At 47.4% G+C, this 64,674-nt stretch overlaps 2 protein-coding genes across 2 annotated transcripts; both read right to left on the bottom strand.

The window, feature by feature from the left end:
• Positions 1 to 19,570: 19,570 nt before the first annotated feature.
• Positions 19,571 to 30,855, bottom strand: LOC147112540 (uncharacterized). Its single transcript, XM_085996867.1, has 22 exons — positions 30,749 to 30,855; positions 30,613 to 30,671; positions 30,434 to 30,526; positions 27,737 to 27,864; positions 25,300 to 25,440; positions 24,879 to 24,959; positions 23,953 to 24,120; positions 23,747 to 23,843; positions 23,201 to 23,418; positions 22,785 to 22,938; positions 22,027 to 22,241; positions 21,842 to 21,956; positions 21,556 to 21,761; positions 21,360 to 21,477; positions 21,112 to 21,281; positions 20,942 to 21,021; positions 20,741 to 20,868; positions 20,359 to 20,551; positions 20,140 to 20,281; positions 19,965 to 20,058; positions 19,789 to 19,890; positions 19,571 to 19,717 (listed from the first exon to the last, which is right to left on the bottom strand). Exons 1-22 carry the CDS (start codon positions 30,769 to 30,771, stop codon positions 19,599 to 19,601), a joined length of 2,844 nt encoding a protein of 947 aa, XP_085852993.1. The 5' UTR covers positions 30,772 to 30,855; the 3' UTR covers positions 19,571 to 19,598.
• Positions 30,856 to 43,884: 13,029 nt separating this feature from the next.
• Positions 43,885 to 47,070, bottom strand: LOC147112541 (uncharacterized). The gene is made up of 4 exons (XM_085996216.1): positions 46,959 to 47,070; positions 46,823 to 46,881; positions 46,645 to 46,737; positions 43,885 to 44,036 (listed from the first exon to the last, which is right to left on the bottom strand). Exons 1-4 carry the CDS (start codon positions 46,979 to 46,981, stop codon positions 43,900 to 43,902), a joined length of 312 nt encoding a protein of 103 aa, XP_085852342.1. The 5' UTR covers positions 46,982 to 47,070; the 3' UTR covers positions 43,885 to 43,899.
• Between the last annotated feature and the right edge of the window lie 17,604 nt (positions 47,071 to 64,674).

Below are 64,674 nucleotides of genomic sequence, written 5' to 3' on the forward strand. Positions count from 1 at the left end.
ACTCAGGTGACCAAGGTAGCTTAGGCTGTGGTGAGCGAGGAGACCTTCTTAAGGCTCCGACTACTGGGAGTGTACCTGAATCCCACTTAATTGGTGGGAAGGCCTCTCCAGTCACACAACTCACTGCCCCCACCTTTGCGGTCTGTGAATCAGCTGCAGCTGGCTGCTCTCTAGCCTTAGTGCGGTTAACCCTTGCTGACCGTTCTCCACTCTCCGCCTTAAACAGCTTGCACTGATTAATATGGAACCACTTTGTGCGGCGGGGCATCTTAATGGCATACACCATGGGACTTGCCTTGTCCACAATGCTGTATGGACCCATATACAATGGTTCGAAACTTCCCAACCGGGCAAAGTTCCTTACCATGACCTGATCCCCTATCTCCCACTCGTGGTGCCTGTTGGGTGCCGGCGGCAATCGGTTACTCCGATGCTGCCTTCCCATGTTACTAGCAGCCTGCCAGTGAATCTGTTTGAGGTGTTAAACAGATTTCTGACAAAACTGTCCCAGTTCACCTCTTCTGTCAGCACCGGTGCTAGCACATGGGTGGGGGTCCGCATAACCCTGCCAGTCATCAACTCGTGTGGGGAATACCCCGCGCTCTTTGACTGGCTGGCTCGGATCCCCATCAAGACTGACGGTAAGACCTACACCCACTTCTTGGGTGAGTCTCCCATTTCCTTCCTCAGCTTTTCCTTGATGGTACGGTTTAAACGCTCTACAGGACCCGATGACTGCGGGTTGTAGGCGACGTGCCATTTTCCTTTAATGCCGAGTACCATGAGGGTCTCCTGCGTGACCTGTCCGGTGAAGTGACTCCCTTGGTCAGACTCCACATACTGTGGGAGTCCCCATCATGACAACACTTCTTTGACCAGGATCTTGGCTGTACCCAACGCGGTAGCTGTACGGCAGGGAAAAGCTTCTACCCACTTTGAGAACACATCCACCAGGACTAGGCAATATTTGTAGCCTCCCTGGGTGGTGGGTAGGGGCCCGATGAAATCGATCTGGATCGACTGCCATGGTCCCTCTACCCTCCTGGTCTGTCCCAAAGATACCTTCCTTTTCTGGGGGTCAGGGTTATTGGCAGCACACACCAGACAGTCGGCACAGAACTCGCGGACCTGTTCCCTCAGTGCTGGCCACCATCCTGCCTGTTCCACCCTCTGCCAGGTGGCTTCAGACCCGGGATGCCCCACTCCTGGACTCTCATGGGCCAGTTGGAGGAATTCCCTTCTGTGCTGCTGCGGCACTACCCATTGCTCCCCCCTGAACAGCATGCCTTCCTTCACGGTGATGGCTTCTGTACCATACAGGCCCTCTACCTTCTTCCTTTTTGTGAGCGCGTCCAGGACGGCTCTGAGGATGGGATCCCGTACCTGGGCCTGCTTTAGGTCCGGGACCAAGGCTACCCCTTGTGTGCCTCCCTTGTCCCGGATTGCGGCTACTGAACCTGTCTGGTAGGGGTCCCAAAACTCTCCTTCCCTAGCTCCCTGCTTGGCTAGTTCATCTGCCCTTTGATTCCCCTCTCTCAAGGGCTCTGTCTTCAAATGGGCCTTAACCTTGTGGATAAAGACCTTCCCTTCTTTCCCTACTGCTGTCATGATTTTCTCCAGCAGAGGCTTGATGGCCAGAGGTCTCCCGTCGGTGGAGGTGTATCCCCGACGGGACCAGATGGCCAGGTATTCCGTACACAAATTGCACGTGAACATGCTGTCCGAGCAAATCGTGTATGGGGTAGGGAATTTCTCAGGGTGTGTAACCACGTACACTACCGCGGACAGTTCAGCCTGCTGGGCGCTCATGGTGCTGGGGAATTTAATTGCCAGGGCAATGTCTGCCCCTGGGTCATAAACTCCACACCTTGTGAGTTGTTTCCCAGCAGATACCGTGCTGGAACCATCCACATAGATTTCGCGGCCTGTGGGGTGTATCCCGGCCCGAACACCTATGTCGACTTCCCATACCCCTTCAACAGAACACCTGTGGGCCGTCCCTCGATAGATCATGTTGGCTGTGAGCTTGGGCTCGCAGAGACCCTTTACCCTTATGTCCATCTGGGAGAGAAGCAGGGTCCAGCGAGCAATGTGGGCACTGCTTACTGTCCCATCTTTAATTCTCCCATCTAGGAGCATCTGGGTGGGCATGTGATGGGTAAGCAGCATGATGGGCGAGGTGCCTGTGAAGATCAACGATCCTTTCACAGCCCAGTGAGTGGCAAGGAGATGCCTCTCACAGATGGAATATCCCTTTTCTACCTCTGTGAGTATTCTAGAGGAGTAAACCACTGGTCTCAGCTGGCTGTTCCGCTCCTGGAGCAGCACTGCACTCATACTGTCCCCGCTGGCTGCTACCTCCAAGAAAAACTCTTTCTCCCCATCTATCGCCCCTAGAGCTGGTGCGATCTGCAGATTTTTCTTGAGGCTTACAAATGCTGCCTCGCAACCCTCATCCCAAACTCACTCCACTCACTTGTGTAGGAGTCGGAGCAGAGGGGCTGCAGTGGCGGCGTAATCTTCAATAAAATCCCTGCAGTACCCTGTTAACCCTAGAAAGGATATCACTCCTGTCACTGTACTGGGGGCTGGTAACTCCTGTACTACTTCCCTTCTTGCTTTATCTATGGCCCTTTCTCCTGCTCTTACAGCCAGCCCGAGGAACTTTACTTCCTTTTGGCCGATCTGTACCTTCTTGGGGTTTACCTTAAACCCTTCCTGCTTCAGCAACTCCAGCAGTTCAGCCAGTAGTAGACTGTGTTCCTCTCCTTCATCAGTGAATAGGAGCAGGTCATCCACATACTGGACTAACTGTCGGGGTCAGCTGAAGCCTTTTAAGCAATCTGCCATACACTGATGGAAGATGCTGGGGCTGTTGTGGAACCCCTGTGGTAGGCAGTTCGAAGTGTACTGTTGGCCCTTAAACGTAAAGGCAAACTTGTACGGGTCCTCTCTCCTCAGAGGGATGGACCAAAACCCATTGGAAATATCCAGCACTGTGAAGGTGGTCGCGGAGGCTGGAATACTTCCTAGGAGGTCGGCGACTGCTGCTACCGTGGGTGCACAGGCGAGGATGTTCCTATTGAGCACCCGATAGCCCACCGTGGCTCTCCAGGAGTTGTCTGGTTTCCTAACCGGTCACAACGGAGAGTTTACATGGGTGGCTATTGGTCTCAATAACCCCTGTTTGACCAGAGAGGTCACGGCCGTTTCCATGTCCTTCTCTGCCTCTTTTGGGAAATTACACTGCTTTTGTGGTCGGGTCATGGGGTCCCCATCTACACTCACTTCTACTCCATTCACCCTCACACAATCATGCTTGTGAGTGGCAAATGCGCCGAGTTGTGCTCGCACAAATGCCTGGTACTCCACTGGAGTGTTACTGACCATTTGCTCGAGGTTGTAACCCCCCTTGGGTTTTAGGGTACACAAGGTCCCCTTGCCCTGTTTCCCTGGGATAACTGCCACTTCACCCTCCTTGCCGGTGCATGCTCCCCACAGACAGTGGTTCCTGTTAGATCCGTGATTCTGAGAGTATGATGCAAATCTGCTCTGGCAAGCCGTTCCTGGCAAATATGGTCCGTAGGACTGCAATCGTTTTCTCCGTGGTGGTGGATGACATTTTGATCACCTCAGGCCATTTCGAGTGCGCATCCACGGCTATTAAAAACATTGAGTCCATGAATGGACCAGCAAAATCAATATGCACCCGTTGCCATGGAGATGAGGGCCACTCCCATGGGTGTAGAGGGGCATGTGGTGGTGCATTTTGGACCTTCTGGCATCCTGAGCAGCTCTTTGTCAGGTCCTCGATTTGCTGATCGATCCCTGGCCACCACACATAAGCCCTAGCAAGGCTTTTCATTTTCACCCCTCCCAGATGGCCTTCGTGAAGCTCATTTAGTACTCTCTCCCTTAACTTGGGTGGAATTACCACTCGGGATCCACACATCAAAGTCCCCTGGCATACTGACAGCTGTTCTCTTCTGGATGAGAATGCTGGCAACAGTGAGTCGCCATGTGTTGGCCATCCCGTCACCGTCAAGTCATATACCCGAGACAGTGTCCAGTCATTTCGGGTCTCCTTCTCTACATCAGCGTTATTTACTGGCAAGCGTTCAATTATAGTCGAATAAAATATTTCGACAGAGTCCACTGCTGGTGCTTCCTCCGCAGTAGGCAGTGGCAGGCGTGATAGCCCATCAGCGTTTCCATGCTGTTTCGTGCCCTTATACTCGATTTCATATTGGTTCGCCCCTAGAAAAAGGGACCATCTTTGTAGCTGTTGCGCAGTCATCACCGGAACGCCCTTCTTTGGATTAAAGATGGAGACAAGTGGTTGGTGGTCAGTCAGCAAGGTGAACTTCTGCCCGTGCAGATAGTGGTTGAACTTTTTCACTCCCCACACTAAGCTGAGGGCCTCCCTGTCAATCTGGGCGTAGTTATGCTCGGCTGAGGCTAGTGACCGAGACGCAAAGGCTACCGGCCTCTCCGAGCCGTCCAGGAATTTGTGTGACAGCACCGCTCCAGTGCCATAGGGTGATGCATCACACACCAACCAAATTGGTAGTGCTGGGTTGAAATGAGCCAACACCTCTTTTGATGTGATCAATTCTTTGCACTTCTGGAAAGCTCGTTTACATTCGTCATTCCACTTCCATGGTACCCCCGTTTGCAGTAGGGTGTTCAGTGGGTGTAGTACTGTAGACAAATTCGGCAAGAACTTATGGTAGTAGTTCACCAGCCCGAGGAACGACCTCAGTTGTGACACATTTTCCGGTGCTGGAGCCTTGACTACTGCCTCAATCTTTTCAGGGGACTTATGTAACCCCTCTTCATCAATAACGTGGCCACAATACGAGATCTGCTTCTGGAAAAACTCGCATTTGTGGCGATTTGCTCGGAGCCCATATTCCTTCAATCTAGTGAGCACCTGCTCCAGGTTGGCAAGGTGATCACTGTCATTTTCGCCCGTGACCAGGATGTCGTCCAAATAACACTGGGTCCCTGGAATCCCTTGCAGGACTTGATCCATTGCCCTTTGCCAAATAGCCGGAGCTGATGCTACCCCGAACACCAGCCGGTTGTATTGGTAGAGACCTTTATGAGTGTTGATCGTGAGGTACTGTTTCGAGGCTTCTTCTACCTCCATTTGCAGGTACGCCTGGGCCAGATCAATCTTAGTGAAGCGTTTCCCTCCAGATAGCGAGGCGAAAATATCTTCAATCCGCGGAAGCGGATATTGTACCGTGTGAAGGACTGGTTTCACTGTCACCTTAAAGTCCCCACAGATGCGAACCACCTTTGGTTCCCCAGGCGTATTACTCAATGACCTCTTCATTACAGGAACGATGGGTGTAGCCCACTCGCTCCAGTCCACTTTGGACAGTACTCCTGAACGTTCCAAACCTTCCAGCTCTGCTTCAATAGCTGGGTGGATCGCATAAGGCATCGGTCTGGCCTTAAAAAACTTTGGGCTTGCATTTTCCTTTATTTTGATCGTCGCTGTTATGCCTTTTAGTGTTCCGAGTCCCTCCTGGAACACTTCTTGTGCTTCAGTTAGCATTTTTGACAGTCGTACAGATGTGACGTCGTCATCCTTTTTGGCATCTACAGTCAGTGCTTGTATGGAATGCCAATCTAGCTGTATCTTCCGGATCCATTCACGTCCTAGTAGTGGTTGTCCTCCATCTGGCAATACATATAGGTCCATTTTTGGTGTTTCCTTGCCGTTATATATAACGTTCACCCTTATTTTTCCTTTGGGGTAGACTTTTTGCCCCGTGTACGTCTTCAAGACAATCTCTGTATCTCTCAAGGGTATATGTGAGAATAGCCGCTTGTAGTCCCTTCGGTTTATGACTGTTAGGGCTGATCCTGTGTCCAATTCCATTTTTACTTGGACTCCGGCTATCTTGAGTGTGACCCAGATAGTTTGGTGATCCTCCATTTTGATCACCTTATGTAGTTTCAGACAACCCAGCTCCTTGCTTCCGGAGTCTGTATCACTTTTCTGTTCGTCTGAACTACTCTCCGTCACCTTATGTACCTTTGTGTACTTCTCCTGTGGAGATTTCTTGCTGCTGGTTTTCTTTCCCGACCTGCAGACTCTTGCTATGTGTCCTACTTTTCCACACTGTCTGCACACTTTGTCCTTGAACCAGCAATCATTATGGTCGTGTGTTCTGCCACAGCGATAGCACTTCACTGTTCCGTATGACATTTCATTTGTGCCATATTCTTGTGGTCTCCGTTGTATCTCTGCAGCGCCCCGTGCAGCTGCTTTGTGTGATACTGTCATGCTGAAAGCCTTGTCCAGCGTAAGATCCTTTTCTGATAGAAGCCGTTTCTGGGTTCCTTCACTTTGAAGCCCACACACAAACTTGTCCCTTAACGTATCTGCTAGTCCCGTTCCAAACTGGCAGTGTTTCGATAGCTTGCGCAATTCCGTTAAATACTCAGCATTACTTTCATCTTTATGCTGGTTTCTTTTGTGAAACTTAAATCTTTCTGCTATCAGCAGCGGTGTGGGGTTTAAGTGGTCCTGTAGGATTGACACTGTTTCCAAAATCCTTTTCCACTGGCTTCTCTGGGGTTACTAGGTTTCGCAGTAAGCCATACGTTTTTGCACCCATTGAATTCAACAATACCAGTGCTTTCCTCTCATCTGGCACTTCATTTGCCTTGCAGTACACTTCTATGCGTTCGACATATGTCGTCCAATCTTCGACTTCATTATCGAACGCTGTGATACTGCCACTCTTCGGCATCCCTGGGTGTGGTTAGACTGGCTCAAAATGACGTTTTCCCGCTGACGCTGCTCGGCCCTTGAACACCGGCTGTGCTCTGCGCGTTTTCCTTTCTTCCCCGCTGACGCTGCTCGTCCCTTGAACACCGGCTGCATTCTGCGCGTTTTCCTGCGCGCCTCTCTCTCTCGTTGACGCTGCTCGGCCCTTGAACACCGGCTGCGCTCTGTGCGTTTTCCTTCACGCCTCTCTCTCTCGTTGACACTGCTCGGTCCTGAACACCGGCTGTGCCCTGTGCGCTCTACCCTCTCTCTTCTCCCGTCGACGCTGCTCGGCCTTTTTCTGTGCCATCGGTTGGCTCTAGCCGCCTCTGTCCGGGAAGGGTCTGTACCGTACCTGTTGCCAGCCCGTTTCGCTGGACCCACGTGACTGGAGAACCAAGCCCCGCTCTCAACAGCCTCCCCTGCGATGCTCAAGTCTCCGCTCGATGGTCGACGCCCATGCTTGTAGACTCGGCCTTCTTCTTTCACTTTTCTCCAGGAGCGAATCCCTGGGAGGTGATGCAGAGTTGCAGGTTGGTTTGAATCTTCTCGTCGCCAATGTTAGATCCGTGTATCTTGATGTTGTGTGTCCTTCAATAACTAGACACGAGACTGCAGGGAACAACCAACAGGTGTTTACTGGATGAGGGTTACTCTAAAACTAAACGTACAGATCCCTACGCAGGGTTTATATACAGGTGTGGTCACTGCCGATACTACAGTATACAGGAGCTGTAAAAAGTAGTTCTCCCCTTAAAAGGTACATACACTACACTATACACAGGCCACAGCCTGTCTGCGAATGCCTGTGGGGTCTCCCCTGCTAACTGAGTAGTCTTCTCCACCCAGGAGAACGGACTACCATCATTCATCCCCATCGCCTCCAGAACTTCATTCCGGAGGGCCGCGTACCCTCCCTGTTCCTTCTTGCACTCAGCAGAGCGGGACTGGTACAGCTTGCCATCCAATGTGAACAGGAGCATCTTGGCCATTTCTGAGTTGTCGCACTCATTAATGCCTGCTGCTTGTTCCACTTCCAAAAAGTGAACTGAAGGATCTCCCTTGTGGGTGAGCTTACTCAAGTGGCTTACCATAGCCCCAAGCTGTTGGGTCCCATGGGGAATCACAAACTGGCTTTCAAGGGGCCCCAGGCCCCCACCTCCCACCGGTGGGCCAAACTTTTGCTGTCGAGTCGGGCACATCGGCCCCGGCTCCGACCTTTCCTGCATTTGTTTGCCCACTTCACCCTGCTGCCAAACCGAGTCAAAACCCGGCGCCACAGGTGGTGGTGGTGCGCACTCCTCCCTGTCTTCCCTACAGATTGCTTGTCCCTCCTGCTGCCCAACTGAGTTGCTCCCCGGCACCACAGGTGATGTCTGCACAGTTTCAACTTCGACTTCCAGGTCTACCCGGGCCGCACCCGGGCTTACTAGGCATACCATGCCTTTTGCCCTGGACAGAGCAAGTTTTAAACTCTCTATCTGCTTTTGACAGGGGCCGTGATCTCCCGCTTCAAACTCCCTTGTGCTTACTACTTGATAAGCTGCCTTTATATTCCTATACTGCTCCTCCTGTTCTCTTAACTGTCTGGTTAGGCGAGCGTTCTATTCTTTCAGAACCAACTCATTTCCCTTTGTTTCGGTGACTTGATACCGAAAATACTCATGCCTGTTTCTATGTTTCTCTACTAATTGCAATTTCTCTTGATTCTGCGCTTGTAATTCCTGCAATAGTTCCTCCCCTGCTACAGCTCTAGCCTGAGACAGTTTGGCTGCCTCCCGCAGCTCTGCTGTCAAAGCTTTCACCTGTTGGTCTAAAAGCTGGATCTGTCGTAGGGCACAGACCAACCAGATGGCCTTCTCTACCGACTTCTTATGATCCTGGCTCTCAGTCCATTTGGCTGCAGCGTCTATAGGACGCCCAGCATGCAACAGACTGGTTACCCACTTCTTGGTGATATTCACCTTCTCAAAAACGTAAGAGGAAATCCTCTCTTCCATCTTTGTCCTTTCATCAAACACAGGGTCTATTGCATTACTTCCCTTTAGCCAAAGTCCTGTAGGGGGTGGTGTTGTGTGTGTGGTCAGCTTCACCTCTGACTCCTTTGAGCAGTTCGAATCGCTCCCACTCCCTTTTGTTCTAGACTTTGGACTTATTTAGGGGTCGTAATAAAACTTGCAACAGACACCTGGGTTAGTCAAAAGAATTCAGATCTTTATTTTGAGACAGGAAAATATAGAATACAATAAAACTTACACTTTAAAAGGGTGGGGAACACACGGTATAAGCAAGGGAGAATTACAATGTACAAAATCCTTTCCGTCCCAACCCCACTACACTAGCTAGGCTGGAATCCAGAGGACCAGGAAATGCTCACCAAAAATGACTTTCTTGACAGTTGTAGAGGTTCGCGATTTCGGGGTTCTCTTTAGTTGTGGCGGTTGGGGCCTGCCGTACCTCGGACGTGGTAGAAGACTGCACCTGCATTGGGTCTTCAGTTGGGTTGAGTCCGCTGATGCGGTTAGTCGCTCTGTTGGATCTATCGGGTAAGTACCACATTTTCTTTGGTAAGGGTTAGTGTTAGAGTCTTTTTGTGTCCAAATCTTACCCAGGGATAAGTTAGACTAGCCTGTAAAGTGGAAACAAGCCTTTGGTTCGTGAGTTTTTCGGCGGTTGGTTCCTTGTTGGTCGCGGTGGCCCAATATTACCTGGTTGGTGGTAATATTGGCTGGTGTTGGTTTCTGTAGGCCTTTGGTTGCTGCAATCTCTGTTTCTTCTTTCTTCCTTCGAGTCTCCGATGAGGATCTTTCTGTTGAGCTGTACTGCACTCGACCTTGAACTCGAACTGGTAATGAACTGACTGTACTGCACTGCTCTTGCCCTTGACTGTTGAACTGGAAAGGCAGGCCTCAATTATACTCATTTGGGGCCTGGCTTATCTGACCGCCAAATCTCGGTTTCCTTTGTTGAATTTCGCAGGCTCGTTATTCTTAATGTCTTTTAAAACTCTAACGAGCTTCGGGGATGGCCCATCCAAAACTTAACGAGTTTAGGGGATGGTTCAACCAAACTTAATCGGCTTTTAACTGGTTTCAGGATTGCCTTGAAACCAATTTAAAATGCAAAACGTTTGTCAATCTCTTTTAAATTGTCTTTGGACTGTGGTTTGTTTATGGTAACTGTAGGGCTGTTGTTCTTTCTTTTGTGGGCTGGGGACATGTCCTGTTTACCTGATACCTGGCTCTGTGACTTTTGGGTGGGAAAACAGGCTTCATTGTCCTCATGTAAAACTGGGGTGTCCCTGGACATTCCTCAGACAGTCCAATATCCAAACTTCAGGGGCCCACCCTGCCTCCCTGCTATTCCAGCCTTTTGCAAGCCTGAACATGTCTTTTAAACCAGCCAAAACTTCCTGGGATTTTAATTTTAAATCCCTTTTGCCCAATAACTCTTTAAAACAGTCCAAAAATCTCTTCCTTAAATTAACTCCTTGAAATCCTTCTGTTCTGGCCCAACCACACTTTTACCCCTTTTCCATATTCCTTCTGTGATGTTCCAAAAATCACTTTAAAATGACTTTCCTTCTGTTCTGGGGTTGTGCAGAAATTTTCGAAACTTACAAGCGGTTTAAGGCGGCGGCTCACCACCACCTTCTCAAGAGCAATTAGGGATGGGCAATAAATGCTGGCCTTGCCAGCGACACCCACATCCCATAAACGAAATTTAAAAAAAATCCAGACTATCAGCAGTGTACAAATGCATACAACGGGTGACAGATGCATTATTTGCCAGAGAGAACTCTTTCAAAACTTTTCCAATGGAAAGCCAGCAGCAGCAACAGAGGGAGCAATCTCTGTGTTCCCCAAAGTTATAGGGAATTATTGATAGCATTCATGTGGCCATCTGGGCCCTTACAGTGAATTCCATGCTCTTTGTTAACAGAAAGGGATTCCATTCAGCCAATGAGCAGGTCTATGGCCATATGCACAAAAGTATGCAACTGAATGGCTGCTCATAATGGCCCAGAATTTGCAGTCAGCGGTAAAGCAAAGGCGTTCGCCACTGGCCCCGCTGAAAGCTGCCCACAGAGATCTCGCGAGAGACGCGTATGTGATTTCAGTGCAGTGGGAATCCCCTAGTGCGATCTGCTGTGACGTCAACAAGCTGTCTAAGCAGCCAATCACATTGCAGAATTCTCACAAAAAGGGAACCAGGAAATGAAGAAGCTGCTTTTATTCTGACTTTTAAAAAATGTTACAAAGAGCAAAACAAAGATTGGGGCTCTCACATGGGGATAAGGTCAAACCTGAAATATCATGAACAAACATTTTTTTTAAATTGTAACTTTTATCATAATGGAGAAATGTGACACGCCACAAAATTAAAATTAGTTTTTTCAGGGCCATAATGTTTGTTCAGCAGTGAATACACTGCTAAAACCCTAGTTACACCTAATCCAACAAGGCCTAACATTTAATGGGTATTTAACCACGATATTACCCTGGAAAAGTCGGCGTTTTCTTCCATTTCACTGATTACACTGATTGCCATCTATGAGGGTGGGGTGGGGGGGGAGGGGGGTGCAGTGGGGCTCAGCACAGCCAGTGTCGAAGCAGTGAATGACTGACAGCAACGTCTGGATTTCTGCGTTTAGATGCGCATATGTTGCATCCTGAAGTTGCGGTCAGTTTCAAAGGGGTAATAATGGCAAACGCTGTTATGACCCACTGCAAATTCTGGCCCAATGTCTTAATTTAAGACAATCCACCATGCCGTTGTTATTTGAAAGAGAAAGGAAAATGGACAGATAGGTCCTGGGTGACTAAAGAGACCCTCTTCTGCTCTGTCTCATGCCCCATTGAGACAGCCTAGACAGAAGGCGAATTGAGACATAATCACAAGAGCATGAGATTAAAACAGATGAGGAGTCCCATTCGGCCCATCTTAACTCACCCCTCCAGAAAAAGTGTACAGTCCTCCTATTGCAGCGTCCAATATTTTCTTAAATGATTCCAGGGTTTATGCTCCATTATGCTACCCACAAGTGCATTCCATGTATTAATCACTCTTTAAGAGTGTTAAGAATTTCCTGACATTAGTCTTATAATTTCCATTTTGTTAGTTTGGCCCTGTGTCGCCTTGTCCTAGCCTCACAATTTAAGTTGGATTAATATTCTGGATTTACAGTTCCATTCCATTAACTATTTAAATATCACTCTAAGATTATTTCTCAGTCTCCTCTCATGGCTGAAAGATAAGAGTTTCCCAGTGTTCTGTTGATTGCTGCTCTGTGGTGGTTGGACCCGTTGAGCATCCAAAACATCAACTTGTCTGTTCTCTTCACAGGTGCTGCCTGACCTTCTGAGTGCTTCCAGCATTTTCTGCTTCTGTTTCAGATTTCCTGTCTTGACAGGTTTTTTTTGCTTTTTGTTTACAACTTGCTGAGATTTGATTTAGGCAATTTCACATCCGAGTTACAATCACTAAAATTTACATAGTTGCAAAACTGAAAAAAAACTTCACACCAGTGCAAACTGTAAAGTATAACTAACTTCTAAGTTGTTATGGCTTTTGTTAAACTCTAAATTTTAGTTTGGATAGACTTCCCGTCCTTAAATTATTCACAATGTCCTCCCTGTAATAAATCATATTGATTTCTTCACTAAGGGGAAATGTCTGATGATTACTTTGATGGAATTGGACTTCCTGGTAACCACAGTTCAAAATAGTGCAGCAATAATAAGTTTTGAAGTTTAGAATATCAATGTTTAGAAACAGTTTCATGCTTCCTAAATCTGTATTTTAAGAAATACACAAACCACTTTTCAAATTAAGTGCATAAAATGGTAAGATTGTCATTGCATCAGTCTTCTATGCATTTTGCTTCTCATCTATTGAATATGGGTGCTCAGTCATTGTCAGGCATCTGTTAATGTCGGTGTCACAGTTCAAGGTTCTTTGGCCATTTATTTCATGGAAAGGACTTGGACATGAGTTTAAGTTAAGATGTGTCTTTTAACAAAAGCTTACTTAAAAGGGGTTAGCGTCCAAAGATGGCCAAAGCAAGGGGAAAAAAAGATGCACCAATTGCAAATACACCATACCCAGGTAGCAGATCTGTTGCAATAAAGTTAGCCCTAGGGCATGTCAGAGAAACAGTCCATTATGAGGCTCAGGTGCAACTTAGCTGTACTATATGGTCCATGACGACCTGCAGGGACAGGCAAAAATTTGCACTGCTCTATCAGAGCCAGTGAAGGTTACCACTGCCCTCCCCTTTTGTTCCACAAGGTCTTTCCAGGGACATAAAGGGGACATTAGAGGCCAGATTTCCTTTGGAGTTACGCTGGGGTGCAAAGTTGGATGAGGAGCCATCCCACTCGCTGCCCACTGCCACTCTGCTGGAAGCGATGATGGGCATTGAATCCATCCATCCAAAAATGGGCATGCATATTCAAGTCACTTTCACAATGAGAAAATGTCATTTGATGTGTTTCTTGCCAATACTCCTTTCAACCCCTCACTCGCCACTCAACAATTCCCTCCTCGCCATCACATCCTTCAACATACAATCACAAGGGCACATAGCAACACCTCTCTTTCTTATTCCAAACAAACTCACCTCTTCCTTTGCTCTCTTCACACCAGACACAAACACCATTCTCTTCTCGTATCCTAGCACTTGCCCAACCAACAACTCCTCCCAACACTCCTTCATCATTTCACATTCCACACAGTTGGCTTTACATTTATCCTCCTCATTCCATGTAGCTTCTTTTTCACCTCTCGCCACATGCACTATATGCACAAGTCCTATACATCTCAACATACTGTTTTAACATCCACTCATTAACTCTCTCCCTCTCCTTCTACAGGACAAATCAGCACATAATGCTCGGGAGAAGAACGAGACTGGGAGATGAGTACTTAACATCATAGCCCTCACCCAAATGGAGCATGATCCCCTGGAGATTAGTGACAATGGGAAAAGCCATGAGCATCAAGGAAGGCAAGGCTGATGGCTTATATGAGCAAGTTGACTGCATATTACTTGTAACCTTTCCTTCACCACCAAATATTCAGCAAGTTTCACAACTTCAAGCTGCATTCAGACCATTCGCAACCTTGGCACCCTATTTGACCCTGAATGAGCTACCAACCACATATCCACTTCATCACCAAGACCGCCTACTTCCACCTCCATAACATTGCCCGTCTTTGTCCCTGCCTCAGCTCATCTGCTGCTGAAGCCCTCACCCATGCCTTTGTTACCTCCAGACTTGACTATTCCGAAGCTCTCCTGGCCGGCCTCCCATCTTCCATAAACTTGAACTCATCCAAAACTCTGCTGCCCGTATCCTAACTTGCACCAAGTCCTGTTCACCCATCATCACTGTGCCCGCTGACCTACATTGGCTCCTGGTCCGACAATGCCTCGATTTGAAAATTCTCATCCTTGTTTTCAAATCCTTCCATGGCCTCATCCGTCCCTATCTCTGTAACCTCCTCCAGCCCTACAACCCTCCGAGATCTCTGCACTCGTCCAATTCTGGCCTCTTGTGCATCCCTGATTGTAATTGCTCCACCATTGGCGCTGTGCCTTCAGCTGCCTGGGCCATAGGCTCTGGTTCCTTCCCTAAGCTTCTCTTCCTTTAAGATGCTCCTTAAAACCTACCTCTTTGACCAATCTTTTGTTCACCTCTCCTAATATCTCCTTATGTGGCTCGGTGTCAAATTTTGTTTGGTAACACTCCTGCGAAGCACCTTGGGACGTCTTACTACGTTAAAGACGCTACATAAATGTAAGATGTTGTTGTTATTGATGAAGGCCGTCACCTGCTAATGTCCAACCTATCCGTGCCATCCCAACTTTTGTCCCTCTAGGTTTTCAGCAGCAAGAGCTTCATGAAGAGGAAAATTGTCCTGAGGGTGCACCATCATGCCCTCCATCCTTCCTAAACAACAGCACACACATTGGGTTAGAAAGTGAGCCAGAGGGGTCTGCACATGGCAGAACACCCAGCACGAGTGAGCAACAGCAGGGACAGCCCAAGAGACAGTATGCCAGAGGGTGAGGTCTTTTCCCAGATCTGCTGAGGAGGATAGAGATGCGGACATCAGGGACCCAGCAATGTGAAGAATACTGCTGGTCTCAAGAGCAGTTATAACTGGTATTGGAAGGCCCAACAAGGAGTTTGAATATTATGGCTGAAAGTATGGAGGAGTCAACTTCCAGCCTGTGTGGTGTCATCTCATAAAGCATCAGTACTCTGCAGTCCACCCTGAAGAGAATGACCACCTCCAGGGACACTGCAGCAGGGCCCTCACAACAGGAGTCAATGTTATCAGGCTTTGCAGCTTTGGTGGAAGCTCAAACGACTACCTTGCAGGCACTGAGCTCCACCTTGGAGAGACAGGTGTCCGTCTGAAGAGATTGATGGGCTTTAAAGGACTCAATCAGCTTCTGCAGTCTGCTCTGCTGCAGATCAGTGAAAGTGATGAGCTCTAGCCCCACGGGTGTGACAGTCGCACTATGGGAGCAGTACATGTTGCCCTCGCTCAGGCTGTCAGCACAACTGCTCCTTTGCCACCCCCTCAACCATACCCGCCATGGTGCCAGCAAGTCAGCTGGGCCAGCTTGCTTCTGCATGCAGGCTCGAGCACTCAGAGGTCACCGGCCATATGCATCTCCAGGCTTGTAACAGCAGCCTTCCACCAACTTTGCTGATGCCAATAAAGGAGAACTTTATAGCAGCAGCAGACTTAGGAAATGTTCTAAGAAAGATGCCATGAGTTGATAATAGGATGAGAAATGAATGAAAGGCAATTATTGTGTTGGGAATTAAATTCATCTTTATCATATTTGCCACTTTGGTCTGCAGTGTAGTTTTATAGCAGCTTCTAAGTCTGCATTGTCAGTACATCTTTGAAACTATTCATACAACTTCTACATTAATGTTCTTTAATGCAGAAATAAGGGAGTGTTAAAGGATGGAACAAGACTTTGTGTAAGTTTCCAAGGCAGAGGACTGAGGTCATCGGAATCGCTGATTAATTAACTCCACCTAGTAGCCAGGGGTTGAGGTGGCACTCTTTCTACTGCGGTTTCCTCGTTTTCCCCATAGCTGTCCAGACACCTGACTCTGCTTCAGCAGCCTATGAGGTACTCCATAATCATCCTGGTTATCCCATGGTTTTGATCACACCAGTTTTCTAAGGCATGGCAGGGTTTCAGACAGGTGTTATGACACACTATTGTAAGGGCTATCCCTTGTCTCCCAGCAGCCATCCGGTCACATTGGTGGAAGGGCCAAATAATTGGGGAGAGACAGTTTGTTTTGAAACAAAAAACAGTGACAGCCACTTGGATACCTTACAGAAACTGGGATGATTCTGTTACTATGATTAGAGGCTAGCTGGACACTATGAATTTATGAATGTGGTGGATGATGTTCAGTCAATCATGCCCTACACACCAGCCACTGCTGCAAATCCCCAAGCGCTCTGGTCTTGACGGTTGAGGCTAACTGGGGAAGGTGCTGTACTAGTCAGTGCTGGCCAATAGGGCCTTGGTGAACCTTACTAATACAGTTGTGTACTGCAGACTGGGAGATGACAGATGGCTCCTGTAGTAGACTGGAAGAAGCCAATGGCAAGGAAGTTAATGGGGGTGGGGACATTGAGGGCCACTGGCAAAGCAGGGTCTCTTGCTCCAGCGGTCAGCAGAGAAATGTGGTCTCTTGCTGCACTGTTCAGGTAGTTTTTTTTCCAAGAAACAAACTTTTGGCTTATACACTGGATGTAATGGCCTCCAATACACCCTCCACTCACTGGTGCTGAGCATGCTGTTGTGCCTCATCCTCCACCCAAACTAAAATGGCAATAACAGCACGCTTGATGGAGTTCAGAGGGTAAATAAGGTTAAAAGGCTGGTAATGCAAACCAAACAGCATGAGGACACACAGATCTTGTAATCAACTACCTGCAACCAAGTGCACCATACTGCCAGCTAGGATTTAGCAGCAGATTAAGTACTAGGTGGGATTGATTGGTCAATTATTTTTCCCTTTACCTGTAACTAGTGAGATATCTCACAATTAATTTTAATGGGAAAAAGTGTGAAATTCTGAGCTTGGCTTTTGTAAAGCCATGAACCCATCCAATTTGGGTCATTTAAATATTAGGATGGCCTCCTTGCTAGTTGTGTGCTATAGGGGCACACCCAGTAGAAAATTAGCAGGTGCCTAGCTCGTGTGCAGGGGGAGGAAAGAGAGAGAGATGCAGACTAGTCTGGTTAAAGGTGGTCTATTACTAGTAGGGCCCACCTAGGCCCAGATCACTACCTGCAGGCTTCTAGTAACTGGAGTATACTGGGGTGGAAGGCAGTATTAGGATACAGTAACATTTCTAGGAGACTGGACCACCCTTCTCCCCACCCAAACATACCCAAAAAGTGACATTAGGATGGAGAGGGAAAAGGAAGTACCCAGACCCACTGGAAGTGGTCAGTCAATTGAGGAAAGGGTGAACACTCAGTTTCATCTCAATTTCTGGCCCCTCTGATTCCACGACATGTGAATGTCAGTAGCAGAAGCACCACATTTAATCTCAGACATTAACTAAGTTTAAGAATACTAAATCCATCACTGCAATTAGAAGTTTAAAAAAAAGCTAATACTATAGTCTTAATCAGAGTTCAAAATATTTACAATTGGGTTTCAATTAGTTTGTTATGCAAAACTCACTTGTTCAAAAATGCAGAACGGTCAAAGCCAATAACTGAACAAAGCTTACAATGACCTACTGTACCAATAATACATTTCTGCAATTTTTCATGTTATGAATTCTGGAACATTGCTAGGATTGACAACTTCCTAAATTTGTGAACCATTTCCCCACCCATATGGTAAACCCAGTTGAAATTCAAAATATACTTTAAATGCCATGAAAGTATATTTTAAATTTCACTTCAGTTTACTATAGTCATTGGAAAAATGGTTAACAAACATCTAAGTCAGTCAATTCGAGCAAAGCAAGAAATGTTCAAAATTTATAACCATAAAAATTGCAGAAATTTAAAGAATTTAGGTGATGATCAACACTGACGGTCAGTTTTTTGACCATTTCCCCACCCCTGCCAAAGTAGAAGTTCAGTTTTTTTGGCATAGGGGTGGCCAATATAGCAAGCTGACAAACAAGCAATTCATTAACTTGTCTTTGATTATCAAAAACCTCACTGTGTTGGAGGTCCTGGAACCCTTTCTTGGCTGTAAAGTGTACAGACAGATTTTTGGAAACAGACTCCTGCAGGAGTAAGTAGATATTGTTTAAGTCAAATAAGACAAGCAAGTGACAGGCTTGGCATGATCTTTACTGGTTGCATGAAGTGAGTTGGATCACAACTGCTGTTCTATGCTAATCTTACAGAAGTAATTTGTATCTGGCCTCATATCACCAATGTTTGTCCAGTCTGCTGTTGGATATCTCCAGGTGAAAGACATATCCAGTTCAGATCTCATGGGAATATGTATTATTGTGACACCCCTGGGCTCCAGCATTAAAAGGCAGAAGTATAAGTCAAGTCCCATGAAAGAAAAAATGTGCAGATTGTTTACAGGCATGACTTGCTACATAACCCAAGGCAGCATGTACAACAGTTCTCAAATTTGTAACCTACACTCCTTGCCAGAAAGGTTGAACTGCTTGGTGTTTATGCTGATTAAGGACAGGTAGATAGTTGGAAGGTTTGATACAACCTGGCTTTCTCTCCATAGTACCTATACCAAAGAGGTATGAGCAGACGGGTGTCTCTACAGCTGCATTGCAGATAAGTGCCAACTTCATCCCAACTGGACAGAGTTCAAGCAGTCACACTGCATTTATGCTCCAAATTTACTGTCAGTGCAAAGTAGTTTCAGCTTTATGCCACCAAGCCAAGTGTGGTTATTTTACCTGAAGGTAGAAGTTACCTTAGTCAAACCAGGTACACTATGGAGGGGAGAAAAGTGCAAGCAGTGAAAGAACTGTTACTGGACAAAATAAAAACCATAACTTGTGACCTGGGCTTAGCCTGCAAGATTGACATGACAGACTAATTTTCACTGCCCACTTGCAATAAATTTCTACAAAACTCAACCTGGTCTGCCCTTTATTGTGGGCCAGTCTAAATAGCTGACAAGACCTATGCCAATACATCCACTTCAAATCCCAGCAACATGTCTACATCATGCACTCCACCATCAGCTACCAAATGGAATCTTACCACCTGAATAGACAAATGCTGAATAAGCATGGTTATATTGCTATGCTGGTATCCTTAATCTAGCAATGTTGCATTTAGTGGAGCAGCAGCAAGTTCCCAAATTCAGAAGTATTTGGTCGGGGGCAGGGGAAAAGAGATTCAAGAACAAATTGGATAGAAAAATTAACTCCTCCCATAGTTCAATTAGTGTAGGACAAAATATAAATTAAAATGGCATCAAGTCATTTGATGAACAGGGATTACAATGGAATTTCAAGTGAATGTTTATAAAGTGGAGGATAGGCAAGGTGCTAAATGGAAAAATTAAGGTTTTCTAGGAATTTGAAAATGCATGTCCCAAGTACTCCATGCCAAAATACTGTGAATTCCCTACAATAGTAGCATTGCAAGTTAGAATTCAAAAACCATGCCCCATTCAATCCTATGCATAGCTTTGTATGGAGTAGTTTACTCAGGCCTTTATTGCCAAATTGCCATTTTGACTTGAAACTTGCCTACACCAAGGAAACAGAAATACACCATTTGAATTAGAGTAGCATTTATTCAAGATTAATGTAATCTGTTCATTTGGCATTGGTGACCAACAAGTCCAAGTACAATAAAAGCAACAATTATTGATGAGCCTCCAATCAGTAGCCATGGCCAGGAGTAGGACTGCACGTGATTATCTGGAAAAAAGCAAGACAAAAATAAGACTTCAGAATCACTGCTCAGGACTAGCTCAAGAATGGTTAATCACCTTTCATGATCTGGTTTTCCATTGTAGGGAATTCTGCTAACATCACCACTGCTCCTGATGATACAGATCCCTGCAGATGGTGCTTGGCATCAGCACTTCGACCTGCAATAAGACAGCTTGTCAGTAGTATGCAACAGGCAACACCCACATGTTTTATTCTAATCTGAATACCTTACCCATTCGCTGTTTTCCTGGTACACATTGACCAGGACAGAGCAGCCCATTTACTGGTTCCTGCCTGCACAAGACTACACTGCAATGAAAGTACACCTAAAAAATAGAAGTACGGCATTATAGTGGGACATTATGTAGAAAGCTTTGACCAACATGTTGCTCGGAAGCAAGCCTCACCTGTTCCAAGGTATTCTGGTTTCCAGAGGTAAAAGCAAACATCTTGACTTCAAACCTTTTGAAGTGAGTAGGATATCTGACCCTCTCATTACTGGTCACTGGATGGAAGATGGTCATATGCAGGTCAGCCTTGTTCGCACAGCTATTAACAAAACAAGTTGTTACTCAAGTCAATCATTAGCTTCCCATCTTAAAATCAGAAGAGAGGCAGAGACTTGCCTTTTGACAATGATGGGCCACTGTGGAAGGCTGCTAGTGCTGTCTGGTGATGCAGTTGCCCAGCAATCTTGCAAGAACAATTCAATTTGTGGATCTTCACTGTGCAACAGTTGCACTTCAAAGTAGAGGGGATCAGTCAGATACTTCACTACTGGATAGTCACCTTCTTTATAGAGGTTAGAATACAACACATCTGCAAGAATCCAAGCAAAATAGTGAGTTCCAGAATACTGTGGTTGGAAGTTCTCTTTCCATTGCATGTCAATGATTCAAAGTTAACTGATCTTGGCTATTCTGGTTCAATAAGCAATAATGCAGATGTGGGGTACAGCTATTTTAAAATGGAAGCTAGTATAAAGCCACTGCAGTTTAGGAGTTTTACCTTTGGCAAGTTGCATAACCAAGACTACAGGTCCATATCCAGGTACAACAGTTGGCTGAGGATTTACTTGGTGTTCAAATTGAAGATGCAGAGAGTCATTGACATGGTAATGACAAGATATTGCAAGCCTAGGAGCAAACAGACATTTACTATTTATATGCATGTATGGGGAGGGGCGGGACCCTTCACTCAGATTCTTACCGATATATTGGGTCACTAGCTGGTTCTGATTCTTTGAAGTACACCACTTCATTCTCATAGATCATGTAATCCTTTTCAAACTATCACAAAAGAAACCAAACAGTCAATTACTAAATGCTTGCTGACCCCTTACTGCAGACTCACTCAGAAGTCATCCATTGTCAGCTTACCCTTCTACTTGTTCCACACGAGTTGGCAGAAAATTCAAAGATGGCTTTGAATTCATCACTCGCTTTTGGTCCACAGGTTTTATCCCTCAGCATCATTTTGCCAGTATCTATTCCCAACAATGCTTCAAGTTTTAGAGCAGTAATGACCATTCTTCCATTTGGGAAACAAGCTGCGAAATAAAAAAAAAAGTCAGTATGCCAATGCAATGCAAGACAGGCAGGAGTTAGAAGTGACAGCAAGAGCTTACTTATGAAGTCAGCTGTAGAAAAGCTGCAGGAAACAGAAAAGTTGGTCAGCACATCCAGGGTTTTATTATCCTTCAGTCGGAAGTCAAATCTGCTTCGAAGGCCTTGGTTGTTTATTGCCTGTAAAGAAGCCAATTAATCAAATCAAATTTTAAAAAACAAGCCAAAAGGGACTTGGACTTTGTAGAAGAAGCTTACTTCATGGACAACTTCAGCTGCATCATGTGGAACGACAAGTATTAAGTGGGTACCATTATCTCTCGAGATGTAACCACTCTGCTCAGCAGAGTGAGGGGTTAGTGGTACATTTCCAATGAAAGGAATCCAGTACTGATCCAAGGTTCCATGTGTTACTACCAGTGTCATGGTCTCTTCATCACAAAAGCCATTTGCCACAGGAAGTACTAGAGTGAACATTATAATATTACTTGAAGCCTTTAAAGCAAGCATTCCTTCCTTGGTCTGCACAAGGACAAAAACTTACCTATTTTATGTTTATGTATTAAATGAGCAACATGTGTGAATATCACATTTTCTGGTACCACAGCCAGGGTGTAGATGATGTCAAGGGTATATTGTTCAACACCATCTCCTATATACTAAAAAGAAAGTGAAGAGTCAGCAACAGGTCAGTGTGGAAACATGCATCCTACCCCAATATTCCATTACCTTTCTGTCTACAACTGGTGACGCCATTGGAACTTCAAGAATGAAGATTCTATTTAGGGCGGTCTCATTTGTGGTAGTCCAATTGTACACATTAAACATCTGGTTTTGTTCATCCACAGGGAAGGATTGAGAGCCCAGAGTGAGCTTTTCTAGTTCAACATCAGGAAGAAAGTTGCCTAGTGTGACATTGAATAGCCATTGCTCAGGAATGGTCTCTGGGAGAGAAAAAGTTGAACTTTGAATACATGTATGCATCAACATAAACAAACCATTTAATCTTTCACTGCATAGAAAGTTCAATTAGCCATGTAGAGAAAGTGCAAGTTAACTGAATTGGTCAGCTTGGAGTTCTACACCCTTGATCCAATGCTATAAAAAAAGAGCACTGAACAGTTTGTTGGAGCCCAGTTAAAAGGCATTTTCACCTTTGAGCCTGGATTTAACTCGCTCAGAATGATGGATATGCTGTTGGAGAAAGCTCCCAACTGGAGCAGTTTTGGCAGCATGAACCCAGTTCTTTTGGGAATGTGTGCAGGTTACTAATGGGAATATTAAATTGTAGCACTGGAAGAGATATTCTACAGCAGCTGCTGGAGCCCATATCCAATCTTTATACAATGGCCTTTTGCTTGGAGCAGTTTCTACTTCCTCTGGGCCACATTTCTATCCACCCCCCCAAATTAGCCAAGCAGGGAAGAACCCATTTCAAAATATGCTGCTGGCTATGCCATGTTCAAAATAAAGACCATAGTACATACCATCAGTGAGAACAAGGGGCTGAGGAATAAAGGGAGTGGTGACTGGATGGATCACATTGATTTTATTCAGTCCCCATGCCTCATCTTCCCATAGGTGTTCCAAAAACAGATTAATGCTGTACTTGATGCCATACTGTTCATCCATCACATAGCTCTGAAAGATAACAATGCATTCACAGTACAAGCAGTTATGAGCAGTAATTCTATTTTAAAATCAGGTGAATACAATAATCTGAATCCAGATCTTCACAATCAAGAAGTGAAATGTTTAGCTAGCCATCAAAATATGCAAGACTTGCATCCAGAGTGGATATATTTTCATTAAAGTAAATCAGGTTTCACCATTTCAAATTGAGCCATATTTATGATTTAGTTGTGGTCACCCTTCCATCTGAAATATGCAAAACACAACCAACCTTATAGTATCCATCCTGCCCTCCAATTGGAACCCTTATAGCAAGAGCAGTATCATTTTTATCTAGGGTATAGTTTCTTTCTGCCATTCTTGTGGGGTCCAACTTTATGCCATTTACTCCCATGGAGGTGTTGTCTTGATGAACTGCATGGGTCACAATTGGAGTGAAGATCCTTGGCACTGTCCACATGATTGTATGATCAGTGAATGTAATACCATCTGAGGGATGACAGAATGATCATTTAAATGTCTAGCTTGGAGTCATTTTACCAAGATGCCATTCCATGGAATAACTGAAGATAACTAGAAAAGGGCAGTGGGAGTCTCCCCTACAAGGGCAGTGCTGTAGAGTGAAGATTGTTCAGATGGCAGTTATTCTAAATGCAAGAAATAAACCTCAACTACTGCTTAGACACAGGCTCCAGTTTGGCCCTGGATGATGTGAATCAATTCAGTGAGGGGTGGGGCATAGAGTTTTTGCAAAGACAAACCGGTTTTAATTGAAGAAATGTGCGTACATTTGAAAGTTGTAATATTGAGTTCTTACCAACAGGACAAGCCATCGCAGTGTCAATTAGCAGAATCATCCAATGCTGTTTGTAAAAGATACTCGATCGGATTACAGACAAGGGCACACCTTGGACCTAAATTGGGAAAAAGGGGGAAGTCATGCAAAGGCAAAACATACAATGCTTCGTAAGAATTTCAGGCCCCCAACAATGCCACTTGGAAGTGGAGGATTAGTGAACTCACCAAAACTATTTGAACCTCATTTGTATGGTATGGAGCACGAAGCAAAATGCGAGACACTGTGGTGTTGATTCCATAGTTCAACTGATGTGCTTCTTTTACAGTCATACTCCTTTTACCATCAGGGATGTGAAATACCACTTGCCATATTCCACTTTCTGCACTAGTTGCCTGAATGAACAGTAGAGACCATGGTGGATGAGTCTTTCCATTTAACAAACTATATAAACAGCTGTAACAAGCATGGTTATAGCAAATTCTGCAATATCCAAGAGATATTTTGAAGTCATTCTCCAATATTTGAAGTTTAGCAGTGCATCTGTGAGCAACACCATGGGAAGAAAAAACCCAAGACAAAGGAAAAAGTTCCCTCAGTGTATGTAATGCTGTAGGTATAGAAGTCAGAACAGACAAAGGTCAGACTTGAAATGTTAACTTTCCCTCCACAGATGCTGGAGCATTTCCAGTTTTTATTTAGCGATTAGATGTGTTCTGCTATCAGGTGTTAATTCTCAATGCAACAGTTATTTCAGCTGCATCAAAAATGAGATGGATCAATATTTGAGATTCAAAATAGACAAAACATGCTTGTAGTTATTCTGGCACTTCATATTTGCTAGCCTTAGCACAGATAGCCAAGGGTCTAACTAAAATGAAGCTTAACAGGTAAATAATACCAATTACCAGCACAGTGCATTACACCAAAGTCCTGCTCTGATGTACAACTTCCATAGATGCAGACTTGTGCATCAACAGTAGGCTCAATGGCTAGTTATGAATCCAAGATGAAATGAACAGAAAGTTTCAAATCAAGTCCTACCATTGTATTCATTAAAAATAAACCAAACTAGATATTATAGAAAAGCCTAAAAAAGTCATGCAAGTGTACTTCAGAAGCATTGACAGTTTCATTCCCCATGACATCTTACTTCTGGAAGTACTAAAGACCAGTCTTCAGCATCTTGTACATAATCCTCCTCAATGAGTGGTATCTTTCTTTGCACAGAGACCTGCACATGATAATGGAGAGATAATGCATTTACTTAGTAATTATTAAAAAGAGTTCACATTGCATGCCATTAGTATCAAGTGACAGATTCAGCAATAAGTCATAAATCAAGGCAAATCATTTACCATAAATGGTTAAAATTAGTTCAATGAATTAGGAGGAACATGCCAGACAGATTCCACAATTTATTATTGTCAAATGCCAGATTTGTAAAATGTTTAGATTACCATTGCCTGGAATAGCTCAGAATTACTGCCAACTGTAGATGCTACCAATAGTCACAAGCCAACATTTGGCATATAGTTCAGATTACCATACTGCCAGTATTGTTTTCCATTTACCTGCATGTAGTTTTCTTCACAGAATATTTCCCTTGCAGCCCATGGCGAGTACATACAAGAAAGAGTTTGACTATATGTTGACGCTGTTACTTTGTCAGTTCCTACTTGTATTTGTACAGTGAGGTTGAACTGTGCATCATCCTGCAAATAGAAAAATGGCAATGTAAATGCAATAAATGGGTGAGAAGTGCCACCATTTGGACACAAGTACAATGCTACACATTGTCCATCTTGCATCACTTTGGTGACCCATCAGACATCAAGGATTCCTGAAAAGGCTTTGCAGGGCCACAGAAAAACCAAGTTTAACATCTATTAAATGCCTCCATACAGGTGCAGGAATATATTGTTCCACTCCATCATGGCACATAACCTCAAACAGACTAGTTGAGCATGTTTCTCCAATTAAGATAGAGGGCCCTGTACCAAACCTATCATACTCGTTCCTTCTCCAACCCCTTCCCCAGCCAAAGAAAATAAGATGCCAACAACTACTGCTCAGCATTTGTTCTGGCACCGTCAGTTTGGTTACATCTCTGGTCCAATTTTAGGGTGAAGCTGGATTTTGTAGCGTTCTATGCAATCATTTCATGGAAACATAGAAGATAGGAGCAGGCCATTCGGCCCCTCGAGCCTGTTCTGCCATTTAATTAGATCATAGCTGACCATCCAAATTCAGTACCCTGTCCCTGCCTTCTCCCCATATCCCTTTAGCCTGAAGAAATATATCTAACTCCTTCAATATATTTAATTAATTGGCCTCAACTGCCTTCTGTGGTAGAGAGAATTCCACAGGTTCACTGCTAGTGAAGAAATTCCTCATCTCAATCCTAAATGGCTTACCCCTTACCCTTAGACTGTGACCCCGGGTTCTGACTTCACCACCATCAGTAACATCCTTCCTGCATCTAGCCTGTCTACTCCTGCTAGAATTTTATAAGTTTCAATGAGGTCCCCACATTCTTCTAAACTCTAGCGAATACAAGCCTAATCGACTCAATCTCTCTTCATACCTGGGATGGCAGGAATGACATATCAGTCTGGGAATTTGCACTGCACTCCCTCCATGGCAAGAACATCCTTCCTCAGGTAAGACGACCAAAACTGCACAATACCCAAGGTGTGGTCGCACCAAGGCCCTGTACAACTGCAGCAAGACATCCTTGCTCCTGTACGCAAATCCTCTCGCTATGAAGGCCAACATACCATTTACCTTCTTAACCGCCTGCTGCACCTGCATGCTTACCTTCAGCAACTGGATAACCTCGCATTTATCCACATTATACTGCATCTGCCCAAATCATACTGGAGTTTCTTTGCATCCTCCTCACAGCATGTGCCCACCCAGCTTTGTCTCATCTGCAAAATTATTATATCTAGATCATCAATATATATTGATTAGCTGGGGTCCTAGCACCAATCCTTGCAGTACCCCACTAGTCACTGCCTACCACTCGGAATAAATGGCTTTTTCAAACTCTGCTTTCTGTCTGCCAACCAGTTCTCTATCCAAGACAGTACCTTACCCCCAATCCCATGTGCTTTAATTTTGCACGCTAATCTTTTATGCGGGACTTCATCAAACGCCTTCTGAAAGTCCAAATACACCACATCCACTGGTTCTCCCTAATAGTCAGTCATATTCTCAGTTACACACTCAAAATTCCAGTAGTCAAGCATGATTTACCTTTTGTAAATCCATGTTGACTGTGATCCAGTTACTGTTTTCCAAGTGCTCTGCTATTACATCTTTTATAATGGACTCTAGCATCTTCCCCACTACTGATGGCAGGCTTACTGATGGCAGGCTTGCTGGTCTATAATTGCCCATTTTCTCTAGCACCTTCCAAATAGTGGGGTTACATTAGCTACCCTCCAATCCATGGAAACTGTTCGAGTCTATAGAATTTGGGAAGATGACCAGCAATGCATTTACTATTTCTAGGGCCACTTCCTTAAGTACCCTAGGATGTAGATTATCAGGCCCTGGGGATTTATTGGCCTTCAATTTCCCCAACGCCATGTCCCTACAAATACAGATTTCATTAAATTCCTCCCCCTCATTAGACCCTATGTTCCCCCAACATCTCTGGGAGGTTATTTGTTTTCTCCTTTGTGAAGACAGAACCAATGTATGTATTTAATTGGTCAGTCATTTTTGTTCCCCATTATAAATGCCCTGGATTCAGACTGCAAGGGACCTACGCTCAACTTCAATGTTTTTCTCTTCACATATCAATAGAAGCTTTCACAGTCAGTGCGTGTTCCCTGCAAGCTTACTCACTATTTCCCCCCCTTTAATTAATCCTTTTGTCCTCTTTTGCTGTATCCTAAACTGCTCCCAATCCTCAGGTTTGCTGCTTTTTCTGGCCAATTTATATGTTCTCTCCTTGGATCTTATGCTATCCCTAATTTCCCTTGTTATACATTATCTTACCACAATATGTACACAACAGCTAAGGACAGAAGCACGAAATTCAATATTATTCCAGGAATCCATTGCAATTGTATAGCCACACTGCGAAGCAAAGCTTGGTGTAACATGAAAGAGATAGCCAGCCGGATCTGAAAACATAGCAAAAAGGCTAGAGTTAGCTTAAAAACTGAATTCTTAATTTATTGGTGTACATCTGCTCTTTGCAAACTTGTGCTTTTAGTTGGGGAAAAAAAATCCTTCACAAGGACTGTCAGGTGCACCGTGGTAGGGAGGGGTCCATCCACATTTATAAGATGGTTTGCCCCCATATTTTGCTACAAGAAACATTTATTCCAGGGTGCAAGTAGTGCAAATTTAGGTAATCCCATGGGCACATGGCTGTTTTCTTCACTTTCTTGCCACTGAAAAGGAGGGTGGGAAAAAGTATAAAAAAGTAGGGCCAAAAGGCCAAGTGGTGTGGCATAAGAGCAAAGCCAAGGTCTGCAGGCCTGGGCAATACTGCTTTTTTGTTGCAACTATTGTTTAAATCAAGTAGACTAAGCTTTCATTTGGAATGCCATGGGTTAATCAAGGCGAGTCAGCATGGATTTTTCAACATTAAATTGTGTTAGACTAGAAGGTTGAGCAAGGTAATACCAGTAGATGTTGTATATATGGACTTTTGGAAGGCATGCGACAAAGTGCCACACAGGAGGCTTATTAAGATGGAAGCCCATGGAATTAGGGGGAAGTGGTGGTATGGATACAAAATTGGCTCAGTGACAGGAAGCAAAGGGTGGTGATGGATGGATGTTTTTCAGACTGGGAGGTGGTGGTTTGCAGTGATGGTCCAAGGATCAGTTTTAGGTGCATGACTCATTGCAATTAAAAAATTATATACACAAACTACCTAAACTCAGGTGCAAGAGCAGCATTATACAGTTTGCAGATGATGGTCAAGTAGTAGATGAGGATAATTATAGGCTTCAGAAGGATAGTGAAATGGGCAGAAGCATGGCAGATGGAGTTCAATGCAGAGAAGCGTGATGTGATGCACTTTGATAGGACTAATAGAAAGGCAGTTTACTAATATGGAAAGGCAGTTTACTATAAATAGCACAATTTTGAAAAGTGTTCATATACACAAATCCTTAAAAAGGTGGCAGGGAAAGTTGGTTACAAATTAATAGAGGATTAGAATATAAAAGCAAAAAGATCATGCTAGAACTTAATAAGCACTGGTTAGGCCTCAGCTGGGGTGTGGAGGACAATTCTGGGCACCACACTTCAGGAAAGGCATTAGAAAGGGTAGAGGAGCTTTTCCAGGGAGAAGGGACTTCAGTTATGGAGAGGTTGGAAAAGTTAGGGCTGTTCTCTTGGAAAAACAGTGAAGAGGCAACCTAATAGAAGTTGAAAATGAAGTTTTGATAGAGTAAACAGGGAAAAAAAGTTCCCTCTGGTGAGAGAGAGTCAATAACTAGAATTCAGATTCAAAAAAATTAGAAAAATATCAGGGGAAGAGAAGGAGAAATTTTCACAGTTGTTGGGATCTGGAATGCTCCCCAAGGTGGTGGAAGCAAAGCCAACCCCATAAATATTTTTTTTATTGAAAAGGAATTGGACAGGTACTTGATGAGGGTTATGGATAAAAAAAAGGGTTATGGGACTAAGCATAACCAATCTTTCAAAGAGCAAGCACAGGCTAAAGGCTTCCTTCTGCGCTGCAAGTTTCTATAACCATACTGGTCATCCATAAACCAATGAATCTCTTCTCCATCCCTGACTTTAACAGTAGCATTAAAGGATACTCATTTATTGCAATTTCACTTTATATAATTCAAAAAAAAAAAATCACACTGCAGCATCACAGAAGCAGAACACCTGCAATTTTATTGCAACAATCTCAGGTTACACTTCAGGAAGATCAACTCTAGCATCCTGTAACTTTATGTTCCTGCTTGCAGCTTCTAGTTTTCAAAGATTAGTCAGTGGCAGTTTCCTACTTTAGCAAACCTTCAGTCATCGCCCTTAACTCGTGTCCTCAGCACCTACCCAGGAGTACATTTCCCCCACGCTGAAAAAAGTGCTAACTGAAAGTTGAATTTTGGGGCTGCCCATTCTTGGGAGCAATAAATGATCCCCAGAAGTTAGACCTAAAATTAGAACAGGGCATCCTGACACTTGCATGCCAGAAATGATCAGTTCACAGTGCGAGGACTCAGCAAGTACATTAGGAAACAGTTTTTGAAAGTCTGGCTTTGGTCTTACATTATTGGAACGCAAGAACCTGTTTAACCACTCAGTTTTCACCGTCTCCTCACTGGAGGAAATCAGTTGGTTCCATTAGAAAAAAGGAATGTATCAAAAGAACTGATGGCAGCTCATGATGAAACTTCACGTTTAGATGTCAATTTAAAAAAAAAAGTTATTTTGCACCCCGCTCTAGGGTTGTATGAACAAACTTCGATCCTCCAACTAAAAATTATTATTATTTTTTTTTTTTTTAAAACCACTTCATTTAACGATGCACGACATTTACACAATGACTGCACATGCACATCCAGCAAATGACAGCGATGGTCAGATTCGGGTACAATTGTAACTAGATTGTGGGACCCGAGACGGTGCAGACAGATGGTCCCACCACAACACCACTGGGGCCAGGAGCCGAGCACCGTCAGATGGAGACCGATTCCAGGATAACGGCAGTGAACTTACCCACAACGTTAATCTGCCAAAACTTCCCAGCAAGAAAGTCCTTATTCAGTCCAACCCAAAAGACACTGCCGCGGCATTCAGTCTTCAGAAAACCTGCAGAAACGAAGAAGAGCTCCTTCAATATTAAACAGGAGCGAATCGGGGACGACACAACACACCAGCTTTGCAGCGACTCTGACCTGGAGGCGCAGTTCGCAGCCAGTCTTCAGGGTCGATCGCAGCCACCGACAGCATCCACCTGTGCAACATATGAACACCCATTAGCAAGATGGGAAATCCACCCAACCTTACAACTTGCACATGGCAAAGACTTACCCAAATAACAGGAGACGCGCCATAGTACCAATCCTACCCAGCCCGCGGCTTTTACTACCACTATTTCCCCCCAACAACAGTGAAAAGCAGACGCGCTCCAAGTGAAACGATGAAAGGAACCCGGGGGCGCGCGCCATTTAAAGAGCGCGCCGGGCCCGGCTCAGCGTCACGCGCTCGTTAGCGGAGCGCGAGCACCTGGCGCTGATTGCAGGAGCCGCGCGTGCTTCAATGAGGCACTGACCAATGGTCAAGGAATACCCTTTGGGGGCGGGGGAAGAGTACAATTAACAAGTCACCCGCCGAAAAGAACATTAGATCTGTCAGTATTTACACCTGCAGAAGCTGTGCGGCGTATCACACGATGGACAAGCAAAGCCTTCGCCAGCCTGGGGACTTTATTAAAAATACCTGTAGGGGGCGACACCGAGTCACGCCAGTGTCACCAAACGGGAACAAAAACCGTCATGGAAAGTGCCCCAGGGCACCACAAGAATAAGACAAACAGTAACTATGCACAGTACAGTAGTATACACAAATAGTAATTAAATTCTACAACCAAGGGCTTGGCTTTTTTTAATTCATTGACGTGATGTGAGCATTGCTGGCAAGAGCAGCATTTATTGCCCATCCCTAATTGCCCTTGAGAGGGTGGCAGTGAGCTGTCTTCTTGAACTGCTGCTGTCCGTGTGGTGAAGGAACTCACATAGCGCTGTAAGGGAGGAAGTTCCAGGATTTTGACCCAGCGACGATGAAGGAACGGCGATATATTTCCAAGTCAGGATGGTGTGTGGCTTGGAGGACAACTTGGAAGTGATGGTGTTTCCATGTGCCTGCTGCCCTTGTCCTTCTAGGTGGTAGAAGTCGTGGCTTTGGGAGGTGCTGTTGAAGAAGCCTTGGCGAGTTGCTGCAGTGCATCTTGTAGATGGCACACACTGCAGCCACAGTGCACTGGTGGTGGAGGGAGTGAATGTTGAAGGTGGTGGATGGGGTGCCAATCAAGTGGGCTGCTCTGTCCTGAATGGTATTGTGCTTCTTGAGTATTGTTGGAGCTGCACTCATCCAGGCAACTGGAGAGTATTTCATCACACTCCTGATTTGTACCTTGTAGATGGTGGAAAGTCTTTGGGGAGTCTTGAAGTGAGTCACACCACAGATTACCCAGTCTCTGACCTGCTCTTGTAGCCACAGTATTTCTGTGGCTGGCCCAGACAGTATTTATGTTGCTGGACGAGAGCAGGGACTGCAGGAAGGACGAGCAAACTGACCACAGCACCGTGGTACAGGGAGCCATTCAAGAGGGGGGAGCAAAAGGAAATGTGGTAGTGGTAGGGGACAGCATAGTTAGGGGGATAGACACTGCTCTCAGCAGCCAAGAGCGTGAGTCCTGAAGGCTGTGTTGCCTACCCGGTGCCAGGGTAAAGGACATCTCCTCCGGGCTGGAGAAGAACTTGGAGGGGGAGGATCCAGTTGTCGTGGTCCACGTAGGTACTAACGACATAGGTAGGACAAAGAAATAGGTTCTGCTGAGAGAGTTTGAGCAGCTAGGGACTAAATAAAAAAGCAGAACCACAAAGGTAATAATCCCTGGATTATTATCTGAGCCACGAGCAAATTGGGATAGGGTCAATAGGATCAGGGAGATGAATAAGAACATAAGAAATAGGAGCAGGAATAGGCCACTTGGCCCCTCGAGCCTGCTCCGCCATTCAAAAAGATCATGGCTGATCTAGGGCTCAAAGCCACTTCCCAGCCCACTCCCCATATCCCTTCACTCCTGTATCTTGAAAAAATTTGTCTATCTCCACTTTAAAATGTATTTAATTACCCAGCCTCCATAGCTCTTTGGGGCAGAGAATTACACATATTTACGACCCCCTGAGAGAAGGAGTTCCTCCTCATTTCAGTTCTAAAAGGGCGACCCCTTATTCTGAGACTATGCCCCCGAGTTCTAGATTTCCCTATGAGGGGAAACATCCTCTCTGCATCTACCCTGTCGAGCCCCCTCAGTATCTTATATGTTTCGATAAGATCACCTCTCATTCTTCTAAATTCCAATGAGTATAGGCCCAGCCTGCTCAACCTTTCCTCAAAAGTCAAACCCTTCATCTCTGGAATTAACCTAGTGAATCATCTCTGAACTGCCTCCAATGCAAGTATATCCTTCCTTAAATAAGGAGACCAAAACTGTACGCAGTACTCAAGGCGTGGTCTCACCAATACCCTGTACAGTTGTAGCAAGACTTCCCTACTTTTATACTCCATCCCCCTTGCAATAAAGGCCAATATTCCATTTGCCTTCCTAATTAATTGCTGTACCTGCATGCTAACTTTTTGTGTTTCATGTACGAGGACACCCAGATCCCTCTGTACCGCAGCATTCTGTAGTCTCTCTCCATTTAAATAATATTTTGCTTTTTTATTCTTCCGACCAAAGTGGATAACCTCACATTTTCCCACATTATACTCCATCTGCCAAATTTTTGCTCACTCACTTAACCTATCCCTTTGCAGACTCTTTGTGTATTCCACACAACTTGCTTTCCCACCTATCTTTGTTTCGTCAGCAAATTTGGCAACAGTACACTCGGTCCCTTCATCCAAGTCATTAATATAGATTGTAAATAGTTGAGACCCCAGCACTGATCCCTGTGGCACCCCACTAGTTACAGTTTGCCAACTGGAAAATTACCTATTTATTCCGACTCTCTGCTTTCTGTAAGTTAGGGAACACGATTTCCCTTTCATAAAACCATGTTGACTCTGCTTGATTGTATTATGGTTTTCTAAATGTCCTGCTATTACTTCTTTAATAATGGATTCCAGCATTTTTCCAATGAGAGATGTTAGGCTAACGGGCCTATCGTTTCCTGCTTTCTGTCTCCCTCCTTTCTTGAATAGGGGAGTTACGTTTGTGGTTTTCCAATCCGCTGGGACCTCTCCAGAATCCAGGGAATTTTGGTAGATTACAACCAATGCATCCACTATCTCTGCAGCCACTTCTTTTAAAACCCTAGGATGCAGGCCATCAGGTCCAGGGGACTTGTCAGCCTTTCGTCCCATTAGTTTGCCTAGTACTTTTTCTCTAGTGATAGTGATTGTTTTAAGTTCCTCCCGCCCTATAGCCCCTTGATTATCAATTATTATTGGAATGCTTTTAGTGTCTTCTACCGTGAAGACTGATACAAAATATTTGTTCAAAGTCTCTGCCATTTCCCCGTTTCCCATTATTAATTCCCCAGTCTCATCCACTGAGGGACCAACGTTTACTTTAGCTATTCTCTTCCTTTTTATCATAGCTGTAATAAAATAAATGTACCCCAAGCCAAAGAAGGAGTTATTAAGAAGGCAACCAAAAGAACATTAAGAGGAGGATTTTAAGAAGGATCTTGAAAGAGGAGGCAAAAACAACATTTATTTATATAGCGCCTTTAATGTAGTAAAACGTCCCAAGGTGCTTCACAGGAGTGTTACAAAACAAAATTTGACAACAAGCCACATAAGGAGAAATTAGGGCAGGTGACCAAAAGCTTGGCCAAAGAGGTAGGTTTTAAGGAGCGTTTTAATGGAGGAAAGAGAGGTAGAGAGGTGGAGAGGTTTATGGAGGGAATTCCAGAGCTTAGGGCCTAGGCAGCTGAAGGCACGGCCAGCAATGGTTGAGCGATTAAAATCAGGGATGCTCAAGAGGCCAGAATTAGAGGAGCACAGATATTTCAGAGAGTTGTGGGGCTGGAGGAGATTACAGAGATAGGAAGGGACGAGACCATGGAAGGATTTGAAAACAAGAATGAGAATTTTAAAATTGAGGCATTGCTTAACTGAGAACCAATGTAGGTCAGCAAGCACAGGGGTAATGGGTGAACGGGACTTTGTGTGAGTTAGGACACAGGCAGCCGAGTTTTGGATGACCCCAGGTTTATGTAGGGTGGAACATGAGAGGCCAGCCAAGAGTGCATTGGAATAGTCAAGTCTAGAGGTAACAAAGGCATGGATGAGGGTTTTAGCAGCAGATGAGCTGAGGCAGGGGCGGAGATGGACGAAGTTACAGAGGTGGAATTAGGTGGTCTTAGTTATAGCTTGGATATGTGGTCGGAAGCTCATTTCTGAGTCAAATATGACACCAAGGTTGTGAACAGTGTGGTTCAGCCTCAGACAGATGTTAGGGAGAGGGCTGGAGTCAGTGGCTATGGAATGGAGTTTGTGGTGGGGTCCAAACCGAATGACTTCGGTCTTCCCAATATTTAATTGGAGAAAATTTTGCTCATCCAGTCTTCTTCTTAAGCAGTCCCTCGGAACTGAGGATGACTTGCTTCCACATTAAAAATGAGTTCTCAGGTGACTGATGAGACCAATGCGAGACCTGGTGGGGCAGACGGTGGTTGAAGAGGCGTGTGTGTGGGGTGCTTGGGTTGACGTGCGCTCCTTGCGCAGGGCTTCCGCTTGCTCCCGGCGAAGAGACTCGAGGTGTTCGGCGCCTTCTCGGATGCTTCTCCTCCACTTTGTGCGGTCTTGGGCCTGGGATTCCCTGGTGTCAGTGGGGATGTTGCACTCTTTCAAGGAGGCTTCTAAACTCCAGTGAATATAAGCCCAATTGACAATCTCTCCTCGTACGTCATTCCTGCCATCCCAGGTATCAGCCTGGTGAATCTGGTTGTATCTGTGTGTTAATAGAGACACGGAATGCAGGAGTTGGTTTCACAGGTGTTTACTGAACAAAGTCTGGAGGTGAACTAACAGATACAAGACACTATACAGGCTTATATAGCCCGAGTGGCCATTACAGTACACAGGGGGCTCTTACACCACAATTCCTACCCTTTTAGACAACTAGTACATAACATTTTAAGTAATCATTAATCAACATATTACAAGAACAATAATCTACACATTTGCTGCAGTTAATCAATTATAAGTGTCTCTCTGGAGGCTTCCTGACTCGGTCTGGATAACGCCTCGGTGGTGTAGTAGTTTTTGGTGGTGTAGTAGGTTCTTTTGGCAAAGTCGATTCGGCTTGAATGCCAGTGTCGGGTTCATCTGGTTCCAGTATCACCGGATTGGAGGTAGATACTATGGGTATCTCTGCTTCATCATTAGGCGTAGAGTGATGTGGTGTAGGTTGTCCCTTTTTGGATGACTATGATCTGGTCAGCATGGTGCCTTATTATGCTTTCTCCAATGTCCACGGTATACATCAGCGGTCCTAGTCGTGTGCAAATAGTTCCAGGCTGCCATTTCTCGGTACGGTAGTCCCTGGCCAAAACTTGTTGACCTATCTGGAAGGTTCTTGTTGGCCTTTCATTCATGCCTTGAAATTGCCGGTTCTTCACGTCCCTTCTGATGTTTGGCTTGATCAAATCCAGCCTGCAGCTTAGGCTTCAATAGAAGAACATCATGGCGGGAGTTTGGTTGGTAACCATATGTGTTGCATTCCTGTATGCGAATAAGAAGTTATCTACCTTGTGCTGAAGTTTTATGTCTTCATTACCCATGGCCTTCTTGAAGGTCTGGACAAACCTTTCAACCAATCCATTGGTGGTAGGATGGTATGGGGCGGACGTGTAGTGCTTAACCCCATTGTTTTTTTGTAGAACTTCCTGAATTCGGACACAAATTGCGGTCCATTATCAGAACAGATCTGTTCAGGCAGCCCATTCCTGGCAAATATGGTCCTTAATACTGTGATAGTTTATTCCGTGGTGGTGGAGGACATCTTTATTACCTCTGGCCACTTGGAGTGTGCATCAACCGCAATTAAGAACATCGAGTCCATAAATGGACCAGCAAAGTTGATGTGTACCCTTTGCCAGGGAGATGAGGGCCACTCCCATGGATGTAGCGGGGCGTGGCGTTTTGGACCTTCTGGCATCCTAGGCAGCTCTCGTCATTTCCTCGATGTCTCCATCGATACCTGGCCACCACACAAACGCTCTGGCTAGGTTCTTCATTTTCACTCCACCCAGATGCCCCTCGTGAAGCTCCTTTAGCACTTTATCCTGGAGTTTGGGTGGAATCACCACTCTGGAGCCACACATCAAGGTTCCTCGGCACACTGACAGCTGAGCTGTTCTTTGCGAGAATGCTGGCAACAGTGGTTCGCCATGTGCTGGCCATCCCTTCACTGTTAAATCGTAGACCCGTGAGAGAGTCGGGTCATCTCATTTCCATGGCAGAATTTGTTACTGGTAGACATTCCACTATGGTTGAGTGGAACATCTCCACTGGGTCCACTGTAGGTGCCTCTTCTACCGTTGGCAACGGTAGGCGTGATAAACCGTCCGCATTGCTATGCTGTTTTGATCCTTTGTATTCTATGTCATATTGGTGTGCCCCTAGGAAAAGGGACCACCTCTGTACTGTCATAATGGGAATGCCCTTTTTAGGGGTGAATATGGAGACGAGGGGTTGATGGTCAGTCAACAAGGTAAATTTTTGTCCGTGTAGGTAATGGTTGAATTTCTTCACTCCCCACACCAGGCTGAGTGCTTCCCTGTCGATCTGGGCATAGTTACGCTCAGCTGAGTTCAATGAGTGTGACGCAAAAGCTATCGGCTGCTCCGAGCCATCAGGGAATCTATGCGATAATACCGCTCCTACACCGCAAGGGGATGCATCGCACGCCAGTCTGATTGGCAGTGATGGGTTGCAATGAGCCAAAACTTCCTTGGACGTGATCAAGCCTTTGCATTTATGGAAGGCACGTTTACAGTCTTCGCTCCATTTCCAAATTACTCCCATTTGTAGCAGTTCGTTAAGAGGGTGCAGAAGAGTTGACAAGTTCGGTAAAAATTTGATAGTAATTTATCAATCCCAGGAACAACTTTAATGGAGACATTTTCAGGTGCTGGGGCTTTTATGACCGCTTCAATTTTCTCAGGTGACTTACGCAACCCTTCATTAATTATGTGGCCACAATATGATTTGTTTCTGGAAAAATTCGCACTGGGGGGGGATTTGCTCGTAGGCCCAGTTCTCAGCCTAGTGAGCACCTGCTCCAAATTGGCAAGGTGCTCGTTGTCGTTTTCTCCTGTTACAAGGATGTCGTCTAGGTAGCATGGAGTCCCTGGAATCCCTTGCAGGACTTGCTCCATAGCTCTTTGCCAGATAGCTGGAGCTACTCCGAAAACCAGTCACTTGTACTGGTACAGGCCTTTGTGTGTTTATCGAGAGATACTTTTTAGAGGCCTCCTCAACCTCCATCTGTAGATATGCCTGTGCCAAGTCAATTTTGGTGAAACGTTTCCCTCCGGATAGGGAGGCGAAAATATCTTCTATCCTCAGAAGAGGATACTGTACCGTGTGAAGGACCGGGTTTACAGTCACCTTAAAGTCTCCACAGATGTGAATTTCTCGGTTCTTCAGATTTATCATTATTCAATGTTTTCTTCATGACCGGGATGATGGGTGTTGCCCACTTGCTCCAATCTATCTTGGATAATATGCCTGCTTTTTCCAAATTCTCCAGCTCTGCCTCGACTGCTGGACGAATTGCGTATGGCACTGGCCTGGCCTTAAACTTGGAATTGCCGCATCTTCCACTTTTACTGAGGCGGTGACACCTTTCAAGGTTCCCAGTTCCTGTTGAAACACTTCCTTGGCGTTGGTCAAGATGTCTTTTAATCGTTCAGGTATGGCGTCATCATTTTTTCTTCTTACTGGCCACCGTCAGTGCCTGAATGGAGTGCCAGTCTAAACGCATCTTCCTGATCCATTCACGTCCCAACAGCGGTGGACCACCATCTTGCAGAGCGTATAAATACAACTTCTGTATTTCGTTGCCGTTGTATACAACAGGCACCCTTATTTTCCCTTTGGGGTATACTTTCTGCCCCGTATATGTTTTCAAGATAATGGATGTGTCTTTCAAAAGGTATATGCGGAAATAGCCGCTCGTAATCCCGTCGACTTATGACGGTCAGAGCTGATCCTGTATCTAGCTCCATTTTAACTGGGGACCCCCCTATCGTGAGGGTAACCCAAGTGGTCTGGTAATCTTATTTGGCAATTACATTATGTAATTTGAGACAGCTTAGTCTCTTGTTTCCAGAGTCACTATCACTCTTCTGGTCTTCGGAGCTACTGTCCGTCATCATTTGTACCTTGCTGTACTTTTCTTTAGATTTTTTTCCTGTCCGTGGATTTTGTGTCCAGATCGGCATACACGTGCAATGTGTCCAATCTTTCCACATTGCCTGCATGCTTTGTCCTTGAACCAGCAGTCCCTCTGGTCATGGGTGGATCTGCTGCAGCAAGAACATCGAAATCCCATGTCATTTCATGGGTGCCGAAGTCCTGTGGCTTTTGCTGCATCTCTGCAGCTCTTGCGGCTGCTTCGTATGATAGTCACACTGAAAGCCTTGTCCAGTGTCAAATCTTTCTCAGAAAGCAGCCTTTTTTGTGTTCCTTCACTTAGGAGACTGCAGATGAATTTGTCGCGAAGAGAATCTGCCAGTCTTGCCCCGAATTGGCAGTGCTTGACAGCTTCCTTAATTCGGTGAGGTAATCAGCGTTACTTTCATTCTTGTGCGGATTCCTCTTGAAGAATTTGAATCGTTCCGCTATCAGCAGCGGTGTTGGGTTTAAGTGCTCCTGTAGGGTATCAACAATCTCCTTAAAATTTTTGTCCTTTGGTTTGGCTGGAGTGATTAAGTTTCGTAACAGCCCGTATGTCCTTGCGCCCATTAGATTTAGAAGTACTGATGCCTTTTTATCATCTTTTATTTCATTTGCTGTGCAATATACCTCCACTCTTACCACACCACATGTGGTCCAATCCTCTATATCGCTATCAAAAGCATTAATATTGCCAGCCTTAGGCATCCTGAAAAAAATGGCGCCTCCCACACTTTCCTTTCTTCCCTGCAGAAAAAAAAAAGGCATTTCCCGCACTTTCCCACTGCTGCTGCTAAACACTGTTCTCCACGGTTTTTTTCTCCCCCCCCCCTCCTCCTCCTCCATAGGTGGAGACTCGTTCCCGCCAGACTCTGGGACTTTTCCCTCCTTCTGCTTGGTCCGAACGCTGACCTGCTTTGCAGCGCCAACCGTCTCCCAAGATCTCCCCCCCTGTCTGTTTGCCTCCGCCTCTCGGCCCCGCTGCAGTGCCAGCCGATGGAGTGGAGCCCAGCAAGGATTATTGCAGTACCTGCCACCAGCTCAGCTACCTGGTGAAACCAGTTTTCCCCCCCCCCCCTCCTCTTTCTTCGATCTCCTTGAGGTGCTGCCGAATTGCAGGTAAGTCCGTTTCCAATTCGTCACCACTGTTGTATCCGTGTGTTAATGGAGACACGGAATGCAGGAGTTGGTTTCACAGGTGTTTACTGAACAAAGTCTGGAGGTGAACTAACATATACAAGACACTATACAGGCTTATATAGCCCAAGTGACCATTACCGGCATTACAGTACACAGGGGGCTCTTAAAGGCACATACACCACAATTCTTCACTGCACTCCATGGCAAGAACGTCCTTCCTCAGGTAAGGTGACCAAAACTGCACACAATACTCAAGGTGCGGTCTCACCAAGGCCCTGTACAACTGCAGCAAGACATCCTTGTTCTTGGCCTTCGTAGCAAGAGGGTTCGAGTACAACATACCATTTGCCTTCTTAACCGTCTGCTGCACCTGCATGCTTACCTTCAGCAACTGGTGCACAAGAACACCCAGGTCTCTTTGCACTTCCCCTTCTCCCAATCTATCACCATTCAAATAATAATCTGCCTTCCTGTTTTTTGCCACCAAAGTGGATAACCTCACATTTATCCACATTGTAGTGCATTTGCCATGTTTCTGCCCAATCACCCAACCTGTCCAAATCATACTGGAGTTTCATGACACCCTCCTCACAGCATACCCTCCCACCCAGCTTTGTGTCATCTGCAAATTTGGAGATGTTACATCCAATTCCCTCGTCCAGATCATTAATATATATTGTGAACAGCTGGGGTCCTAGGACCGATCCTTGCGGTACCCCATTAGTCACTGCCTGCCACTCGGAAAACGACCCATTTATTCCAACTCTTTGCTTTCTGTCCACCAACCAGTTCTCTATCCAAGTCAATACCTTGCCCCCAATCCCATGTGCCTTAATTTTGCACGCTAATCTCGTGGGACCTTATCAAAAGCCTTCTGAAAGTCCAAATACACCATATCCACTGGTTCTGCCTTATCTATTTTACCAGTTACATCCTCAAAAAATTCCAGTAGATTAGTCAAGCATGATTTACCTTTTGTAAATCCATGTTGACTTTGTCCGATCCTGTCACTGCTTTCCAAGTGCTCTGCTATTACATCTTTTATAATACTCTAGCATTTTCCTCCCCCACTACCGATGTCAGGCTTACCGGTCTATAATTCCCTGCTTTTTCTCTGCCACCTTTTTTGAATAGTGGGGTAACATTAGCTACCCTCCAATCCATGGGTACTGTTCCAGAGTCTATCGAGTTCTGGAAGATGACCAGCAATGCATCTACTATTTCCAGGGCCACTTCCTTAAGTACCCTGGGATGTAGATTATCAGGCCCTGGGGATTTATCAGCCTTCAGTCCCATCAATTTTCCTAACACCATTTCCCTGCAAATACTGATTTCTTTCAGTTCCACCCTTTCATCAGACCCTATGTTCCACAGTATTTCTGGGAGGTTATTTGTGTCCTCCTTTGTGAAGACAGAACCAAAATATGTATTTAGTTGGTCTGTCATTTCTTTGCTCCCCATTATAAATTCCCCCGATTCTGACTGCAAGGGACCTACGCTTGGCTTCACCAATCTTTTTCTCTTTACATATCTATAAAAGCTTTTACAGTCAGTTTTTATGTTCCCTGAAAGCTTACTCACATTCTATTTTCCCTTTCTTAATTAATCCCTTTGTCCTCCTTTGTTGAATCCTAAACTGCTCCAATCCTCAGGATTATTGCTTTTTCTGGCCAATTTGTATGTGCTCTCCTTGGATCTTATGCCATCCCTAATTTCCCTTGTTAGCCACAGTTGAGTCACCTTTTTGTGTTTTATTTTTATGCCAAACTGGGATGAACAACTTCTGTAGTTCATCCATGCGGTCTTTGAATGTTTGCCATTGCCTATCCACCGTCAACCCTTTGAGTGCCATTCCCCAATCAATCCTACCCAACTTGCTCCTCAGACCATTGTAGTTTCCTTTATTTAAATTGAGGACCCTAGTTTCTGAGTCAACTACTTCATTCTCCGTCTTAATGAAGAATTCGATCATATGATCGCTCTGACCCAAGGGGCCTCGTACAACAAGATTGCTAATTAATCCTCTCGTTACATAATACCCAGTCTAAGATGGCCTGATCTCTGGTTGGTTCCTCAACATATTGGTCCAGGAAACCATCCTGTAAACACTCCAGGAATTCCTCCTCCACAGTATTGTTACTAATTTGGTTAGCCCAATCTATATGTAGATTAAAGTCACCCATGATGACTGCTGTGCCCTTATTGCACGCTTCTTTAAATTTCCCTTTTAATGCTATCCCCAACCTCCGCCTTACTGTTTGGAGGTCTATATACCACTCCCACTAATGTTTCCCCCCCCCCCCCTCCTTAGTATTTCTCAATTCTACCCATACAGATTCCACCTCAGCTAATATCCTTCATTACAATTGTTTTAATCCCTTCTTGAACCAGTAATGCTAACCCCTCCTCCCTTTCCACCTATCTTTCCTGAATATCAAATACCCCTGGATGTTGAGTTCCCAGTCTTGGCTGTCCTGGAGCCATGTTTCCGTAATCCCAACCAAATCATATTCATTTACCTCTATTTGCGCAGCCGATTCATCCACCTTATTACAAGTGCTCCTCGCATTAAGACAAAGCCTTCAGGCTTGTTTTTTTAAACTTAGAATTATTATTTACTGTGGCCACGTTTGATTTAAACAGTTGATTTCTCCTTCCTATCTTTTGCTTTTATCCTGGTTTCCCTTTCCTCTGTCTCCCTGCTCAGATTCCCAACCCCCTGCCATTTTAGTTTAAACCCTCCCCCAGAACACTAGCAAACACTCCCCCTAGGACATTATGCTGTATCTGCCCAAATCATACTGGAGTTTCACTGCATCCTCCTCACCGCACACACCCACCCAGTTTTGTCTCGTCTGCAAACTTGGGAGATATTACATCTAGATCAATATATATTGAATAGCTGGGGTCCTAGCACCAAACCTTGCAGGACCCCACTAGTCACTGCCTACCACTGAAAAAGCAGTTTATTCCAACTCTGCTTTCTGTCTGCCAACCAGTTCTCTATCCAAGACAGTACCTTACCCCCAATCCCATGTGCTTTAATTTTGCACACTAATCTTTTATGCAGGACTTTAATCAAACACCTTCTGAAAGTCCAAATACACCACATCCACTGGTTCTCCCTAATAGTCAGTCAGTCATATTCTCAGTTACATTCTCAAAATTCCAGTAGATTAGTCAAACATGATTTACTTTTTGTAAATCCATGTTGACTGTCTGATCCAGTTACTGTTTTCCAAGTGCTCTGCTATTACATCTAATAATGGACTCTAGCATCTGCCCCACTACTGATGGCAGGCTTACTGGTCTATAATTGCCCATTTTCTCTATCACCAGTTTTAAATAGTGGGGTTACATTAGCTACCCTCCAATCCATGGGAACTGTTTTAGTCTATAAAATTTGGGAAGATGACCAGCAATGCATTTACTATTTCTAGGGCCACTTCCTTGATGTAGAATCAGGCCCTGGGGATTTATCAGCCTTCCATTTCCCCAACACCATTTCCCTACAAATACTGATTTCATTAAAATCCTCCCCCTCATTAGACCCTATGTTCCCCCAACATCTCGGAGGTTATTTGTGTTTTCCTTTGTAAAGACAGAACCAACGTATGTATTTAATTGGTCAGTCATTTTTGTTCCCCATTATAAATGCCCCTGATTCTGGCTGCAAGGGACCTACGCTCGACTTCAATATTTTTCTCTTCACATCAATAGAAGCTTTCACAGTCAGTGTGTGTTCCCTGCAAGCTTACTCACTATTTTCCCCCTTTAATTAATCCTTTTGTCCTCTTTTGCTGTATCCTAAACTGCTCCCAATCCTCAGGTTTGCTGCTTTTTCTGGCCAATTTATATGTTCTCTCCTTGGATCTTATGCTATCCCTAATTTCCCTTGTTATACATTATCTTACCACAATATGTACACAACAGCTAAGGACAGAAGCACGAAATTCAATATTATTCCAGGAATCCATTGCAATTGTATAGCCACACTGCGAAGCAAAGCTTGGTGTAACATGAAAGAGATAGCCAGCCGGATCTGAAAACATAGCAAAAAGGCTAGAGTTAGCTTAAAAACTGAATTCTTAATTTATTGGTGTACATCTGCTCTTTGCAAACTTGAAAAGGCAAACTTGTGCTTTTAGTTGGGGAAGAGTCCTTCACAAGGACTCTCCGGTGCACTAGTGGTAGGGAGGGGTCCATCCACATTTAAAAGATGGTTTGCCCCCATATTTTAATACAAGAAACATTTATTCCAGGGTGCAAATCTAGGTAATCCCATGGGCACATGGCTGGCAAGAAAGTGAAGAAAACACTCATAAGGAGGGTGGGAAAAAGTATAAAAGTAGGGACAAAAGACCAAGTGGTGTGGCATGAGAAGAACAAAGCCAAGGTCTGTAGGCCTGGGTAATACTGCTTTTTTGTTGCAACTATTGCTTAAATCAATTAGATTAAGCTTTCATTTGGAATGGCATGGGTTAATCAAGGAGAGCCAGCATGGATTTCTTAACATTAAATTGTGTTAGACTAACCTGAATTTCTTTGAAGTAACAGAAGATTGAGCAAGGTAATACAGTAGACATTGTATATATGGACATTTGGAAGGCATGCGACAAAGTGCCACACAGGAGGCTTAAGAAGATGGAAGCCCATGGAATTAAGGGGACGTGGTGGTATGGATACAAAATTGGCTCAGTGACAGGAAGCAAAGGGTGGTGATGGATGATGTTGCACAGACTGGGAGGTGGTTTGCAGTGGTGTTCCAAGGATCAGTTTTAGGTCCATGACTCATTGCAATTTTTAAAATATATAATCTAACAAGACTCAGGTGTAGGAACAGCATTATAAAGTTTGCAGATGAGGATAGTTATAGGCTTCAGAATGACAGGATGGTGAAATGGGCAGAAGCATGGCAGATGGAGTTCAATGCAGAAAAGTGTGATGTGATACACTTTGGGATCACTAATATGGAAAGGCAGTATACTATAAATGGCATGATTTTGAAAAGTGTATATGAGCAGAGACCTTGGTGTCCATATACACAAATCCTTAAAATGTGGCAGGGAAAGTTGGTTACAAATTAATATGGGTTAATAAAGAGGAATAGAATATAAAAAGCAAGATGATCATGCTAGAGCTTAATAATCACTGGTTAGGCCTCAGTTGGAGTTTGGACGACAATTCTGGCAGGAAAGGCATTAGAAAAGGGTAGAGGTGGTTTTCCAGGGATGAGGGACTTCAGTTATGGTGAGTTTGGAAAAGTTAGGGCTGGTCTCCTTGGAAAAAGGTAAAAAGAGGCAACCCAATAGAAGTTTAGAGTGTAAACAGGGAAAAAAATTCCCTTGAGAGAGTCAATAACTAGAAATCAGATTAATAGTAAAATATCAGAGGGGAAGAGGAGGAGAAATTCTCATTGAGTTGTTGGGATCTGGAATACTCCAAGGTGCTGGAAACCAACCCCATAAATAATTTTAAAAAGGAATTGGACAGGTACTGGAGGATGAGGAACTTTGGGTTATGGATAAAAAAAAGGCAGGGCTGTGGGACAAAGCATAACCAATCTTTGAAAGAGCAAGCACAGGCCAAAGGCTTCCTTCTGTGCTGCAAGTTTTTAGAGCCATACTGGTCATCCATAAACCAATGAATCTCTTCTCCATCCCAGATTTTCTTAACAGTAGTATTAAAGCAATCTAATTTGTCTGTGTCCACCTAAAACATGATTCAAGGCAAGTGCCAGGATACTCATTCATTGCAATTTCACTTTATATAATAATAAAAAAAAAAAAAAACACACTGCAGGATCACAAAAACAGAACAATTGCAATTTTATTGGAACAAACTCAGGTTACACTTCAGGAAGATCAACTCTAGCATCCTGTAACTTTATGTTCCTGCTTGCAGCTTCTAGTTTTCAAAGATTAGTCAGTGGCAGTTTCCTACTTTAGCAAACCTTCAGTCATCGCCCTTAACTCGTGTCCTCAGCACCTACCCAGGAGTACATTTCCCCCACGCTGAAAAAAGTGCTAACTGAAAGTTGAATTTTGGGGCTGCCCATTCTTGGGAGCAATAAATGATCCCCAGAAGTTAGACCTAAAATTAGAACAGGGCATCCTGACACTTGCATGCCAGAAATGATCAGTACAGTGCAAGGATTCAGCAAGTACATTAGGAGACAAAGTTTTTGAAAGTCTGGCTTTGGTCTTAGACATTATTGGAAAGCAAGAACCTGTTTAACCACTCAGTTTTCACCATCTCCTCACTGGATAAAAATCAGTTGGTGCCATTAAAAAAAAAATGTATCAAAAGAATTGATGGCAGCTCAAAACTTCACATCTAGATGTCAATAATAAATTGTTTTGCACCCCACTCTAGTGTTGTATGAATAAACTTCAATCTGCCAACTAAAAATTTTTTTTTTTTTTTTTTTTTTTTATTAAAAAAAACCCACCTCATTTAACGATGCACGACATTTACACAATGACTACACATCCAGCAAATGACAGCGATGGTCAGATTCGGGTACAATTGTAACTCGATTGTGGGACCCGAGACGGTGCAGACAGATGGTCCCACCACAACACCACTGGGGCCAGGAGCCGAGCACCGTCAGATGGAGACAGATTCCAGGATAACGGCAGTGAACTTACCCACAACGTTAATCTGCCAAAACTTCCCAGCAAGAAAGTCCTTATTCAGTCCAACCCAAAAGATACTGCCGCGGCATTCAGTCTTCAGAAAACCTGCAGAAACGAAGAAGAGCTCCTTCAATATTAAACAGGAGCGAATTGGGGGACGACACAACACCAGCTTTGCAGCGACTCTGACCTGGAGGCGCAGTTCGCAGCCACTCTTCAGGGTCGATCGCAGCCACCGACAGCATCCACCTGTGCAACACATGAACACCCATTAGCAAGATGGGAAATCCACCCAACCTTACAACTTGCACATGGCAAAGACTTACCCAAATAACAGGAGACGCGCCATAGTACCAATCCTACCCAGCCCGCGGCTTTTACTACTACTATTTTCCCCCAACAGCAGTGAAAAGCAGACGCGCTCCAAGTGAGACGATGAAAGAAACCCGGGGGCGCGCGCCATTTAAAGAGCGCGCCGGGCCCGGCTCAGCGTCACGCGCTCGTTAGCGGAGCGCGAGCACCTGGCGCTGATTGCAGGAGCCGCGCGTGCTTCAATGAGGCACTGACCAATGGTCAAGGAATATCCTTTGGGGGCGGGGGAAGAGTGCAATTAACAAGTCACCCGCCGAAAAGAACATTAGATCTGTCAGTATTTACACCTGCAGAATTTATTCTAATACCTTAGACGTCTCCTGCGGTGCCCACCCGTCGTGAAATGCAGCGTGCGATCCAGTGGTAAGGTTGCCCCAAACCTCCAGGATTGTCCTGAGTCTCCAGGAATTGAAGATTAATCTCCAGGACACTGCTGCCAGCAACCCAGGAGAAAAATCATTGGGGCATTAAACACATTTTTTTCATTTTCTTTTATCACTTTCATTTATTATAAAAATATTGGAGATGGGGTGGGGGGGAGGCCGTTTCACTCAGTCAAGATGAATCCAATTGGCTAACAAAGTCTTTTCCCTTTCCAATTGGCTAGGATGGCAGTGCGCCTGGAGGATGGACCAATGGCAGGTGTACTCTTTTTTAGTTGGGTGGTTAAACAAATAGATTGTAACTTAATAAAACATTAAATAAAACTTAACAAATGCAATAAAAATTTGATTGGCCGGGATGATGATGCACTCCAGTCCCTGCGGTGCCTACCGGTTGCGGAATTCCTCCAGCGTGCCGGCGGACACCGCGTGCTCCATCTCCAGGGACACCCGGGCGCGAACATGGCCGCGGAAGAGAGGCAGGCAATTGGGTTGAACAACCTCCTCCAATGGCAGGTGTATGGGGCCGGGGCAGTTGGAGGCAGAAGGTCATGTGATGAAGCCTCCAGGAATGGACCCAACCAGAGTTGGCAACCCTATCCAGTTAATACTTAATCGCTACCTCGGATAGGCACCGAGGCCTGGATTTTCATCCTGCTTTTGCATCCAGAGAGACGTGTAATCTGGGCACAAGCCAATTACGTGGCTTAAAGGATCGTGGAATTTTTGGCGTAAATGAGTTACACGCGTAACTACAACATGCCCAAATCTCCTCGATATTTTACGTCCGTCCATTAAACCCTCCATCTGAATGAATCAACACCCACAAGACTGCCACGCGCCTGGCTCTCAATTGTGAGCATCCTCCAGTTGCACTTGTTCTGCGGGGGTGGGTGCGGTTATCTCTTAACATTGTGACCAGATGTTCAGGCACAGCAGAAAAAAAAGTGCTTCTTCTGGTGTTTAATGGCAATATTTTGTGTTTTTTGAATTTATCCTCACTGAAACCTGCTCTGTATTTTCTGTTTCTTTGAATGAGTGTCAAATGAGTTCAAACTAAAATTTTCATACTTTAAAGAAGTATATGGTGTAGTTTTGGTGCTTTTCTTGGGCTTTCATTGTTTATGCTGATTTACGCACATTTTAAGTTCAGAAATATCCTAATGAGACCGGGAAGAAACTTGCATGTAACCTGACATCGGCAAAATGGGCACAACATTGGGCACATTTATCGGTCTAATCGCATTGTAATTACGTCCTTCTGCCAGTACTGTTACTATAGTGTCTCAATTTTTTATCTTCCAGCTTCTCAGCCTATACAGCAGAGAAACTCCTATGCTTCAAGTATCTACACTTCTCTGCTTCTAAAATTGAAGTCACTTTTGCTATTTAACTATAAATATAATATAAAACTAGCTTATATAAAAATAATGACAGCATGCATAACATCTGTGCCTGTTTCCACGCTGTAACTTCTGTGCACTTGAGTAATGCTCAGACTCAGGCCTGTGTGCATTATAACAACGTTCTACTGACTGTGCATCAAAGCTAGCAAATGCCTATCTCAGCTCATTAAGTGAAATATAACTGCAATGTTATTCTTGATTGTGCATTAAAGCTATAAAATGTCTGTCTTGGCTCATTGACTGAAATATAACTGCAGCATTATTCTCTGAAATTGCATAAGTATTTATAAAGGGACTTTTATCATTTTCCACTTCAGGTCTTTGGAGGTCAGGGTACACTACCAGATATTGAAAAACTTTATATTTAATTTTTTTCATCGTTAGCAGATTCGAGTTATACTGTAGTACTGCAGTTGATGCAAAACCCAAGCAGTATGAACCTATCCCTTGATGTGATGGCACTCTTTTTGCTTTTATTGCAGTCTTCAGTTAGATCACACGATTAAACGGGGTGTCTGCTGCTCTTCCAGCAAAATTATAATGGTAGAGTGGTAACAGATCTGAGGAAATTCTCAGCCAAAATCTTTGAGCACTCACCCCAATATAAACTTCTAAAAATAACATTTATGAAATATATACATCAAAAATTGAACAATTCTGGAAAAAGATCCAGAACATATCCAATCAATCTTTCAATATCTCCAACATCTTTCCACTGAACGCCCTGTAAGTATCAGGCTCCATTCTCAGAGGTAGAACCTTTCTATCCTCCCAAACCCGCAACCTCTACCACCTAGAAGGGCAAGGACAGCAGGCGCATGGGAACACCACCAACTCCAAGTTCACACATCATCCTGACTTGGAAATATATCATTGTTCCTTCATTGTCACTGGGTCAAAATCCTGGAACTCACTCCCTAACAGCACTATGGGAGTACCTTCACCACAAGGACTGCAGCGGTTCAAGAAGGCGGCTCACCACCACCTTCTCAAGGCCTTGCCAGCGATGCCCACATCCCGTGAATGAATAAAAAAAATCCTGATGTTTCTCCTCCTCCATGCATATGCAACCTCAGTGCTAGTTTTATAGACCTTTATTCATGCATGCATGCAGCATTAATGCAGTTTTTTGGGGGCTTCTATGCATATACAATATTCCATTTTGTGCAATTATTTTTGTGCATTGAACATGGATGCAAGTTTTAAAAAATATTTTCTATAATACAGTAATTGTAGAGTTATTACTGAAGTTTATTGGTATCAGCTGTTGGCATTGTAAGTGTTGAACTAACTGTGTTCATAATAGAATCTTATTCAGAAGTATAACATTTAGGGAGTAGATTGCCACCTAGTGTTGTGACTGTTTTGTTAGTTGAAGCATTCTAAAGGCAAATGTTCTGTAGTATGTGGATGGAGAAACTGTTGCTTTCACCTATCCCCACTTCAATTCAAAACTTCAGTATGCTCTGAAGTGTTTGCATAAGCAGTATAAACCTGTTCCGTGATAAGTAGTTATGAGGCGTGTTCTGGGCTTCACAATACAGTTTATGATATAAAATTCAACTATTTAGCTTCTATGTTTGGAGCATTTTTATTCAAAAGGAAAACATTTCTAATCTCCTGGCAAATTTTGATTATGCCTTTGGGAAATTTTTTGCTGTTATGGACCAGTTCATTTTAAGTGTAACAGCTTACCTTCAAGAGGTGTTGTTGGCCAAGAATTGCTCCATTATCTTGTTTGTGTTGAGAATGTATAATTTATTATATGACTATCAAAGACCTAAAAATATTTAATGAAATAGAAATGTAAGCTTTATTCTAATTGCAACACTTTTCTGTAGCCAATACAACTTGGGCTGATAGAAATTCATTTTAAATTCACAGTCATGGTATCCCTCCTGTCATTCTGGCTGAGTAGCTAACTCACAAATTCACAATTTTATGCACATCTAGTACATGTAGTACTGGTAAACAGATGGGCAAATAGCAGTTAAGGATGATGACTTAGTGGGTTAATTGCACTATCTAGTCTCCTAATCCATACTGACCATGAAGGTTTCAGGCTGCATTAGCCAGGGGCGGAACAAAATTGTTAAGATTCCTGAGATACAGTGACTTTCCCTGGGTGTGTCAGAAAGAAAGCTCCATTTTGCTTCAATCTCAATTTCTATATAATTTTTTTCAGATAAAAGTTCATTTTAAATTCACAATAGATTTTTTTAAAGCTATTCTTAGGTGCTTGGGTATGTGCAAACAAGTGAGACAAGTGAGCTGGCTTCCTGAAGTAAATTCATTACATGCACTCTGGCCAGAATTTGCTCAAGGGAGGCGGGTTAGGGGCGAGGGGCCTCCGAGGTGGGCGGGATATCCGGGAGGTCGGGTTTCCCGCAGACCCTGACGACTTTAATGGCAGGGCCTGATTTGAATGAAAGGCCTCGGATTCCCATCTGCAGCCAGCCAGATTGAGAGGCTGGCTGGCTGTGGGCGGGTAGGCCTCAGAAGCGAGGGGCTTGTCCGAGGGAGGGATCACCAGTGGGTGGGGGGGGGGGGGGGCTCGGCAATCAGCCGGGGTTGGGGATCGGCGGGGGGGGGGGGGGAAGTGGATCGGCCGGGGTCGGGGGTTGGAGGGGGGTGGAGAGAGAATCGGTCGGGGGCGGGGATTTGGGGGAGTGGAGAGGATCGGCTGGGGGGTGGGGGCTGGTCGGCTGGGGATCGGCAGTGGGGGAGAGAGGATCAGGGCCGGCCACTGGAGGATTGTGGCCGGCCTCATTTTGGTGGGGGGAGGTCTGGGGGTGGGGGGGTGATCGGAGGCCTTGTGGGGGGGTCTCTGATCACGGAGGTTGGGTATGGTCAGTACCCTGGATCCAGGAGGTAGGTATAAAGCCACTTACCTCCTGGATTCAGCAGTCCCCACCTCTGTTTAACTGCCGGGTTTCAGGAATTGTGTGAAACCCATCCATAGGCAGTTAAACACAAAATGGACGAGGGAACAAAGAGACTTCCAGCCACATTATAATATTTAAATTGAGGCACCGCCCCCTGACGGTGGGTTGGTCGCCCACCCCCCGTCCCGCCTCTGGCAAAAACAGAAGTGGGCGGGTTGGTGCGATCAGGTTGGGAATCCCATGTTTAACACTTTAATTGCCCCCATGCTACAAACTCACCCCTTTTTTTTAGGGAAAATTGTGGCCTCTATTTGTATTTGTATTTAACATTTTCATTTAGAAACGTGGAAGTTGCAGAAGCCTGTCAACCATTTTAGGGTTGTTATCAGACACAAGCCAATAGCCAAACAAGAGGCTATCACACTATCTGGATGGTAAAATTGATAAATTGCTTCCATGCATATTTGAAAAAGGACTGCTTTGATCTGCGATGTTCAAAGAAGCTGACATCTACTTCAAAGAAAGCCATAAGTATACCTGGGCAGCAGTCTTACAATGTTTAACACCTAATTTACCTGCCCATCTTTTGCAGCAGTGGACAGACCTTAAGCACCCACACAAAAGGATGCTAGGTTTGGATTCTGTTTTCTATATAGTTTAAATAATGATGTAAGACAAGCACTGAATTGCTGATTGTTTGATATATTCTATTGCTTCCATGTAATCTTATTCATTGTAAATAGAACTTGAATAGTATTTTTAGCCTGAATGATAGACTGAAAGTAGTGTTTTCTATCTTTTTGGAGTGGATGGGGATTCATAGTCGATATCATGTTTCAGGATTCCTGAATGTTTCACTAGGGATCTTAGTATGACTTACATTAAACTATTACATTTAAGTTAAATGTTGCTCTCAAGTGGTTAAATGCTCTGAACAGGAGGGCTGGAAGATAGGTATTAAAGCTAGCTGGGTCAGTTTGTGGAGTAATGTTAATTGCACATCACTCCAGTTTGAGAGAATAAGAGTCATTATTAATATCCCAGGTAAGAGATTGGGTTATTATGCAGAGATGACTTCTTTCCTGCGAGCCATGCAGGCTCATTATGTCCAGATGGCTTCATTCATTTGAAAAAACAGCAGTTGATAGTTTCTAAGGGCTACACCTAAAAGGCTGGTATAATTGGCAGCCCTACTAGTGAACCCCCAGACAGGAAGTGACTCAAAAGTCAAACAGCTGGGTTCCTGTCCAGCTAGGAACAAAGGACAGAACCATATGATCTGGACTCAGATCTGGAATATTTGGTGAGGGGAATAGACAGGAGGCAAGTATTTCTGAAGGATAGAGCTGACCCGGTCCAGAATAAACCATAATTATAAAGTGCTAACAGGAATAATGTGGCATGTTTTTAGAATTTTATTTTGGACAAGGGGTGATACAGAATCAAGTTGAAGTGCAATGCGATGTACAACAAATGTTTTTTTGTTTGTTCACTTAACATTGCAAAATTTTCTTGATTTGCTTTTCACCTCATCTGAATAAACTGCGAATCAGTCAACCTTTTGGAAGATTGGAGAAGTGCATGTGGGGACATAGGAACTGATTACATAGCAGAGACCAGAAATGCTGAAACTGAAAGAAGATCTGGAACACACCTGAAATATGTGACAGTGGGCATCTCACATAATCTCTAGTGTGAAATACTGCAGTAAAAGGATAACTGTTAATCCTGTGGCATGCTGCTGTCATTCATGGCATGCATAAAGTTGTAAATTTCAGGTTATGTGCATTGAAATTTCCTTTTGCTGTGAATAGAGTTCCGGGATATTCAACAATGGGTTCCAGCAATTATAACATCATTCAGTTTTGAAATGAACATAAAGACAAAGGGTAAAGTTAGCAATTAACAATAGTGTACCAGATTTTCAGTGGTTGGAAATCATGTGCAGCGCAAACCCAAATTTCTGATCTGCACCCCCGGTGGGCAAGACTTCCCACTGGGAATGCAAAGGCAGAAAATTACCCTTTATTTGCCTACCTAATAGTTACTGCACTTCAAAATGAGTATGCTTGAAGCACTTCAAAACTTTTGAGACAATTATACATGCTATATAAATGCTAAGGCCTAGAAATTCAGTGGCGCCCCATTTGGGGCGCCAGCCTCGCCAGGGCACTAAAAGTAGCGCCCCGGAAGTAGCCGCGGCCGCCCTCCGCAAATTCACTTTGCGTGCTCCAGAGGGAAGCACGGCGTTACTCGAGGCGCCCTGCATCCCTCTTGGGGCGCTGCAGCTGAAGATCGCTGTGCAACATGCCGCAGCGCCACACACTGCAGCACGGCGCGCTGCGGTACTGCAGGCCTTCCTCCCCTTCTTAAAGGGGAGGGGCCTGCTGCAGCATGATCCAAGATCGCGAGTGCCGGCAAAAGAGCCCGGCACCGAGGAGAAGTGCCGGGCTCTTGGGACACAGCTGGCACTCCGTGGGGTTGGGGGGGGCTCAGGAGGCCGGGGACGGCGGCGCGGAGAGGTGCTGGCAGGCGGCCAGCAAAAAAATGGCCGCCCCGCACCTCAGTGCCTCTACTGCCGCAGGTAGGCTCCCCTGAACCGGTCGCAATTAGCGACCGGCGCTAAAGCAGGGGGCGCTACTAAATTTCCCGATCGGGATGGTAGCGGGGTGCTGCACCCACGATGACGTCATCGGTAGTGGCACAGCGCTAAAGGCTAGCGCCGCCATTACCGTCCCGCTAAATTTAGCGGGAGGCGTGGCCAGTGGCTTCTGACCCACTTAGCGCCCTCTTAAGGCGCTAACGGGTGGCCTAAGTCTTTTCTTTTAATATTTTTTAAATTGCCAGGTAAGTTGTCAGATCCTGACAGCTACTTCCCAGTATTTTGAATTTATATTAGTGAACATATTCACTAATAACTTGAAGTAGGGGGTTTAGGCCATGTCAGAAAAGGTTATATAATGTATCTCAAGTAAGACTTCTTTATCTTCTATGCAACTGTTGATCTTAAATGGCAAGTTTTGTTTATTTTGTTTTGTTTAGGAAGAAAGATATTACAATAACTTTCTCATGATGTCACATGCAAGTGGTTATCTCAGTGCTGTTTAACTCATGTCATGTTTGACAAACAGACGTGCAACAGACATTATTTACTGAGGCAGTGCCCTTTAATGAAAGGAATACATGCGCAGTGCCAGCTCAAACTGACTCACTAAGAGGTGAGTGATATTCCTGTATTCACTAACAACACTTTTATATAGACTACTAGCTGGGGTGCCCGGTGGTGCCGTGGCTTTTTTGAGGGCATGTTGTTGTTGGAAGAGAGAGAGAGCGCGACTGGGGGGAAGAGAGAGAGCGACTGGGGGGAAGAGAGAGAGCGACTGGGGGGAAGGGGGAGGAAGGGGAGAGGGGAGGGGAGAGGGGGGGAGGGAGAGGGGGGAGGGGGAGAGGGGGGTGGGAGGGGGGTGGGAGAGGGGGAGGGGGCGAAGGGAGGGGGGCGAGGGGAGGGGGGAGGAGGCGTGAGGGGGGTAGGGGAGGGGGCGGGGGAGGGGAGGGGGGAGGAGGGGGAGGGGAGGTGGGCGGGAGGGGGGAGGTGAGGAGGAGGGGGTGGGCGAGGGGGGAGGGGAGGGGGGGAGGGAGAGGGGAGGGAAGGAGGGAGAGGGCGAGGGAGGAGGAGGAGGGAGGAGGGAGAGGGGAGGGGGAGGAGGGGGAGGGGGAAGGAGAGAGTGAGGGAAGGAGGAAGAAACCGGGCAGCCCAGACTAAAGATGGCTCTGTTGTTTCCCCACATTGAAGTGCCGCCATGATCAAAGATGGTGCTGTTCGTGCCCACATTGAAGTGCCGCCGTGATCAAAGATGGTGTCACGAGGAAATTGTTGTGCCGCCAGGATCAAATATGGCGCTGTTGTTTCCCCACATTGAAGTGCTGCCATGATCAAAGATGGCGGCGAGCGATCTGGTTGGTGCTGACTCGGAGTGTGTGAGAGTGAAAGAGAGAGAGAGAGAGAGAGTGGGCCGCTATGGACCGCTGCGGCTGGTCACCTGGTGGCTTTGGGTCGGGCTCTGGGGCGGGGCTGTTGATGGCGCGGGGAAGTTTTGTGCGCGGCGGCTCCCGGCACGGACCGCCGCGGCCACTCACTTGGTGGCTTTGGGTCGGGCTCACGGGCCGCGGGGGGGGGAAGGAGAGAGAGCCGCCGCTCCTCCGGTCGATGTGTTGCGGGCCGACCCCTGATGAGCGCCCGATCAGCTGAGCCCCCTTCCCCCCCTTCCGAGCCCCCGTCCTCCCGAGCCCCGGCCGCCCCGCCCCGCACTCCCGAGAGCCCCGCACTCCGAGCCCCGCCCCCCCGCCCGAGTCGGCTTCAAGACCGCTGAGCGGGGAAGAGAGAGAGACACCGCATCTCAGCTGCTCCTGCTGCGCGCGCACCCTGTGCATGTCCCGTGACTCTCGCGGCCAACGCCGTTGCCCCGGGTAACGTGACGGGGTGGGGAGAGGAGCTTACCAGAAGCCGTGGGACAATTACCTAGCTCGGGCATGGCTGGGCAGGAGAGGCCCAGGCTTTGAGGCCTAGGCTTTGAGGCCTTACAAAAACGGGGAAAGGTAGGAAAAAGAATCATCAGGTTAGAGAAAATATTTACAAATGAATGAACTTTTTTTTAAAACAATTTAATAAAAGCAATTTTTTTTTGCTGGAAATGTAGATTTGAAAAGAAAGACGCAGAAAGCGGGAAAAAGAATGGAATCAAGATGGCTGACACTCACCTCGGTTCAAAACGATTAGGCCCGCCCACACCCGCCCACACCGATTGGTGGACCGTCATGTCACCGAAGCATAGGATTGGTCAATCGTCCTGTCACTCGACTCTAGGAGGGCCCGCACGCACGCACGACGAACCTGCCCGCGTGATGCAGCGATTGGTCGACCGTCAGGTCGCTCGACCATATGATTGGTCGACCTTCACGTCACTCGATGCTAATGAGCGGATAATGAGCGGATTTTTGAATAATGAGCTGATAATGAGCGGAATTTTGAACGTTTTTTGGATACCGTGGGCGCAATTTTTGTCCGGGTTTTGAGCTGCCCTGGCTGATGTATAATGGCTGACAGATCCCTGAGATGAAAACAATTAGTCCCGCCCACACACACCGATTGGTCAACCATCAGGTGACTGAACTGTAGGATTGGTGAATGATGACGGCACAGGATTGGTTGATCTTGACGTCAGTCAATGCTAATGAGTGGATAATGAGTGGAATTTTGAAGGTTTTTTGTATAATGTGTGAACAATTTTTGTCCGACCGAAAAGTAAATATGCTTATAACCATTCTGGAATCGTAAGCTTTCTTTGGATGTAACGCACGTGTAGGTACGCTTTATAACTTTCGAGTGTATAGCCGGACAGACAAATGGAACACAGACAGACCAACCGCTTTATATATATAGATAGAAGACTAGCTGGAGTGCCCGGTGGTGCCGAGGCTTTTTCGAGGGCATGTTGTTGTTGGAAGAGAGAGAGAGCGACTGGGGGGAAGAGAGAGAGCGACTGGGGGGAAGAGAGAGAGCGACTGGCGGGAAGAGAGAGAGCGAGTGGGGGGAAGAGAGAGAGCGACGGGGGGGAAGAGAGAGAGCGACTGGGGGGAAGAGAGAGAGCGACTGGGGGGGAAGAGAGAGAGTGACTGGGGGGGAAGAGAGAGAGCGACTGGGGGGGAAGAGAGAGAGTGACTGGGGGGAAGAGAGAGAGCGACTGGGGGGAAGATTGAGAGCGACTGGGGGGATGAGGGGGGGAAGAAGAGGGGGGAAGGGGAGGGGGAAGGGGAGGGGGGAAGGGGAGGGGAGGGGGGGAGGGGGAGGGGAGGGGAGGGGGAGGGGGGAGGGGAGGGGGGAAGTAAATGGGGAGGGGTGGGGGAGGGGGGAGGGGAGGGGAGGGGGAGGGGAGGGGAGGGTGGAGGGGAGGGAGGGTGGGGAGGGGGAGGGGGAGAGGAGGCGGGGGGAGGGGAGGGGGAGGGGAGGGGGCGGAGGGAGGAGGGGGAGGGGGAGGAGGGGGGAGGGGGAGAGGATGCGGGAGCGGGGGAGAGGGGAGGGGAGAGGGAGCGGGGGGGAGGGGAGGGCGAAGGGGAGGGGGAGGGGAGGGAGAGGGAGGGGGGAGGGGGGGAGTCCCGAGGCTCGCCCCCTCCCCCCGATCTCCCGAGGCTCGCCCCCCCGATCTCCCGAGGCTCGCCCCCCCCCCGATCTCCTGAGGCTCGCCCCACCCCCCCGATCTCCCGAGGCTCGCACCCCCCCCCCGATCTCCCGAGGCTCGCCCCCCGCCCCCCCCGATCTCCGGATGCCTGATCTCTGGAGCCCCGCCCCCCGCCCGAGACGGCTTCAAGAGCAGAGAGACCCCGCCCCCCGCCCGAGCCGGCTTCAAGAGCAGAGAGACCCCGCTCCCCGCCCGAGCCGGCTTCAAGAGCAGAGAGACCATGCCCCCCACCCGAGCCGGCTTCAAGAGCAGAGAGAGAGACCCCGCCCCCTGCCCGATCCGGCTTCAAGAGCAGAGAGAGAGACCCGCCGCCCGCCCGAGCCGGCTTCAAGTGCAGAGAGAGAGAGAGACGCCGCCGCGCAACCTACCGCGTGAGGCCGGGCCGGACTCAAGTCGCGCGCGCTGACTCCTGCCCCACCCGGTTTTACTATGATGGTGGCGGTAGCGGCGCTCGGCTGAGGCCCGCCCCTCCAGCCTTCACAAATATGGCGGCGATCGGGGACTGCTTGTTGACTGGGGCCGGGAGGTGCCTAGCTCGGGCGTGGGTGCGGAGAAGAGGCCGAGGCTTCGAGGCCTACCTGGAAAAACGGGGAAAGGTAGGAAAATTAATGAGATTAGATAAAAGATTTAGAAAGTAATTAACTTTTTTAAAAAACAATATGTGTTTTAAAAGCAACGTTTTTTTTAAAGACGCAGAAAGCGGGAAAAAGAAAGGAAAAGTTTGGAATCAAGATGGCAGCGACTCACCTCGGTTCAGAACGATAAGACCCGCCCACACACGCACCGATTGGTCGACCGTCAGGTCACCAAAGCGTAGGATTGGTCAATCGTCCCGTCACTTGACCGTAGGAGGGCCCGGCCGCACGTGCCAGGAACCCGGCGTACGATTGGTCGACCTCGAGGTCACTCTATCGCTAATGAGCGGATAATGAGATGCTAATGAGCGGAATGTTGAACACTTTTTGGACACCGCGGGCGCGATTTTTGTCCGGCTGAAACGTAAATATGCTTACGACCGTTTCGGAACGGTAAGCTTTCTTTCGATGTAACGCACGCGTAGGTACGCTCTATAACTTTCGAGTGCCTAGCCGGACTGACGCACACGTGAGGACAGACAGACAGACAGACAGATAGACAGACAGACAGACAGACAGATGTATCCGTTTATATATATATAGATAGATAGATAGATTTGCTGGAGTGCCCGGCGGTGCCGAGGCTTTTTCGAGGGCATGTTGTTGTTGGAAGAGAGAGAGCAACAGGGGGGGGAAGAGAGAGAGCGACTGGGGGGGAAGAGAGAGAGCAACTGGGGGGGAAGAGAGAGAGCGACTGGGGGGGAAGCGAGAGAGCGACTGGGGGGGAAGCGAGTGAGTGACTGGAGGGAAGCGAGAGAGCGACTGGGGGGGAAGCGAGAGAGCGACTGGGGGGAAGCGAGAGAGCGACGGGGGGGAAGCGAGAGAGCGACGGGGGGGAAGCGAGAGAGCGACTGGGGGGGAAGCGAGAGAGCAGCTGGGGGGGAAGCGAGAGAGCAACGGGGGGGAAGCGAGAGAGCGACTGGGGGGAAGCGAGAGAGTGACTGGGGGGGAAGCGAGAGAGCGACTGGGGGGGAAGCGAGAGAGCGACTGGGGGGAAGCGAGAGAGCGACTGGGGGGAAGCGAGAGAGCGACTGGGGGGAAGCGAGAGAGTGACTGGGGGGGAAGAGAGAAAGCGACTGGGGGGGAAGTGAGAGAGCGACGGGGGGGAAGCGAGAGAGCGACGGGGGGAAGAGAGAAAGCGACTGGGGGGGAAGAGAGAGAGCGACTTGGGGGAAGAGAGAGAGCGACTGGGGGGGAAGAGAGAGAGCGACTGGGGGGGAAGAGAGAGAGTGACTGGGGGGGAAGAGAGAGAGAGACTGAGGGGGAAGAGAGAGAGCGACTAGGGGGGAAGAGAGAGAGCGACTGGGGGGGAAGAGAGAGAGCGACTGGGGGGAAGAGAGCGAGCGACTGGGGAAGAGAGAGAGCGACTGGGGGGAAGAGAGAGAGAGACTGGGGGGGAAGAGAGAGAGCGACTAGGGGGGAAGAGAGAGAGCGACTGGGGGGGAAGAGAGAGAGCGACTGGGGGGAAGAGAGCGAGCGACTGGGGGAAGAGAGAGAGCGACTGGGGGGAAGAGAGAAAGCGACTGGGGGGGAAGAGAGAGAGCGACTTGGGGGAAGAGAGAGAGCGACTGGGGGGAAGAGAGAGAGCGACTGGGGGGGAAGAGAGAGAGTGACTGGGGGGGAAGAGAGAGAGAGACTGGGGGGGAAGAGAGAGAGCGACTAGGGGGGAAGAGAGAGAGTGACTGGGGGGGGAAGAGAGAGAGCGACTGGGGGAAGAGAGCGAGCGACTGGGGGAGGAGAGAGAGCGACTGGGGGGAAGAGAGAGAGAGACTGGGGGGGAAGAGAGAGAGCGACTAGGGGGGAAGAGAGAGAGCGACTGGGGGGGGAAGAGAGAGAGCGACTGGGGGGAAGAGAGCGAGCGACTGGGGGAAGAGAGAGGGCGACTGGGGGGAAGAGAGAGAGTGACTGGGGGGAAGAGAGAGAGCGACTGGGGGGAAGGGGGGGAAGAAGAGGGGGGGAAGGGGAGGGGGGAAGAAGAGGGGGGGAAGGGGAGGGGGGAAGGGGAGGGGGGGAAGGGGAGGGGAGGAAGGGGAGGGGAGGGGAGTGGGGGGGAGGGGAGGGGGGAGGAAGGGGGGAGGGGGGATGAAGGGGAGAGAGAGTGACTGGGGGGACGAGAGAGAGCGACTGGGGGGAAGAGAGAGAGCGACTGGGGGGAAGAGAGAGCGCGACTGGGGGGAAGGGAGGGAAGGGGGAAGGGGGGAAGGGGGCGGGAAGGGGAGGGAGGAAAGGGGAGGGGACGGGGGAAGGGGAGGGGAGGGGAGGGGAAGGGGTGGGGAGGGGGCGAAGGGGAGGGGAGGGGGCGAAAAGGGGAGAGGAGGGGGGAGGGTGAGCGGAGGGGGGAAGGGGGGAAAGGGAGGGGAGCGGAGGGGGAGAAGGGGGGAAAGGGGAGGGGGAAAGGGGATGGGAGGGGGGAAATGGGAGGGGAGGGGGGGAAGGGCAGGGGGGAAAGGGGAGGGGAGGGGGGAAAGGGGAGTGGAGGGTGTAAAGGGGAGGGGGAGAAAGGGGGGGAGGGGGTGTAAAGGGGGGAAGGGGAGGAAGGGGGGAGGTTGGGAGGAAGGGGGGAAGGGGGAGGAAGGGGGGAGGGGGGAGGAAGGGGGGAGGGGGGATGAAGGGAAGGGGGGAGTGGGATGGGGGAAGGGAAGGGGAGGGGGAGGGAAGGGGAGGGGGAGAGGGGGGGAGGGGGGAGGGGGAGAGGGAGGGGAGGGAGGGGGAAGGGGGGAGGGGTAGAGGGGAGGGGGAGTGGCGGGGAGGGGAGGGGGAGGGGAGGGAGAGGGGGCGAGGGGATGGGAGGGGAGGGGGAGGGGAGGGAGAGGGGGCGAGGGGATGGTAGGGGGAGAGGGTGGGAGGGGGAGGGGAGGGGGGAGAGGAGGGGAGGGGTGGGGGAGGTGGGGAAAGGAGGGGGGGAGAAAGGGAGGGGGCAGCCAGCAGATCCTGTCCCCTCTGCCGGCGATGGCTCCGCTGACCTCCGTGCCACCCGACGCACTGACATGCCGAGCGCAGCGCCCCAGTCAGCCCGAGCTCCGCCCTCCCGAGGCCGGGCCTGAGGCGGCTTGAGACAGCCGATTGCGGCTGGCCGGGCCCGGTTGCCTTGGTAACCCTCCTCCCCTCTCCGCCTCCCGATCTCCGGGACAGGGCCTGGGCCTGAGCGGCTTGAGACGGCTGATTGCGGCTGGCGAGCCCGGTTGCCGGGGTAACCCTCTCCGCTCCCGCTCCCCTCCCGAGCCCCGCCCCCCCCCACTAACCTGCTCGCTTCCCTCTGGCCGCGCTCTGTGTGGAGGTGCGCGTGCGCCGTGCAGCGTGAGCGTGAAGTGAATGAAGCCCCAGCCAGCCTTTACCAAGATGGCTGGCCGCTGGTTCGGAATCGGGCCCAGCGGGGGGGTGGTGGGGGATGAGGGGTGGGAGGAGCTTGCCACAAAACAATTGCCTAGGGTCCAGCATGGCTGGCAACAGATGCCCAGGCTTCGAGGTCTACCTGCAAAAATGGGGAAAGGTAGGAAAATTAATGAGATTAGATAAAAGATTTAGAAAGTAATTAACTTTTTTAAAAAAACAGTATGTGTTTTAAAAGCAACTTTTTTTTTAAAGACGCAGAAAGCGGGAAATCGAAATGAAAAGTTTGGAATCAAGATGGCGGCGACTCACCTCGGTTCAGAACGATAAGGCCCGCCCACACACGCACCGATTGGTCGACCGTCAGGTCACTGAAGCGTAGGATTGGTCGACCTTAATGCCACTCTATTGCTAATGAGCGGATAATGAGATGCTAATGAGCGGAATTTTGAACGTTTTTTAGATACCGCGGGCGCAATTTTTGTCTCGCCAAAACATAAATACGCTTATGACCGTTCCGGAATCGTAAGCTTTCTTTTGATGTAACGCACGTGTAGGTACACTCTATAACTTTAGAGTGTATAGCCGGACAGGCACACCGAAGGACAGACAGACAGACAGACAGACAGACAGATCTGTCCTTTTATATATATAGATACTAGCTGGAGTGCCCGGCGGTGCCGAGGCTTTTTTGAGGGCATGTTGTTGTTGGAAGAGAGAGAGAGCGACTGGGGTGGAAGAGAGAGAGCGACTAGGGGGGAAGAGAGAGAGCGACTGGGGGGAAGAGAGAGAGCGACTGGGGGTGAAGAGAGAGAGTGACTGGGGTGAGAAGAGAGAGAGCGACTGGGGGGGAAGAGAGAGAGCAATGGGGGGGAGGAGAGAGAGCGACGAGGGGAAGAGAGAGAGCAACTGGGGGGGAAGAGAGAGAGCGACGGGGGGAAGAGAGAGAGCGACTGGGGGGGAAAGAGAGAGCGACGGGAGGGAAGAGAGAGAGTGACTGGGGGGAAGAGAGAGAGCGACTGGGGGAAGAGAGAGAGCGACGGGGGGGAAGAGAGAGAGCGACGGGGGGGAAGAGAGAGACGGGGGGAAGAGAGTGACGGGGAAGAGAGAGAGGGAAGGAGAGAGGAAGGAAAGAGAGAGAGAGGGAAGGAGAGAGAGAGGGAAGGAGAGAGAGCGAGAGTGAAGGAGAGCGAGAGTGAATGAGAGCGAGAGAGAAGGTGAGAGAGAGGGAAGGAGAGAGAGAGGGAAGGAGAGAGAGAGGGAAGGAGCGAGAGAGGGAAGGAGAGTGAGAGGGAACAAGAGAGAGAGGGAAGGAGAGAGAGAGGGAAGGAGAGAGAGAGGGAAGGAGAGAGAGACAGAGAGCAAAGGAGGGAGAGAGGGAATGAGAGAGCGAGAGAGGGAGAGAGAGGCAGAGAGAGACAGAGACAGAGGGAGGGAGAGAGAGAGACAGCGAGGGAGAGAGAGAGACAGAGAGGGAGAGAGAGAGACAGAGAGAAAGCGGAAAGGGGTGGGGGAGAAAGGGGTGGGGGAGAAAGGGGTGGGGGAGAAAGGGGTGGGGGAGAAAGGGGTGGGGGAGCAAGGGGTGGGGGAGCAAGGGGTGGGGGAGCAAGGGGTGGGGGAGAAAGTGGTGGGTGGGGTGGGTGGGGAAAAGGGTGGGGTGGGTGGGTGGGGGAGAAAGGGGTGGGTGGGGTGGGTGGGGGAGAAGGGTGGGGTGGGTGGGGGAGAAAGGGGTGGGTGGGGTGGGGGAGAAGGGTGGTGTGGGTGGGGGAGAAACAGATGGGTGGGGTGGGGTGGGAGGGTGTGGTGGGAGAAAGGGGTGGGTGGGCTGGGAGAAAGGGGTGGGTGAGAAAGGGTGGGGGGAACGGGTGGTGGGGGGAAGGGAAGGAAGGGGGGGAAGGGAAGGAAGAGGGGGTGGGGGGTAGGTGGGGTGGGGGGAAGGGAAGGGGGCTGGGAGGGAAGGGGAAGGGGGGTAGGGGAAGGGATGGGGAAGAGGAAGGGATGGGGAAGAGGAAGGGAAGGAGGTGGGGAAGGGGAAGGGAAGGTGGGGGGGAAGAGGGAGGGGGTTGGGGTGTTGGGGGAAGGGGGTTGGCAGGGTGGGGGAGGGAAGGGGGGGTGGGGGGAAGGGGGTGTGGGGGAGGGAAGGGGGAGGTGGAAGGGGAGGTGGGAGGGGGGTTGGGGGGGAAGGGTGGGTGGGGGGGTGGGAGGGGGGTGGAGGGTGAAGGGGTGTGAGGGGGAGTGGGGGGGAAGGGGGGTGTGGGGGGGAAGGGGGTGGGGGGGTGGAAAGGGAGGGGGAGAGGGAGGTGAGGGGGAAATGGAGGGGGTGATGGGGAAGGAGGGGGGAAAGGGGGTGTGGGGGAGGGAAGGGGAGGTGGAAGGGGAGGTGGGGGGTAGGGGGTGTGGGGGGTGTGGGAGGGGAAGGGGGGGTGGGGGGGAGAAGGGGGTGTGGGGGGGATGGGGGTGTGGGGGGGAGGGAGGGTGGGGGGGTGGAAAGGGAGGGGGGAGAGGGAGGGGAGGGGAAAGGGAGGGGGGAAGGTGGGTGTGGGGGAAGGAGGAGGGAAGAGGGTGTGGGGGAAGGAGGGGGGAAGGGGGGGAAAGGGAGTGGGGGGAGCCAGCAGACCCTCTCCCCTCTGCCAGTGTTGGTCCCTGTCTGGGCCGGAAGCCTGGGTCTGGAGTTGCGCTGCTGGCCGTTGGAGAAGCCTAGGCCTTGGCCTTGGGCCCCTGCACTGACATGGCCCAGCCTACCTTTTAATACCTTGAAACATGAACTTAAGTACTTATGAAACATTTTCGCTACA

This window comes from Somniosus microcephalus, chromosome 9 (genome assembly GCF_052327205.1).
Source record: "Somniosus microcephalus isolate GS21.2 chromosome 9, FLI_Smic_1.0, whole genome shotgun sequence".
Classification (NCBI taxonomy): domain Eukaryota; kingdom Metazoa; phylum Chordata; class Chondrichthyes; order Squaliformes; family Somniosidae; genus Somniosus; species Somniosus microcephalus.

Bases quoted from the DNA above. Each gene is read 5' to 3' on its own strand.
- LOC147112540 (XM_085996867.1), bottom strand. From the start codon at position 30,771: ATGGCGCGTCTCCTGTTATTTGG. The intron at 20,869-20,941 runs GTAAGAATCTGA...GTTTGCTCCTAG, and splicing joins GCTAGTGACCCAATATATCG to GCTTGCAATATCTTGTCATT. The intron at 19,718-19,788 runs GTGATTAACCAT...GCTTTTTTCCAG, and splicing joins GGAAAACCAGATCATGAAAG to ATAATCACGTGCAGTCCTAC.
- LOC147112541 (XM_085996216.1), bottom strand. From the start codon at position 46,981: ATGGCGCGTCTCCTGTTATTTGG. The intron at 46,738-46,822 runs GTCAGAGTCGCT...TCGTTTCTGCAG, and splicing joins GCTGCGAACTGCGCCTCCAG to GTTTTCTGAAGACTGAATGC. The intron at 44,037-46,644 runs GTAAGTTCACTG...CTATGTTTTCAG, and splicing joins TTGGCAGATTAACGTTGTGG to ATCCGGCTGGCTATCTCTTT.